This window comes from Hordeum vulgare, chromosome 4H, assembly GCF_904849725.1.
Source record: "Hordeum vulgare subsp. vulgare chromosome 4H, MorexV3_pseudomolecules_assembly, whole genome shotgun sequence".
Classification (NCBI taxonomy): domain Eukaryota; kingdom Viridiplantae; phylum Streptophyta; class Magnoliopsida; order Poales; family Poaceae; genus Hordeum; species Hordeum vulgare.
The window spans coordinates 127,418,702-127,490,790 of record NC_058521.1 but is presented as its reverse complement, the minus strand read 5'-3'; the positions used below and the strand labels follow the sequence as shown (position 1 = coordinate 127,490,790).

Below are 72,089 nucleotides of genomic sequence, written 5' to 3'. Positions count from 1 at the left end.
TCAGGATTAGTTATGAACTTAAATAATTGTTATCTAGTGCGTGCGTTAAGCATGAACATTATATCTGGATCTTGTTTAATGCGAGACGGTTAGTCGTTTAAGTATTGAATCTGGATCTTGTTATTTAGTGCCTGCGTTAAGCATGAATAATGGTTGTTCTATTTCTATGAGTAATATCTTTTAGGGTCATGCACCCAATGTGAGAGGATTGATCATATTGAATCTTGATTGTGATGAGACACATATACATAACATTGAGACCAAAAGATATAGAGTTAACAATGATAGCGCCGCGTTTTTGTGGCACTGCCGCATAGGTCATATTAGTGTAAAGCGCATGAAGAAACTCCATTCCGATGGGCTTTTGGATTCACTTAATTTTGAATCACTTGACACGTGCGAACCATGCCTCATGGGCAAGATGACTAAGACTCCATTCTCTCGAACAATGGAGCATGCAAGTGACTTGTTGGAGATCATACAGACCGATGTGTGCGGTCCAATGAGTGTGGAGGCATGCTACCTCTTGAGCATGCGTTGGTTTTTCCCTTGAAGAGGAAAGGGTGATGCAGCACAGTAGCAGTAAGTATTTCCCTCAGTTTGAGAACCAAGGTATCAATCCAATAGGAGTATCAAGGCAAGTCTCCAAAGTACCTGCGCAAAAACAAACAAACTTGCACCCAACACTATAAAGGGGTTGTCAATCCCTTCACGATTGATTGCAAAGTGAGATCTGAAGGCGCAAAGTGCAACAAAGTAAAAGTGTAGAGCTGAAAATATGCTGTGAAATAGACCCGGGGGCCATAGTGTTCACTAGAGGCTTCTCTCATGATAGCAAGTATTACAGGGGGTGAACGAATTACTGTCGAGAAATTGATAGAACCGCGCAAAGTCATGACGATATCTAAGGCAATGATCATACATATAGGCATCACGTCCGAGAGAAGTAGACCGATACTGTCTGCATTTACTACTATTACTCCACACACCGACCGCTATCCAGCATGCATCTAGTGTATTAAGTTCATGACAAACGGAGTAACGCCTTAAGCAAGATGACACGATGTAGAGGGATAAATTCATGCAATACATATAAACCCCATCTGTTTACCCTTGATGGCAACAACATGATGCGTGCCTCGCTACCCCTTCTATCACTGGGTGAGGTCACCGCATGGTATGAACTCAAAACCAAGCACTTCTCCCATTGCAAGAATTATAGATCAAGTTGGCCAAACGAAACCCACAACTCAAGAGAATTACAAGGATACAAAATCATGCATATAAGAGATCAGAGAAGACCCAAATAACATTCATAGATAGTCTGATCATAAATCCGCAATTCATCGGATCTCGACAAACACACCGCAAAAGAATATTACATCGGATAGATATCCATGAAGATCATGGAGAACTTTGTATTGAAGATCCAAGAGAGAGAAGAAGTCATCTAGCTACTAGCTATGGACCCGAAGGTCTATGGTGAAGTACTCACCCATCATCGAAGAGGCAATGGTGTTGATGAAGAAGCCCTCCGTTTCCAAATCCCCCCTTCGGCAGGGCACCAGAACGGTCCCCAGATGGGACCTTGCGGAGACAGAAGCTTGTAGCGGCGGAAAAGTATTTTCGTGGCTCTCTCCCGTGGTTTCAGATTTTTAGGGAATTTATAGGCGGAAGAGGTAGGGCAAAGGAGCCATGGGAGGCCCACAATCTTGCTAGGCGCCCCCCAGGCCGCGGCTAGGGGGCGTATGGCCTCCCCCGGGACCCTTTTCCTTGATTCTCAAGCTCCCTGCGTATCTTCTGTTCCGGAAAAAATCATTCCGAAGATTTTTTTTTCGTTTGGACTCCGTTTAAAATTCTTCTCTGAAAAGGGTCAAAAACACGGGAAAAACAGGAATTGGCACTTGGCACTAAGTAAATAGGTTAGTCCCAAAAAATATATAAAATGCATACAAAACATCCAAAGTTGACAAGATAATAGCATGGAACCATAAAAAATTATAGATACGTTGGAGACGTATCAAGGCGCGCGGCGGATATTGTTATTTTCTCACCTTCAGTGACGATTTGAGTAGGTATGGATATATCTACTTGATGAAGCACAAGTCTGAAACGTTTGAAAAGTTCAAGCAATTTCAGAGTGAAGTTGAAAATAATCGTAACAAGAAGATCAAGTTCTTGCTTCTGATCGTGGGGGTGAATATCTGAGTTTCGAGTTTGGTGCTCACTTGAGATAATGTGGAATCGTTTCATAGTTAACACCGTCTGGAACACCACAGCGTAATGGTGTGTTCGAACGTCGTAATCGTACTTTGTTAGATATGGTGCGTTCTATGATGTCTCTTACCGATTTGTCGTTATCGTTTTGGGGTTATGCATTAGATACAGCTGCATTCACTTTAAATAGGGCACCGTCAAAATCCGTTGAGACGAAACCATACGAGCTGTAGTATGGGAAGAGGCCAAAGTTGTCGTTTCTTAAAGCTTGGGGATTTGATGCTTATGTCAAAAAGCTTCGGCCTGAAAAGCTGGAACCCAAAGCGGAAAATTGTGTCTTCATAGGTTACCCAAAGGAGACAGTTGGGTACACCTTCTATCTCAGATCCGAGGGCAAAGTGTTTGTTTCTAAGAATGGAGCTTTTCTTGAGAAGGAGTTTCTCTCAAAAGAATTGAGTGGGAGAAAGATAGAACTTGATGAGCTTGTCGAACCTCTACTCCCTCTAGATGGTGGCGTAGGGAAGGGGGAAACCTCTATGGAAGCGACGACGGTTGAGGAGGAAACTAATGATGATGATCATGAAGTTTTGGATCAAGTTATTGTCAGACCTCGCAGGTCGACAAGATCACGTACTGCTCCTGAGTGGTACGGTAATCCTGTCTTATCAAGCATGTTGTTAGACAACAATGAACCTACGAACTATGAAGAAGCAATGGTGGGCCCGGATTCCAACAAATGGCTGGAGGCCATGAAGTCCGAGATAGGATCTATGTATGAAAACAAAGTATGGACTTTGGAAGTATTACCTGAAGGCCGCAAGGCCATTCAGAACAAATGGATCTTTAAGAAGAAGACGGGCGCGGACGGTAATGTGACAGTTTATAAAGCTCGACTTGTGGCAAAGGGTTTCTCACAAGTTCAACGAGTTGACTACGATGAGACGTTCTCACCTGTAGCGATGCTTAAGTCCGTCCGAATCATGTTAGCAATAGCTGCGTTTTTCAATTATGAAATATGGCAGATGGGTGCCAAAATGGTGTTCCTTAACGGTTTTCTTGAGGAAGAGTTGTATATGATGCATGTCGAAGGTTTTGTCGATCCAAAGAATGCTAACAAAGTATGCAAGCTCGAGCGATCCATTTATGGACTAGTGCAAGCATCTCGGAGTTGGAATAAGCACTTTGATGAGGTGATCAAAGCATTTGGGTTTATACAAGTTGTTGGAGAATCTTGTATTTACAAGAAAGTGAGTGGGAGCTCTGTGGCGTTTCTAATATTCTATGTGGATGACATATTGCTGATTGGAAACAATGTGGAGTTTTTAGAGAACTAAATGATTACTTGAACAAATGTTTTTCTATGAAGGACCTAGGAGAAGCTACTTACATTCTAGGCATTAAGATCTCTAGGGATAGATCGAGGCGCCTGATAGGACTTTCACAAAGCACATACCTTGATAATGTTTTGAAGAAGTTCAAAATGGAACAGTCCTAGAAGGGGTTCTTGCGAGTATTATAAGGTATAAAGTTGAGTAAGACTCAGTGTCCAGTAACTGCGGAAGATAGAGAAAATATGAGTACCGTCCCCTATGCGTCAGCCATAGGGTCTATCATGTATGCAATGTTGTGCACTAGACTGGACGTCAGCCTGGCCATAAGTATGGCAGGAAGGTTTAAAGTAATCCAGGAGTGGATCACTAGACGACGGTCAAGAATATTCTGAAGTACCTGAAAAGTACTAAGGAAATGTTTCTCGTTTATGGAGGTGACGAAGAGCTCGTCGTAAAGGGTTACGTCAACGCAAGCTTTGACACTGATCCGGATGACTCTAAGTCTCAAACCGGATACATTTTTATTCTTAATGGGGGTGTGGTAAGCTGGTGCAGTTCCAAGCAAAGCGTCGTAGCAGATTCTACATGTGAAGCGGAGTACATGGCTACCTCGGAGGCAGCTAAGGAGGGTGTCTGGATGAAGCAGGTCATGACGGATCTTGGAGTTGTGTCGAGCGCACTAAATCCAATAAATTTGTTCTGTGACAAAACTGGTGCCATTGCTTTAGCAAAGGAACCAAGGTTTCACAAGAAGACCAGACACATCAAACGATGCTTCAACCTCATCCGCGACTACGTCGATGGAGAGGACGTAAATATTTGCAAAGTGCACACGGATCTGAATGTAGGAGATCCGCTGACTAAACCTCTTCCATGAGCAAAGCATGATCAACACCAGAATTGTATGGGTGTTAGATTCATTCCAATGTAAATCACATAGCGATGTGAGGACTAGATTATTGACTCTAGTGCAAGTGGAAGACTGTAGGAAATATGCCCTAGAGGCAATGATAAAATAGTTATTATTATATTTACTGTTTCAAGATAATCGTTTATTATCCATGCTATAATTGTATTGAATGAAAACATAGATCCATGTGTGGATATATAGACAAAACAACGTCCCTAGAAAGCCTCTAGTTGGCCAGCCAGTTGATCAAGGCTGGTTAAGGTTTTCTGACCATATGCAAGTGTTGTCACTTGATAACTGGATCACATCATTAGCAGAATCATGTGTTGGACTAGACGCAAACTATAAACGTAGCATGTGATCGTGTCATTTTGTTGCTATTGTTTTCTACGTGTCAAGTGTTCATTCCTATGACCATGAGATCGTATAACTCACTGACACCGGAGGAATATCTTGTGTGTATCAAATGTCACAACGTAACTGCGTGACTATAAAGGTGCTCTACAGGTATCTCCGAAGGTGTCCGTTGAGTTAGCCTGGATAAGGACTGGGATTTGTCACTCCGTGTGACGGAGAGGTATCTCGGGGCCCACTCGGTAATACAACATCACATACAAGCCTTGCAAGCAATGTGACTCAAGTGTAAGTCACGGGATCTTGTATTACGGAACGAGTAAAGAGACTTGTCGGTAACGAGATTGAAATAGGTATAGGGATACCGACGATCAAATCTCGGGCAAGTAACATACCGAAGGACAAAGCGAATGATATATGGGATTATATGAATCCTTGGCACAGAGATTCAACCGATAATATCTTCATAGAATATGTAGGATCCAATATGGACATCCAGGTCCCCCTATTGGATATTGACCAAGGAGTGTCTCGGGTCATGTCTACATAGTTCTCAAACCCGCAGGGTCTGCACACTTAAGGTTCGATGATGTTTTAGTATGGTTGATTTATATGTGTTGGTGACCGAAGGTTGTTTGAGTCCCGGATGATATCACGAACATCACGAGGGTTTCCGGAATGGTCCGGAAATGAAGAATGATATATAGGATGGTTTCATTTGGTTACCGGAAAGATTTCGGGCAGTACCGGCAGTGTACCGGGAGTGACGAATGGGTTCCGGGTATTCACCGCGAGGGGACCACCCACCCGGGAGTGAGCCCAGTAACCCTAGGGTGGCGCAGCAGCCCTTAGTGGGCTGGTGAGGCCAACCCAAGAGGGCTATGAAGCCACAAGTGGAAAAAACCAAAGGAACAGAAAAAAACAAGGAAAGAGGGAGGTGGGAAGGAAGGAGTCGACTCCTTCCCCCAAACCGAATTGGGGTGGGAGTCCACCTCCTCCCATCGGCCGGCGCCCTTGTGGCTCCCTTGAGCCCCAAGGCTAGCCCCTCCCCTCCTCCTATATATATTAGTGGTTTTAGGGCTTTTGAGACACAACTTTGCCACGTGCAACTCAAACCTATACCATGTAGTTGTTCCTCTAGATCGGATTTATGCAGAGCTTGGGCGGAGCCCTGCAGAAGTAGATCATCACCACCACCGGCGCACCGTCACGCTGCCGGAGAACTCATCTACTTTTCCATCTCTCTTGCTGGATCAAGAAGGCCGAGATCGTCATCGAGATGTACGTGTGCTGAAAGCGGACGTGTCGTCCGTTCGTCGCTAGATCGGAACCGATCGTGGGACGACGGTGATCAGAATCACGAAGTTGTACCACTACAGAAACCACGTTTCTTAACGCTTCCCGCTTAGCGATCTACAAGGGTATCTGGATCTAATCTGCTCTCGTAGATGAACATCACCATGATAGGTCTTTGTGTGCGTAGGAAAATTTTTGTTTCCCATGCAACGTTCCCCAACAGCACCGATGTGAAGAACTCGGAAATTCTGATTTTTTAAAGAATACCGGCAAGGTAGTCACTACTTTTTGGCTATACCGAAGCGAATATCACCGATTTTATAGGGTTTGGATCTCGGTTTTGTCTAAGAAATTGAAATATGGTCGGTTGTGGAAAGTTGCTCGCACCGGTTTTGACTTTAGGGTTTTGGGCAGAATATTTTTTGGGAGAAATGTTGAGGATTTTGGTGCCTAATCTCTAAGCACTTTGATCAACCAGATCATCATAGATACCTCATCCCCTTTTAGTAGTACTGCCTTTCCTATGGACTCAAATGTGATTTATCACATAAATATAAAATGTAGAGTCTTGAAGCTTTTGTGAATTGATGTTCCATGCATCTAGGGATTCTCCTCACAATCTTAGTCAATCCATTCATTGAACTTTTCCTCATATATACTTCATAGAATCATTAGTCTAATGAAATATATGTTGTTATTAGTTACCAAAAACAACTAGGGAGAAGTTGTGCTTTCAATAAAGAGTAAAGGTAATGTCACTAATACTAGCACCCATCTCACATAAACTCTGAGAACAATGATCTCCAATTTTAACAAAAACAACGGGCATGACAACAAGAGGTTTATGTTTATCCTTAGAGTCATGTTCAACAATACGAGATGCTTCATGATAGAAATATATAACATGAACATGAAACTTAGCAACTAGTAAATCTTTAATGATTGCAACTTTACATTCCACTTTTATTTATTCAGAGGGTCTATGTGTTTTGATATTACTTTTGTTAACCATAATTGCAACTTTAGCATGTTTCTTAATTATAACAAGAAAATGTGGTTTCTCAATATAAGCACTAGGTACAACTGGATCAACATTATAAATAATTGTTTCTTCTTTAGCTATAATAGGTTCCTCATAAGGTTCTTCAATATGTGGACGAAATTTAGACCACTTCTACTTACGGAGATCAACATGAGTAGCAAATGATTCACAGAAAGTAGTTATTACCTTAGTGTCAAGTGCATATTTTGCTCTAAACTTATGGAAAAAATCAGTTTTCACAAAATGTTTAACACAATCAAATTCAAGATTTATACATGACTCCTTACCTTTGTCGAATTTCCAATCTTCTGGATGTATTGTTCCATTAACTACATAAGGATCAGCTAGTAGTTTTATCTATACACATCAAATGCAAACCAGGATGTATTGTTTTGGCAAGCTTAAATAATACTGATACACCCTGATCTCTTATGAGATTCCTTCGGGTAGTTCACACAAACTACTAGTTAATCCTTACGCACGTGATGGAACAATACACCCTGATATGCACCTAATCTATATAGATGAAGTTTGTGGATTGTTTAAGCTCGTAGTTTTATCCATGGATGGAGTTAATAAGAAAGTATTCCCTTTATATTTCGGGGGGGCATTGGCATGGCAAGGCTATTGGATAAATCTAGAGCATGGGACTGGAACCGACTGAACTAGGAATTCCATCAGAAACTTTATCCTATGCACTTAGTTCATCATGATGAGAATTATTATTTTTTTCCTCGTGAAGGATGCTACTACAACAAAAGACCTTCCAACGGCGCCAGAAATACGTGCTGACGGGAGACGTCTTGATTCTCCTCAACAGCGGCACCAGGAATCCTTCTGCTACGGCTACGCCTTAAGGGACTTCCTAGGTAAATATGACAAGGATTTCCCCCGTGGCCTTGGAGCCTTGCGTTGGTGTTCCCTCGAAACGGAAAGGGTGATGTAGCGCAGCGGTGGTAAGTATTTCCCTCAGTTTGAGAACCAAGGTATCGATCCAGTGAAGGAGTATCACAAGAGCCTGCACAAACACAAAAAGCTTGCTCCCAACGCTATGAAGGGGTTGTCAATCCCTTATAGATTGTTCGCCAAGTGAGAACTGAAAGCAACAAAGTAACAAAGCGAAGTAAAAGCGAAAGTGGAAACGATAAGTGTGAATAGACCCGGGGGCCGTAGTGTTTACTAGTGGCTTCTCTCATGAAAGCAAGTAGACGGTGGGTGAACAAATTACTGTCGAGCAATTGATAGAACCGCGCAAAGTCGTGACATCATCTATGGAAATTATTATATCTATAGGCATCACGTCCAAAACAAGTAGACCGATACTTTCTGCATCTACTACTATTACTCCACATGTCGACCGCTATCCAGCATGCATCTAGTGTATTAAGTCCAAAAGAACAGAGTAACGCCTCAAGCAAGATGACATGACATAGATGGACAATCCCATATCTACGACAAAGCCCACCTTGTTACCCTTGATGGCAACTACACGATGTGTGCCTTGTTGCCCCTACTCAAAGGATGACAATCAATAGACTAATCATGCTCAGATTTCATCACATAGCGGTTCACCATACGTGCATGCTACGGGAATCACTAACTTCAACACAAGTATTTCTAGATCCACAACACCTTACTAGCATGATTTCAATATTACCAAAACCACAACTCAAAACTAATTGAGATGAATCAAACTTCTCTAACTATTCAATGCACATGAAGGTGGAAGTTTTCGTATCCCTTTGGATAACTACCCCTTTTGAGACTACTTTCAAAGCATAGATCAATTACCAGGCCACGCACCGCTGTGCTCTAAAAGATATAAGTGAAGCACATAGAGAAAAAGTATCTAGCTCAAAAGATATAAGTGAAGCACATGCGAGCTGAATTGTCTACCAAAAGATATAAGTGAAGCTCGACAAAATCACGGTGAGTGCATGTCTCTCTCCCTAGGTGTGCAGCAAGGATGATTGTGACACAACAAAAATAAAAGACTCCTACGATACAAGACGCTCCAAGCAAAAACACATAACATGTGGTGAATAAAAATATAGCCCCAAGTAACGTTACCGATGGATTGAAAACGAGAGAGGGGATGCCTTCTCGGGGCATCCCCAAGCTTAGGCTTTTATGGCATCCTTGAATCTCTTGGGGTGCCTTGGGCATCCCCAAGCTTGAGCTCTTTCCACTCTTTTCTCTTTGTGCATAAGAACTTCACCCAAAACTTGAAAACTTCACATTATTATAAGAAAGCAAACCATCACTTCCTTAGGTACTGTAGCAAACTTAAATTCTACTTATGTTGATGTTGGGTTACTGTATCTTCAATCTTCCATGGCTAATACCCCCCCGATACTATCCATAGTTTCATCAAAAGAAGAAACCAACACAACAAAAACAGAATCTGTTAACAACAGACCAGTCTGTAGAAATCTGTATATTTCATATACTTCTGGTACTTCAACAATTCTGAAAAATTATGACAGACTGAAGAATTTGCGTAGAAATCAGCAGCAGAAAGAATCAACTCAAAACTCTTACAGAAAAAAAATGCAAATTCATTTCGTGAGCAGAAAGTTTCTGTCTTTTCCAGCATGACCAAACGATCATCCCCAAGACTAATCATAACGGTTTTGCTTGGCACAAACGCAAAAAGAAACACAAAAAACACAATCATAACAGAATTATGAAAGTGTGGAAAACACAAAACAGAAAGAAAAAGGATAAATTCGTTGGGTTGCCTCCCAACAAGCGCTTTTGTTTAACGCCCTTAGCTAGGCATTCAATGATGCTCTCACAAAAGACAAGAGTTGAAGCACAACGAGAGCATCCTAAAGCATGTGAAAATCACATATAAGTCTAACATACTTCCTATGCATATGAATTTTATAGGAAGACAAATTGGCAAGACAACCAATAGCTGCCATATGCAAGGATGAAGAAAGAGACAAGAGCAATCTCAACATCACGAGTGGTGATTTGGTAACATGAAAGTTTCTACCAAAATATTTTCCTCTCTCATAGAAATTACATGTGGGCTCATATTCGAATTCAACAATGTAACTATCACATAGGATATTATTTTCATGATCCACATGTATGCAAAGTTGACGCTCTTCAAAAATAGTGGGATTATCATCTAAAGTCATGACTTCTCCAAACCCACTTTCAATAATATTGCAAATATCATATTCATCTTGAGGCTTGAACATATTTTCAAGATCAAAAGAAAAATCATCACCCCAATCATGATCTTTGCAACAAGTAGTGGACATAGCAAGACTAGCATCCCCAACCTTAGGGTTTTGCATAATTTTAGCATGATTGTCACTAATAGAATTTATAGTGAAACCATTTCAATCATGCTTTTCATCCAAGGAGCCCTCGTGGATCACTTCATAAATTTCTTCCTCACAATTTTCAGATTCACGCATCTCAATCAAAACTCCATAAAGATAGTCATGTGCACTCAACTCACTAGCAATTCGTTCCACATAAGTGGGTCTCTTAAAGAGATTAGCTAGTGGATGAGGATCCATATCAATAGATTTTAAGCAAGCGAAGATGCAAGCATAATGAAGGCACATAGCACACAAGCGAACAGAAAGCAATCGAGAGAAAAGGGCGAACGAAAAAGGCAAAGAAGAAAGGCAAATGAAAACGGCAAAGGAGAAAGGCAAAAAGCCAAAAGGCAAAAGAAAGCGGCAAAGGAGAAAGGCAAATGAAAACGGCAAATGTGAAGTGGGGGAGAGGAAAATGAGAGGCAACTGGCAAAAAAGTAAATGCAAGAGATGAGTTTCTGAGACCTACTTGGATAGATCTCCCCTTCCCCGGCAACGGCGCCAGAAATACTTCTGCTACTGCAACAAAATACCTTCCAACGACGCCAGAAATACGTGCTGACGGGAGACGTCTTGATTCTCCTCAACAACGACACCAGGAATCCTTCTGCTATGGCTACGCCTTAAGGGACCCCCTAGGAAAATATGCAAAGGATTTCCCCCGTGTCCTTGGAGCCTTGCATTGGTGTCCCCTCGAAGCGGAAAGGGTGATGTAGCGCAGCGGTGGTAAGTATTTCCCTCAGTTTTAGAACCAAGGTATCGATCCAGTGAAGGAGTATCACAAGAGCCTGCACAAACACAAAAAGCTTGCTCCCAACGCTATGAAGGGGTTGTCAATCCCTTATAGATTGTTCGCCAAGTGAGAACTGAAAGCAACAAAGTAACAAAGCGAAGTAAAAGCGAAAGTGGAAACAATAAGTGTGAATAGACCCGGGGGCCGTAGTGTTTACTAGTGGCTTCTTTCATGAAAGCAAGTAGATGGTGGGTGAACAAATTACTGTCGAGCAATTGATAGAACCGCGCAAAGTCGTGACGTCATCTATGGCAATGATTATATCTATAGGCATCACATCCAAAACAAGTAGACCGATACTTTCTGCATCTACTACTATTACTCCACATGTCGACCACTATCCAGCATGCATCTAGTGTATTAAGTCCAAAAGAACAGAGTAACGCCTTAAGCAAGATGACATGATGTAGATGGACAATCTCATATCTACGACAAAGCCCACCTTGTTACCCTTGATGGCAACTACATGATGTGTACCTTGCTGCCCCTACTGTCACTGGGAAAGGTCACCACACGGTAAGAACCCAAAACCAAGCACTTCTCCCATTGCAAGAATCATAGATCTAGTGGGCCAAACAAAACCCAAGACTCGGAGAGACTTACAAGGATATCAAATCATGCATAAAAGAAATCAGCAAAGACTCAAATATATATCATAGGTAATCTGATCACGAATCCACAATTCATCGGATCTCGACAAACACACCGCCAAAGAGGATTACATCGGATAGATCTCCATGAAGATCATGGAGAACTTTGTATTGAAGATCCAAGAGAGAGAAGAAGCCATCTATCTACTAACTACGAACCCGTAGGTATGAAGTGAACTACTAATGGGTCATTGGAGGGGCGATGATGTTGATGTAGAAGCCCTCCAACTCCAAAGTCCCCTCTGGCTGGACACCGAGAATGGTCTCCAGATGAGATCTCGCGGAAACGAAAGCTTGCGGCGGCGGAAAAGTAATTTAGTGGGTCCCTTGATTTTTTTATGGATTTTAGGGAATATATAGGCGAAGGATCTAGGTCAGGGGCGCCAGGGAGGCCACAAGCCTGCCCACCGCCGCCCCCTGGTGGCGGATGGGGGCTTGTGGGCTCCCTGTAGCCCTCCTGGCTTGGCCCACAAGCCCCCTGATCTTCTTCCGTTCGGGAAAAATTTAATTCGGGGATTTTATTCCGTCTGGACTCCGTTCCAAAATCAGATCTCAAAAGAGCCAAAAACACAGAAAAAACAGGGACTGGCACTTGGCACTGAATTAATAAGTTAGTCCCAAAAAAGATATATAAGGTACATAAAACATCCAAAGATGACAAGATAACAACATGAAACCATCAGAAATTATAGATACGTTTGAGATGTATCAAAGGATAATACATCGATCAAGTCCGGGGAAGGCTTAAATATAAGTTGCATACATGCCCCAACCATGAGCTCTTGATAAGAATGATTATTGAAAACTTTTATGCCCGACTTTTTGAAGATAATAATGTAATGCTTGGCATTTCTTCTGCTGGTTCTTTCATGAAGAAAACCATAGCATTTTGATGGGGTCTTATTAAGAGAGCTGACTGCAACTCCAAAGACTAGGAGACTGATACGTCTCCAATGTATCTATAATTTTTTGATGGTTTCATGCTATTATCTTGTCAAACTTTGGATGTTTTGTATGCCTTTTATATCTTTTTTGAGACTAACTTATTAACTCAGTGCCAAGTGCCAGTTCCTGTTTTTTCCATATTTTTACCCCTTTCACGGGAGGATTTTAAACGGAGTCCAAACGGAATGAAACTGCTTAAAAGATTTTTTTCTAAAAGAGAAAAAGATCGGGAAGCCTGAGAATCACGGCAGGGGGCCACCAGGGACCCCACAAGGCCCCTAGCCGCGACCAGGGGGCCCGCACCTCCCAGGCTTGTGGGCTCCCTGGGCCTCCTCTGCCCTAGGTCTTTCGCCTATAAATTCCTTAAAATTCCAGAAAAAATCAGGAGATCATCGAAAGTACTTTTCCGCCGCCGCAAGCTTCTGTCTCCTCAAGATCCCATCTGGGGCACGTTCTGGTGCCCTACCGGAGATGGGATTCGGATACGGAGGGCTTCTACATCAACACCATGACCTCTCCGATGATGCGTGAGTAGTTCACCATAGACCTACGGGTCCATAGCTAGTAGCTAGATGGCTTCTTCTCTCTCTTGGATCTTCAATACAAAGTTCTCCATGATATTCATGGAGATCTATCCGATGTAATCTTATTTTGCGGTGTGTTTGTCGAGATCCGATGAATTGTGGATTTATGATTAGATTATCTATGAATCTTATTTGAATTTCTTCTAATCTCTCTTATGCATGATTTCATATCCTTGTAATTCTCTTCGAGTTGTGGGTTTTGTTTGGCCAACTAGATCTATGTTTCTTGCAATGGGAGAAGTGCTTGGTTTTAGGTTCATACCATGCGGTGACCTCACCCAGTGACAGAAGGGGTAGCGAGGCACGCATCGTGTTGTTGCCATCAAGGGTAAAAATATGGGGTTTTCATCATTGGTTTGAGTTTATCCCTCTACATCATGTCATCTTGCTTAAGGCGTTACTCTGTTCGTCATGAACTCAATACACTATATGCATGCTGGATAGCGGTCGATGTGTGGAGTAACAGTAGTAGATGCAGAAAGTATCGGTCTACTTGTCTTGGACGTGATGCCTATATGTATGATCATTGCCTTAGATATCGTCATGACTTTGCGCGGTTCTATCAATTGCTCGACAGTAATTTGTTCACACACTGTAATATTTGCTATTTTTAGAGAAGCCTCTAGTGAACACTATGGCCCCCGGGTCTACTCCACACCATATTTTCAGCCTTACACTTTTTCTTTGTTGCACTTTCAGCCTTCAGATCTCACTTTGCAATCAATCTTGAAGGGATTGAGAACCCCTTTATAGCGTTGGGTGCAAGCTCTTTGTGTTTGTGCAGGTACTCTGGACTTGACGAGATTCTCCTACTGGATTGATACCTTGGTTCTCAAACTAAGGGATATACTTACTGCTCCTTTGCTGCATCACCCTTTCCTCTTCAAGGGAAAACCACGCAAGCTCAAGAGACGACAGAAGGTTTCTGTCGACGTAGCATAAGGATTTTTGGCGCCGTTGTCGGGGAGGATTAGGTCAAGAACTCATCCAAGTAAGTGTCGCAAACTCATCTCTTGCATTTACTTTTTTGCCTCTCGTATTCCTCTCCCCCACTTCTGAAAAACAAAAATTTACAAAAAAATATTTGCCGTTTTCGTTTGCCTTTTTCGTTCGCCTTTTCGTTCGCCCTTTTTCTCGCTTGCTCTTTGTTCGCTTGTGTGCTTGCTTGCTTGACGAAGTCACCATGACTGAAAACACCGATTGCTCCCGAATACTAATAATAATGATTTTATTAGTACTCCGATTGCTCCCGCCACTAGTGCGGAGTCATACGAAATTAATGCCGCTTTGCTGAATCTTGTTATGAAAGAACAATTTTCCAGCCTTCCTAGTGAAGATGCCGCATCCCATCTTAATACCTTCATAGAGCTATGCGATATGCAAAAGAAGAAAGATGTGGATAATGATGTGATTAAGTTGAAGCTTTTTCCTTTCTCATTGCGAGATCGAGCATAAACTTGGTTTTCGTCTTTGCCCAAAAATAGTATCGATTCTTGGGATAAGTGCAAAGATGCTTATATATCCAAGTATTTTCTGCCGGCTAAGATTATCTATCTCCGTAATGATATCATGAATTTTAAGCAACTTGATCATGAACACGTTGCCCAATCTTGCGAGAGAATGAAATTGATGATTAGAAATTGTCCCACTCATGGCTTGAGTCTTTGGATGATTATACAAATCTTCTACGCTGGCTTGAATTTCGCTTCTAGAAATATCTTGGACTCCGCCCCAGGTGGAACGTTCATGTAAATCACGTTTGCAGAAGCCACGAAAATCTTAGACAATATCATGACGAACTACTCTTAGTGGCACACTGAAAGGTCACCTACTAGTAAGAAAGTACGCGCTATAGAAGAAATTAACTCGTTGAGTGCTAAGATGGATGAGTTAATGAATTTGGTTGCTAGTAGAAGTGCTCCTTTAGATCCTAATTATATGCCCTTGTCTTCTTTGATTGAGAGTAGCAACTCTAGCTTGGACGTTAATTTTGTTGGTAGGAATAATTTTGGCAACAACAATGCTTTTAGAGGAAACTATGTTCCTAAGCCTTTTCCTAGTAACTCCTCTAATAACTTTGGAAACTCCTACAACAATACTCATGGAAATTACAATAGATAACCCTCTGATCTAGAGAGTAATATCAAAGAGTTTATCAACTCGCAAAAACTTTTCAATGCGTCCATAGAGGAAAAACTACTCAAAATTGACAATTTGGCTAAGAGCGTTGATAGAATGTCTACTGATATTGATGCTTTGAAAGTTAGATGTGCTCCTCCCAAAATCAATATGGATGAAACTTTGAAATCTATGTGTGTTTCCATGATTGAGAGCAAAGAAAGAACCACCCAAATTCGTGCTAGACATGAATGGCTTAAAAAGGCGTGTTCTCGTGATAAGAATCACGAAGATCTTAAAGTGCTTGGTGTGACTCCCAATTGAATCTTTGTTCTCTTGTGTCAAATCCAATGATGATGGGGCTGGATATGAATCCACTTTGGGTTAAAAATGCCCGAATGATTCGAAGTCCATCTATCTTGATGCTAAAAGCATTGAAAGTGGAGTAGAAGATATTAAAACTTTGAGTAGTAATGAAATTACTACCTTGGATTTCAATGAATTTAATTATGATAGTTGCTCCTTGATTGAATGCATTTCCTTGATGCAATCCATGCAAAACTCTCCACATGCTTATAGGCAAAACGAGGCCTTTACCCATCATATCGTCGAAGCCATGATAAAATCTCTTGAAGAGAAACTTGAATTGGAAGTCTCTATCCCTAGAAAGCTTCATGATGAGTGGGAACCTACTATCAAAATCGAAATCAAAAACTATGAATGCAATGCTTTGTGTGATTTGGGTGCTAGTGTTTCCGCGATTCCAAAGTCTTTATGTGATGTTCTGGGTTTTAATGAGATTGAAGAGTGTTCTCTTAATTTGCATCTTGCGGATTCTACTATCAAGAAACCCATGGGAAGGATCAATGATGTTCTTATTATTGCAAATAGGAACTATGTACCCATGGATTTCATTGTGCTTGACATTGATTGCAATCCTACATGCCCTATTATTCTTGGTAGACCTTTCCTAAGGACTATCGGTGCCATCATCGATATGAAGGAAGGGAATATTAGATTTCAATTTCCTTTAAATAAGGGCATGGAGCACTTTCCTAGAAAGAAAATAAGATTTCTTTATTAATCCATGATGAGGGCCACTTATGGTTTGAGCACCAAAGACGACGATACGTGATTCTATCGCCTTATGCCTACCTAAGGGTGTTAAACAATAGCGCTTGTTGGGAGGCAACCCAATGAATTTATTTCGTTTTCTTTCTGTTTTGTTGCGTCAACACCATCATCATTCTGTTATGATTGTGTTTTTTGTGTTTCTTTTTGTGTTTGAGCCAAGCAAAACCTTTATGACTAGTCTTGGTAATGGTTGTTTGATCCTGCTGGAAAAAGACAGAAAATTTTCGCTCACGAGATGATTTTTCATTTTTATTTAGAAAGAGCTTTTGAGCTGATTCTTTTTGCTTCTAGTTGATATGCCTTTTTCCCAGGCATTCGTAATGTTTCAGAATTTTTCAGGTACATAAGTATACAAAGTATACAAATTGCTACAGACTGGTCTGTTTTTGACAAATTCTGTTTTTTGTTGTGTTGGTTGCTTGTTTTGATGAAACTATGGTTAGTATCGGGGGGGTACTAGCCATGTAAAAGTGATAATATAGTATCCCAACACCAATATAAATAGAAATCAAGATTGCTACAGTACCTAAAGTGGTGGTTGTTTGTTTTCTTGTGCTAATGTTATCACGAGTTTCTGTTTAAGTTTTGTGTTGTGAAGTTTTCAAGTTTTGGGTGATGTTCTCATGGACAAAGAGATAAGGAGTGGAAAGAGCTCAAGCTTGGGGATGCCCAAGGCATCCCAAGCCAAATTCAAGGACACCAAAAAGCCTAAGCTTGGGGATGCCCCGGGAAGGCATCCCCTCTTTCGTCTTCAATCCATCTGTAACATTACTTGGAGCTATATTTTTATTCACCAGATGATATGTGTTTTGCTTGGAGCGTCTTGTATCTTAGGAGTCTTTTCTTTTTTTGTGTCACAATCATCCTTTCTGCACACCTTTAGAGAGAGACATGCACTCATCGTGATTTTGCTAGAATGCTCATAGTGCTTCACTTATATCTTTTGAGCTAGATAATTTTGCTCTTTGTGCTTCACTAGATCTTTTAGAGCACGGCGGTGCGTGACTTGGTAGTTGGCTTATGCTATGAAAGTAGTCCCAAAGGTGATAGGTACCCAAAGAGGATACAAAAACCTCCATCTTCATGTGCATTGAGTAGAAAGAGAAGTCTTGATTCCTCTCAATTAGTTTTGAGACGTGGATTTGGTAATATTAAGAGCTATGTTAGTAGGGTGTTGTGAATCTACAAATACTTGTGTTGAAGTTAGTGATTCCCGTAGCATGCACGTATGGTGAACCGCTATGTTAGGAAGTCGGAGCATAATTTATCTATTGATTGTCATCCTTTGTGTTGCGGTCGGGATCGCGCGATGGTTAACACCTACCAACCCTTCCCCTTGGAGTATGCATTTAGCACTTTGTTTCGATTACTAATAAAATCTTTTGCAACAAGTATGTGAGTTCTTCATGACTAATATGAGTCCATGGTATAGATGCACTTTCACCTTCCACCATTGCTAACCTCTCTAGTACCGCGCAATTTTCGCCGGTACATAAACCCACCATATGCCTTCCTCAAAACAGCCACCATACCTACCTATTATGGCATTTTCATAGCCATTCTGAGATATATTGCCATGTAACTCCCACCGTTCCGTCTCATGACTTGTGCTGTCACTCTCATATTGCCATTGCATGATCATAAGATAGCTAGCGAGATGTTTCAACGTCATACGCCAAGCTAGATCTTTGCACATCCTGGTACACTGCTGGAGGCACTTCCTACAGAGTCATTTCTAAGCTTTGAGCTGTGAGTAAATAAAAGTGTAATGATAATCATTATTAGAGCATTATCCCATGTCAGTAAATAAAAAAAAGAGCCCAGAGATCCCATACAAAAAAAAGAAAAAAGAGGCCTAAGAGCCCAAATAAAAAAAGAGAAAAAGAGAGAAGGGACAATGCTACTATCTTTTTCCACACTTGTGCTTCATAATAGCACCATGAACTTCATGATTGAGAGCCTCTCGTTTCTTCACCACCATATGCTAGTGGGAATCTTCATTATATAACTTGGCTTGTATATTCCAATGATGGGCTTCCTCAAAATTGCCCTAGGTCTTCGTGAGCAAGCAAGTTGGATGCACACCCACTAGTTCTCCTTTTGAGCTTTCACATACTTATAGCTCTAGTGCATCCTTTGTATGGAAATCCCTACTCATTCACATTGATATCTATTAATGGGCATCTCCATAGCCCTTGATACGCCGAGTCATTGTGGCCATCTCCTCCTTTTTGTCTCACAACCACCACCACTCTATTCCACCTATAGTGCTATATCCATGGCTCACGCTCATGTATTGCATGATAGTTATAAAAAGTTTGAGAAAGTAAGAGTCTGAAAACAATTAATTGGCCAATACCGGGGTTGTGCATGATTTACATTAGTTATATGAGGATGATGGAGCATAGCTAGACTATATGATTTTGTAGGGATAACTTTCCTTGGCCTTGTTATTTTGAACGTTCATAATTACCTTGCTAGTTTGTTTAAAGTATTATTGTTTTCATGTCAATAGAAAATTATTGTTTTGAATCTTACGGATCTGAACATTCATGTCACACGAAAGAAGTTGCAAAGGACAACTATGCTAGGTAGCATTCCACATCAAAAAATCAGTCTTTATCACTTCCCTACTCGAGGACGAGCAGGAGTTAGGCTTGGGGATGCTTGATACGTCTCCAACGTATCTATAATTTTTGATGATTTCCTGCTATTATCTTGTCAAACTTTGGATGTTTTGTATGCCTTTTATATATTTTTTGAGACTAACTTATTAACTCAGCGCCAAGTGCCAGTTCCTGTTTTTTCCATGTTTTTGACCCCTTTCAGAGGAGGATTTTAAATGGAGTCCAAACGGAACGAACCTGCCAAAAAGATTTTTTCCGAAACAGAAAAAGATCGGGAAGCCTGAGAATCAGGGCAGGGGGCACCAAGGACCCCACAAGCCCCCTAGCCGCGGCCACGGGGCCCGCGCCTCCCAGGCTTGTGGGCTCCCTGGGCCTCCTCTGCCCTAGGTCTTTCGCCTATAAATTACCTAAAATCCCAGAAAAAATCACGAGATCATCGAAATTACTTTTCTGCCGCCGCAAGCTTCTGTCTCCGCAAGATCCCATCTAGGGCACGTTCCGGTGCCCTGTCGGAGGGGGATTCGGATACGGAGGGCTTCTTCATCAACACCATGACCTCTTCGATGATGCGTGAGTAGTTCACCATAGACCTACGGGTCCATAGCTAGTAGCTAGATGGCTTCTTCTCTCTCTTGCATCTTCAATACAAAGTTCTCCATGATCTTCATGGAGATCTATCCGATGTAATCTTCTTTTGGGGTGTGTTTGTCGAGATCCAATGAATTTTGGATTTATGATCAGATTACCTATGAATCTTATTTGAGTTTCTTCTGATCGCTCTTATGCATGATTTCATATCCTTTTAATTCTCTTCGAGTTGTGGGTTTTGTTTGGCCAACTAGATCTATGATTCTTGCAATGGGAGAAGTGCTTGGTTTTGGGTTCATACCGTACGGTGACCTCACCCAGTGACAGAAGGGGTAGCGAGGCACGCATCATGCTGTTGCCATCAAGGGTAAAAAGATGGGGTTTTCATCATTGGTTTGAGTTTATCCCTGTACATCATGTCATCTTGCTTAAGGCGTTACTATGTTCGTCATGAACTCAATACACTAGATGCATGCTGGATAGCGGTCGATGTGTGGAGTAATAGTAGTAGATGCAGAAAGTATCGGTCTACTTGTCTCTGATGTGATGCCTATATGTATGATCATTGCCTTAGATATCGTCATGACTTTTCACGGTTCTATCAATTGCTCGACAATAATTTGTTCACCCACCGTAATATTTGCTATTTATAGAGAAGCCTCTAGTGAACACTATTTCCCCCGGGTCTACTCTACACCATATTTTCAGCCTTACACTTTTTCTTCGTTGCACTTTCTGCCTTCAGATCTCACTTTGCAATGAATCTTGAAGGGATTGACAACCCCTTTATAGCGTTGGGTGCAAGCTCTTTGTGTTTGTGGAGGTACTCTAGACTTGACGAGATTCTCCTACTGGATTGATACCTTGGTTCTCAAACTGAGGGAAATACTTACTGCTCCTGTCCTGCATCACCCTTTCCTTTTCAAGGGAAAACCAACACAAGCTCAAGAGACGACACAAGGTTTCTGTTGACGTAGCAGAAGGTTTCAATATAACGTAGTGAGGTATGAATATTGCATTTTATTGTGTTAAATCTTTTGTAGAAACAAATGTTTTTCATTAGCTTAATGCAAAATATGGGCTTGATTCCGAGATAGTAGCTACATGTTGTGAATCCTTTGCTACTCATATTGATCTTCCTAAGGATAAGTGGTTTAAATTTCATACCCCTATTGAAATTACTTGTGAAGAACCACCGATTATTGAAACTAAAACCAATACTTATGTTGTTAACCTAGTTTTCTCTACTACTTATATCGTGAAACCTCCTTTCCCTGTTAGGATTAAGAATCATGCTAAAGCTATAGTTGTGGTTCATAAGAGAAATACTAAAACACCCATCCCCTTTGAGCAAATTAAAGCAGAACCTTCTATTATGATTGTTACTTGTCTCTTGGTTGATAATATTGATGGACATGTTATTTACTTTTGTGATGATTCTTCTAGAATTACTAACCCTATTAGAAATGAAAAAGATTTACTAGATAAGAATAAGAAAATTGTTGGCATGCACATTGTTTCTGCTAAGATTGCAAATCATGGCTATCGTGGTTTGTGTGATATGGGTGCCAGTATTAGTGTTGTTCATTATTCTCTATATCAAGAAGCCATGCATGATATTGCACCTCCTCAGATATAAGATATTGATGCTACTATTAAGCTTGCAAATAGAGATACTATTTCACCACTTGGGATTGTCACAGATGTTGAATTCTTATGTGGTAAGGTTAAATACCCTACCAATTTCTTATTACTTGGATCACATCAATATAATTTATGACCTATTATTTATGGAAAACCTTTCTTAAACACTTCTAACGCTGAAATTGATTGTGCTAGGGAGAAGGTTAAAGTTACAAACGGTGATATATCTCAAGAATTTAATTTCTCTGAGTTCAAAAGAAAACCTCATGATGAGTAATTGCCTAGTAAACATGATATCATAGGTCTTTCTTCTATTGCTATACCTCCTTTATATCCTTTAGAACAAAATTTCCTAGACCATGAAAATTATATGCATATGAATGAGATAATTGAAATAGATGAAATAATCTTTAGACAAACACATATCCTTAAACATAATTTGTTTTGAAACTTTAGGAGATCCTCTTCCACCTAAGAGTGATCCAATGTTTCAACTGAAGACACTCTCTCACACTATGAAATATGCTTATCCTGATGAAATGAAGATATATCCGCTTATGATCAATGCTAACCTTTCATTACATGAAGAAAATAGATTATTTAAAATTTTATGCAAGTATCATGCTACAATTGGATATACTATTGATGATCTTAAAGGCAACAGTCCTAACTTATGTCAACCCAAGATTAATATGGAGCCTCATGCTAAGCCAGTTGTTGACATAGTCCTAAGTTATGTCAACACAAGATTAATATGGATCCTCTAACATATGGTGCCTGACCCCCATTCTTTGCTAGCCAAACTTCAGCACTAAGTATAAATACTACTTGTGCATCGAAAATCCATAAACCAGTTTCTTTCCATGAGAGTCCACCATATCGACATATGGATTGAATAATACCCTTCATGTAAGTTCTCATCGGTGCAAAAAAGCAATACAAATTGCTTCTCAATATGTACGCTTGTTTATTGGAAGGGAAATAGCTTTGTATGAATTTGTGATGGTAAGAAATAAAAGCGACAGATTGCATAATAAAGATTTCTATCACAAGAGGCAATATAAAGTGGCATTCCTTTGCATTAAGAGATTGCACATCCAAAATTTAAAAGCACATGACAACCTGTGCGTCGCTGTGTGAAGGTACTATCTTAAGATATATTTTTTAAGTCTTTATTTTTATGGAAGAGTTAATAATATTCATCCTTATTCATCTCTTGATAAGTCTCTATTTAGCAAGCATCATGTGATTGGGAAATATCCAGGCATATATATCTAGTTGAATGTAGGTGAGCATGAATTACTATTGTTAACGTTATTCATGAGATAAATAAGTTGGGGTTAAACACTAAACCTCTATCTTAATTTGTTTTTTGACTCAGATTGTTTGTTCTCAAAATATGCTTTGAGTGTCAGCAATCATGGAAGACTATATGATGGTTGAATGTGTGGAATTTGCTAAACCAAAAGCTCATACATAGAATCTTTCCGTAAAGATGATGAATTGTAATTTCTTTGATGATTGAGAACATATTGTTGGTTTTCAAGAAAGTTTATTACTTATACTTTTGAAGTTGCGGACGAATGTTACATTGATATGAGTATTTTTAGGATAATTCGTTGCTGCTATAATAATGATCATAATGCTAATATATATGTATTTTGTTTTATGGACTCCTCTCTCTCTAAACATGTCGTCATGATTATCAGGTTCGGTATTAGCTTGAGGACAAGTGAGGTCTAAGCTTGGGGGCTTGATACACCCATTTTGCATCATGTTTTCCTACTATTATGTATCATGCTTTGGGAAAATATTACACTTTATAATAAAATTCTAATGTATTTTCTCTCTTATTATGCAAGATTTTATGAAGAAGGAAAGTGTTGGCATTTGGAATTTTGACCTGAAAAAAACTACAGAAATATGGCTATTCTCCGGAGCTCCAAATGACTTGAAAACTTATGAAGAATTATTTTGGAATTAATTAAAATACTCAAAGAAGAATTACCAGGAGGGGCGCCACCAATGGGCCACAAGCTCAGCCCCCCCCCCCTCCCGGGGGCGGGGGGACGCCACATGAGCTTTTGGGACCATCAGTCGGCCTCTAGGGCACTCCTCCTATATGGTGCCATTTGCCTTAGAAATAAATTAAAATAATACTTGGGAAACAAACCACCGCCATCTCGAGGCGGAACCTGTGCAGGAGCACTTTTGCTCTCCGGCGGAGCGATTCCACCGAAGATACTTGAAATCGAAGCTTTGTCATCACCAATGCTTCCTCCATCGCGGGAGGACTCGTATCCATCAACATATTCACTAGCACCATCTCATTACAAACCCTAGTTCATATCTTGTATCCAATCCTTGTCCCAAAACCTCAGATTGGCACCTATGTGTTGCTAGCTAGTAGTGTTGATTACATCTTGTAGTTGATGCTAGTTGGTTTACTTGGTGGAAGAGCATATGTTCAGATCGTTAATTACATATTTATCTTCTTTGATCATGAACCCAAATAAGCTTTGTGAGTAGTTCCATTTGTTCTTGAGGGCGTGGGAGAAGTCTTATTATAAACTATCATGTGAAGTTGGTGTTCGTTCAATATTTTGATGATATGTATGTTATGTTTCCTCTAGCGGTGTCATGTGAATGTCGACTACATGATAGTTAACCATACTTGGGCCTAGAGGAATGCACTGTGGAGTGGGAAGTATATGATGGGTTGCAAGAGTGACGAAAACTTAAAACCCTGGTTTATTACTATTCTGTAAGGGGCTGATTTGGATCCATATGTTTCATCCTAAGGTTTGATTTATCTTAATCCATCTTTCGTAGTCGCGCATGCTTGCGAGGGATGGTAATCATAAGTGGGTTTTTTGTTCAAGTAAGAACATCAACTTAGCACCGTTCCACCCACATATCAATTTATCAAAGTAATGAATGTGAATCAACTAAAATATGATGGGCATGATTAGACGAAATGAAGTTTCCTTGAAAACGCGTCCTCACTATAACAAACACTTTTGGCTTGTCCTTTGCATAATAAGGACTGGTATACATTGTTGCACTTTGTTACTATTGTTACTTATTTCTCGCTATGAACTATCTTGCTATCAAAATACACGTTACCACTACTTTTTTTATTTGTAGAGAATACCTTGCTGAAAACCACTTACCATTTTCTTCTGATCCTCGTTGGACTACGATTGATCCCCTATACTTGTGTGTCATCACTAGTGACACTAAGAAAATGTTGTAGAATATGCACATGCCTTGTAACAGCCAAACGTTTCGCCTGAAATCAGACTAGAACGTCACCAAAGTTGTCAAGGGAGCTGCAACGGTAGGAAATCACCTAGTAATAGTTTTCGACCCAAGAAATGATCTTAGGTGGCATTTATTTTTTCTTCACTATGATTTTTCTCGCAAATAATCAAACCTTTTTTTGTGGTTACCTTATCTCGGCTCTGAGGAAAAAAAATGAAGCAGGAATGAGAAATGATGAAAATGTATTGGCCTAAAAACTAATATTTTAGATTACACACGACACTGTTGGCATGATCTCTTCACTCAAGATTGAAATTTTGATGGACAAGGATAAAAGGGTATTTGAGAGTCATGATTAGGAGGTGGGTGTGGGTGTTAATGATATGTTGATGTGTTATGTTTTCTTTGATTAAAACCCCTTCTTTATATTTGCTGAAAAAATCCACAAAATGAAAAACTTCATTCTCATAGGAGAATAAATTTTTGGTTCCTTCATGCAAAAAATGTTTAAAAATGAAAAACAAGAAGAAAAAAGAAAAAAAACAAAAACATCATGAATTCAAAAATGTTCATGGCTTTTGAAGAAACTCATAAATTTGAGAAAAAATTATTAATTTCGATAAAAAATCTCGCATTTGAAAAAAAAGAGCATCAAGTTTGAAAAGTTTATTCTATTTCAAAACAAACATCAAGTTTTATAAAAGTTTAACTAATTTGAAAAGAGGTCATCGATTTTCAAAAATGTTCATCGAAAAATGAAAAAAGTTCATCAATTTTTAAAAAGTTCTTCAAATATGAAACATAATTTATCACTTTACAAAAAAAGTTAATAATCAAAAGATGAAAAATGTTCATGAAATTTGATGAAAAAGAGAACCAAAAAAATAAAAAGAAAGAAAAAGGTAGAAGAAAAAATTAAAGAAAAATTTAAAGAACCTGAATATGAACCAATTTGTAGACTGTCCAGCAAACTAGAAAAAACAGCTTGGGAAGCTTCTCAAAATAAGGGTTTACGCGAACTGAAAAAGGATAACACAAAAGAAAAGTTAGAATGCACAAGCGTTGAGTGGTGTAGTGGTTATGGTTGTTCTGACCTAACCGTGAGGTTGCGTGTTCGAAGCCACACAAGCTTTGTTTAACAAAGAAAAAAAGCAAAACGGGTCGGCCTAGCGCGAAGGTAGTGGTATGCGCCCGATTGCAGAAACACTAGGAACGGGCACGTGAAGCGCCTAATAAGAATTGCCTTCACATAGACTCATATCCAAGATCGATTTGTGTAGATCCATTCGGAGCGTCCCCGATCTCCTATCCTGGTGATGAATGGGTTCATCTACACGCTCATCCCTCAATCCTGACACAACAAACCAAGGCGTTTAACCGGCCAGGCTGCTGATCGACACAACGTCGTGCGAGGACACCATAATGTCGATCGCTCTAAGGCCATGCACATGTGCATGGCCTATGCGCCCGCGTCGTCAATTCTTGCCTGATAGTGCTATTGCCTTTCCAAATCATTTCCGAATACGATTTGCAACCAATGTTCCCAATTATTGACATTTTCTGTATGGATTTGTAGGCATTAGATAAAACCTCATTTAAATATGTCTATGGCAAAAAATAGGTCTTGCCTAGGGTTTTAACTCCTGATTAGGGTACTCTTCACTAGGTACTATTTTTTATATCTCATGGCATGCATAATTTGCATTTGTCAAATCCAACATGGACAAGTAAAAGTACCATCACAAGATCTTCCATGAAACATGAATGAGAAACCTTTTTCAGAAAGTATGTTGCATTCAAATCATGAAATAATACAAAGTTTTTGACACATAGAAGCACACCCTAACACACACACAAAGAACCGGGAAAACAAAGAGCACCTTAAAATAACTAGTAAAACACGAAGATCTGCGTTGCTATGTGTCATCATTTTTGGACGTTGCGATAAGACCTTGTAACACAATAATCTACAACTAGACCCAAGCAGGTCATCTTCAACCATGTCTTACTTGCCTATGTGTTGCTCCCCTTTTATTCGCACCAGCACGAAAAGACAAGGACACGCATGTGCATCCAATACGCGTGCACCGGCCTTTGCCATCTGTGGCTTTGAGTACTATTATATGTGCCCCTTCCAAATGGAAGAGAACTAGGATTTGGTTTCGACGCCGCGGCCGATCCTACCGCCCGGGCAAAGAAGGACATCCATCCAGCAGCAACACAAAGAAAGAAGAAGAAGGACAATGGAAAATCACACTCACAAGGAGGAAGAAGAATCTTCCATATCCATACAACCACCTCCCATCCGAGGACCCTACCGGCCTGGGTTGGTCGACCTCCAAACACCATGGCCCACGGCCTCGACAAGATGTGGAGATCTCCCACCCCGTTGGCCCATAGACGAAGGCTAGAGCTACGCCTGGCCGTGAACGGAGCCCGGGAAACTTATTCAGACATGACACCACTACAACGTCTCCCTCAACCCTAACCCTACAACGAACCCACCCCACACACAGATCCGAGGTTCCCCCTTCCTCCTGCCGCCCGAGCGGTCGATGAAGGGAGAGAACCAGCGACACACCGACGGCATGCAAAAGGAAGCCTCGCTCGCCTCCTTTCCGCATGTGTAGGTGATTAGCTATTTCCAAGACAAGCAACACGGCCGTACTAGGATAACTACATGAATGAAAAAGTTGATGTTCTAAAAGGTAACGTGCAAATTTTTAGCCTATTTAGTACTTTTGTTTGACCATTCTACTATGTTTCACTTCAAAATTTGAACTAGGAATTTTATCTTGTAGCCTATTGAACTTTGGTGCTTGATAATGACAGGGTCTATTTTGTAACCAGAAATGCAAGATATCTTATAAAAATTAACATTTCGTTCGCTATTTTTTGCATTTATACACTATTTTATGTTATGCCCAATAATCTATCCTAGAAGTTACAAAACACAATTTTATTTAGTATTTTGTTACTTGGAAATTTTACACAATGTTGAAGTGGTGCATTGGAGTGAATTTTGGTCCAGCCACTAGTAGAAAACGGGGCTATAGCCCCGGTTCGGTTGGGCCATTAGCCCTGGTTCACGAACTGGGACTAACAAAGCGGGACTAATGCTAGCCCTGGTTCGGCCCCGAACTGGGGCTAATGGTCCTCCACGTGGCAGGGCTGGGGGCGAGGGGGGAGGAGTATTAGTCCCGGTTCTTATTACGAACCGGGTCTATGTCTTCGTTGCCTTTTTAGCACTTTTAGTGTTTAGGGTTTTGCACTAAATTGGATGGGGCTATTTTGCTGCCCCCTATTTTTCGATTTATTTGTTTTAGGCACTTTTTAATTCTTGTTTTGCACTAAATTGGATGGTACATACACAACAATAAAGGAACAACTACATTGCACATCATCGTCACGAATATATTACACCATCTCATCTGTCGTACTTTTCCGAACATATTACAAAATGTAGACACGGGTTACATGCACATATGCATATTTTTTACACTTTAACATTTCATATGAATTGCATCGACGGGCAATAGTATTCTCCCTTCACATCTAGGACCTCTGCATCTAAGAATCCGACAATTTCCTCTTGAATTGCTCGGACACGTTCCTGTGGTAGAAGACTATCTCGCAACCGTTCGATCTAATTTAAAGAAGGGGTCAATATATATCAATGAAACCGAACACAATTGACGGTAATAAAATAAAGTTGTGAGTATTGTTTATCGTACTTCAATTTTTTTTTGTGTCAGTTTTTGCCCGTCTCGTGGGTCGACCGGCGAATGAACTCACAAACATAGTGTCCACATAAATTGTTCCCATATTTTTGCCTCAAGCACTTTACGAAAACAGAGTTCAATCAAAAACATAATCAAGAATGATAATGGTACTGAAACTAGAATAAAGAGATGCGCGGATCTAGCTAGTAGTTACTTACATCCATTTGTCTAAATGTAAGCTCTGGCTTCCAAACACCCTGACACTTGGTGGTGAACCGTTTCCAAGCCCTCCCAAGAAAAGGAAATGAATAAAGGAGTTCTATATTAATTACTTGCTATCAGGAAATGAACGAAAAGTTGCTAATATAGTGCCATAATGATTGAAATTACCTCTTGAGGCATACCTGCATGTTCGCCCAATCAGCGATGGGCGTGTGTTTCGGTTCCATGACTTTTACTATTCCCTCGTTAGGTATAATGATTAACAGAATAAAGTGGAACTTGCGCATGCATAACGAGTCAATTATACACTTAATAACATCGAGTAAGCGAAAATAGAATGTGTGTAGTCATACTCACTTGAAGTTGTAAGGAAATAGTATTTCCCTTTTGGTAGCGGAAAACCTTAACCCTTGTACTAAGTTATTCTCTGTCTCGTGGGGATCTAGTGCGAGACTTTTGTCATGAATGAAATATGGGTGAATGAACCCAATGTCATAGATTCGTCCACTTTTGCATTCGAGAATCTTCATTCTGCAAAATTAATATAGTGATGATGAGTAAGATTATACATGCAATGAACGAGCTGAGTAAGACTTAATGACATAAATTAATAATACTTACAAACAATAGGCACTGATGATACATTTTCGAGGGCGTTTTGTTTGTATAACTGAAATAATTCATTGAGTTCAATCATTAGCACGCCATCTCCATGCGTATAATGCTCGTTTTAAATGCACAGTAGATCCAGCTTTGCTGTTCAGCACATGCTCGCATGTACGAGTCATGTAATCTTCACATTTTTGTTGGTAGCTCATTGACTAACTCAGGTTTGACGAGAGGAGTCCCGTGCCGGTACACGTATCTTAAGTGAGCGAATTCCTATATATGGTTTAAGTACTGATCAATAGACATCCCATGAGCCTTGGCCGCTTCTCCTATAGTGCAACATACTCTGGATCTATACCAGTTGTTTCATCGTTCCTCTGCTCGACCGCAGCTCCACTCGAGCACACCTTTGTATCGGAATACACTTTGAGGGGGGGCACGATTGGTTTTTCTATTGTCCGAGCTGGGCAACTGATTTCCTGCTGGACGTACTACTCTTCATCCGCCACTTTTTTGCCTTAGCTGACTTGAGAAGAGAGCGTTCATAGTCTGCTGCCAATGGTGGCGGGGGATCTGCAAGGGTATTCAGCATTTTCACGCACGCGGCGTGATCTTCTGGGGTGACTGGGAACTCTGGCTCTTTCGGCTTCTTCTTGTTAGCCGTGTTAGCCATCCCCTGTTGATACTGGGCGTCTGCCCTCTTCGTATTTTCCTCTCCACTATAGTCCCAAGGTCTCATCTCCATATCCTTATGAGGTACTTTTGGGAGGGGCGACAACTTACGTTTCGGTGATCGGAACCCCTTTCTGCCGCCACTATTAGCGGTGGTACGTTTCCGCTTTTTGCTCTGATCCTGAGTGGATGGAGATGACTAACGGGGCGGTGGAGATGGATGATGCGGCAGTGGAGACGGCTGCGCTGGAGACTGGTGAGGCGGCGAAGACGACGATTGCGCTGGAGACTGGTGAGGCGGCGAAGACGACGGTTGCGCTGGAGACTGGTGAGGTGGAGGCGAAGAAGGATTGTTTCTCTGAGGAGTCGGTGGCCTTGGTAGGCAATTTGGAAGCAAGATGTGCTCCTTTGGCCATACAACGGTCTGTTTCTTGACTTCTCGAAGTTTAGTCAAATCCCTATCTTCACCTGCAGGGTAGTCCAGCTTCAGCTCCTCATAATCTTTCTTCACTTCATCCACCGCGATGACAACGTACCCTTTTGGAACCGGATAGCAATGCCAAGTTGGATCATGTCCCATTGGTACGGCCATGCAGACGGCCACCGTCAACCTTAAGTTAGCAAGTTTCACTTTTAGCTCACAAGGTGTGCTCTCTGTGATATTATCCACTAGGTAGCAACGAGGAGGAACCATCGTCAGTGCATCATCATCACTATCATCCTGGAGCTGCATGAAAGCAACACTGCTTTTTCGATTTGATGCAACTTCTATCATGAGCCGCTGAGATTGGCCACTACCTTGCTGTCTGTCGATTTGATCCTGCTACAGCTGCTTTACCGCTTCTTCTACATTACGTAGCCGGTCTGCAGTAGTCGCTTTCTCAGCTGCCTCCATTTCTTTTCTCCTCTGATGGCTTCTATCGGGAAATCTCTTCCTTTCCTGGAAAAATGCAAGCATCCATGGCGGGGAGCCTGGTAAGCCTCGTCGTCGTCCTTTGTGTTCATCATTCCCAAGGGCACGTGAGAGCTCGTCGTTCTCTCTACCAGGAACGAATTGTCCCTCTTCAACATCCTTTACTACACTTCTAATGTTCTCGATGGGTAGTAGGGGATTATCTTTGTGTCTTTGGTTATATATTGTCTTCCCTTGTGCGTCCAACATGCCCCCATGCCCGTAAAACCAGTTTCTTGACCGTTCGATCCATGTGAAGGGCTGTGGAGTGATATTGTTAGCCAGAAATCTGCCTCAAGTATTTCCCACTTAGCCATGTCACCGGCGTAGCCAGCAGGCCCCATAGCATGGTGGTACTTCTTCATACGCGCATTCCTCTTATTTGTTGCAGACTTTTTCAAGGCGTCCTATGATTTCTTGTACATCACAAATTCGGCCCAGTAGTCTTTTTTCTTCTCATAGCCATTATCGAAATATGGAGTCTTATCTTGCAAGATAAATTCCTGGTGCAATCTTTTCTTTCAGCCTGTGAATAGATCGGCCATCTTCTTAAGAGCCCACTCCTTGACTTTTTTCTCTAGGGCCTCTTTTCGCCTCTTCCTTTCCTCCTCATTTAGCTCCTCCTCATCTGGATCCACCTCTGGCGCCGGCAGGGTGAAATGAAGCATGAGCTTTCTCCAAAGGTTTTCTTTGGCTATTGTGCCGATATATGAGACTCCTTCCTCCCTTGGCTTAATCCATTCTCGAGTGGTGATAGGGATGTGGTCCCTAAGAACAACTCTGCATGCCTTCACAAACTTCTGCTTTACATATGTGGGAGCAATTGGTTGCCCAACATTTGAGACTCTTTCAATCTTGTACCTCTCACCATCATCCATCTTCTTGGTTGGGCCTCGTTTTGTCCGTACTGAAGTTTTGCTCGATCCGAAGGGTTAAAAGAAAGAGTGTTAATATATGCATATAGACATCAGAGGATTAATTTATTAATATATATATATATATGCACCTCGACGGAGCCGTCGGCTTCTCCCTCGCCGGCTTCTTCCTCATTGGAGCCGCTGATTCCTCCCTCGCCCGAGGCATGGGCGTCTACCTCACCTGGCTTCTACCTCCTCTCTTGAGAGACTCATCTCCCTCACCAGACTCATTCAGAAACTGATTGGTGACATCGCCAACAATAAAATCATCCCCGCGGATGACACCATGCATCACGTCTTCCTGATGTTCGTCTCTGTCGTGTATTGGATCAATAGTATCTCCAAATTAATTACACATAAAAAACTAAATTAACTAACAACTAAAACGCCCGCCTATATATACATCGAATAATCCACTTAATACATGCATCATCGAATAATCCACTTAATATTATCGAATACATGATCTGGAATACATCAATAATACATCTCTCGAATACAATAATACATCTCTCGAATAATATATAACTGATTAACCAACAAAGAGTCCTCGTTGTACTAAGGCGCGGGCGGTGGACACCCAAAGATCAGGGACCATCACCAGATCATAGCTCGGGTGAGATCCATGAAGAACCTGCGAGGTATTGCAGGACCTGGCATCCAACGCCTCCATGTAGCGACGGGCATGCTCGTACTCCTCCCTGACACGGTGACGTACCTCCTCCTCGGAGGCCGGCACCCTCGACACCGAAAGTGGCCCCCGCGACCGCCACCAAAGAAGCTTCGGGTCGACGACGGGAGCCCGGTTCCTCACCCAAGTTGCGCGCCCTGGAAGGTAGCTCCTCCTAGTGTCAACCCGACGGAGCCCAGTCCCGCACATGTCGGCGCCTATCAAGCAGGTGGTCGCCAATGAGTCGACGGCGAGGATGCGGGCCGGGCATCGTCGACGTCGAGAACAAATTATACAACTATTTAAATTCCTACTATTTAATATTTTATGAACATTCATATTTGGATTAATAATACAAGAATTTAAGTTGAAAATGATATAATTATAAAATATTGGATTTGTTGTTTTGACTTGCTAATTTTATATAAAATATTGGACTAAGCAATCAACCTGAAACTAAATTTTGTCATATATAGATGAATGTTTTTGCTGTTGATGAATGTATTATCCAACTGAACAAAAATAAAGTGTTGATTTTTTTCCTACATTGGTCCTTTGGACATAGGATTAATTCCCATTGGAATTTTTCCTATGGAATCTTTTGTACTACATTTCATAGGAAATCTAACATCCACTCCAACTTCTTTTTACAATTCCTTTGTTTTTCTTGTGGCATCAAACACTCATTACTAATCATATAGGGTTCAAATGGACATGCCACTCAAATCCTCAATTTTTCCTAATCCCGCATTTTAAAAATCTTGCAAATCAAAGAGGCCCGAAAATATTCTAATAAAATATCTATATATATCAATCATCATCCATCTTTCTAAATCTCATCGTCGGGGACACCTCACGGGCGATCGTCTGGGACACCTCACGGGCGATCGTCGGGGACTCCTCCGGCAATCGTCGGGTACTCCTCACCGGCGATCGTCGAGGAGTCTTCCGGCGATCATATATACAACATATATTTATTATATCTGAAATAATGAACAACTTTTAACAACATTGCATCTAAACATATTGCAAACTAGTTTATACATATAAACAACATATTGCAAATTAATTGATCATCATATACATATGTTTATCATACATATTATACGTTAATTGATCGTCATACATATTGCAAATTAATTTATCATCACACAGATAAACAACACATTGGAAAATTAATTAATTTATATATATAAACAACATATCATCATACAACTTTTAACAACATCATAGAACATGCATATCATCATATATTCATCCTACATATAGATATTGCAAATTAATTTATTAAGAAAAAGAAAAAAATGCTCGGACGGGCTCGAGCAGTGGGTTCTCACCGGCGGGGCATGCGCACAACACAGTCGTGGCGGCCGACAGAGGGGCTCGGGCGGCGGAGGGGCTAGAGGTGGCACGGGGTGAACGCGGGTCGGGTGGCGCACACGGCGCGGCGGTGTTGCAACGAGCAGGGAGGAGATCCGGCGCCGGGAAGGAGGACGGCACGGTATCGGCGATAGCGCGCAACCTGGCAGCGTCGAGGTGGATCCAGTGCGCAGTCTGGCATCGAGGAGGAAGAATATCGAAGTGGCGGCGATTTGGAGTGTAGAATTCCAAATCCTGCTTATATAGGTGGAGCTTTAGTCCTGGTTTGGGGCTCCAACCGGGACTAAAGACCCCCCCCTTTAGTCCCGGTTGGATCCACCAACCGGAACGAAAGGTCCTTTTTGGGAGGCCAAAAGGCGGGAAGCGGGGGCCTTTAGTCCCGGTTGCTGACTCCAATCGGGACTAAAGGGGGGCCTTTAGTCCCAGTTCCAGCCCCAAACCGGGACTAAAGGGTGGGTGATGCCGCGACCAAAATTAGTCCCACCTCGCTTGTCGAGAGGAGCTGAGACTGGTTTATAAGCCCCGCTGCCCCAACTGTCTCGAGCTCCTCTCAAACACAAGCTTACGGGCCTAAACGCACTCTCTATTTTCATTTTGTTTCCATTATTTTTGTTTTGTTTTTTGCTTTATTTATTTTGTTTTTCCTACTTACAGCTAAATACTTAGTGTTTTTGAGTGATTCTTTTTGCTTTAGATCACAAAAATTAACTTTTCGTTAGTGCCATTAGTTTTCAAATTTGAATACGTTAAATTTGAATTCTTTGAAATTTGAGAATAACTTTACTTTAATTCTTCGCTATTAAAGATTTTTTTTCTCTTTTATTTTATATTCTATTAAACATTTTACCAAAAAACTTTATGAAAATTCTTTTGAGTTGATATTTTTTTGTTTCTTTTTAGTTAATGTTTTACTTGATTCTTTTTAACAAATAAACACTTTGATAATTTCAGTTGATTATTTTTAGTTCATTCTTTTTAGTTAATGTTTTAGTTGATTCTTTTTAGCTGACTCTTTTATTTTTGTTTTCTATTAACGATTTTAACAAAAAACTTTATGAAAATTCTTTTGAGCTGATGTTTTTTTGTTTCATTTTTCAACTTATTTGAACTCTAGACTTTTTGTGTGTTCAAAATACACCATTCAAAGGCACATCATCAATTTTCAACAATTTCAGACTTCATTTAGTATTTTTCATGCATTTACTTATTTTTTAAGTTAATTGACCCTGAAATTGAAAAGCACTACAAATGAACACTGAAAATGTTGAAAGTTGGCATGGTATCATCATTCCACCCACATAGCATGTGCTAAAAAGTTGAGAGGGTTAGGACAAAAACAAAGAGATTTCATTTTTTGAACTTATTTGAACTCCAGACTTTTTGTGTGTTCAAAATGCACCATTCAAAGGCACATCATCAATTTTCATCAGTTTCAGACTTCATTTGGTATTTTTCATGCATTTACTTATTTTTTTGAACTAATTGACCCTGAAATTGAAAAGCACTACAAATGAACTCTCAAAATGTTGAAAGTTGTCATGGTATCATCATTTCATCCACATAGCATGTGCTAAAAAGTTGAGAGGGTTACGACAAAAACTGGATGCACTTCGTGTACAAAACGGACAATCTCTTTCGAAGTATCACGTTTTCGAACGAAAACTCACCTGTTACAAAGGGATTTCATTTTTTCAAACTTATTTAAACTCCAGAATTTTTGTGTGTTTAAAATGCACCATTCAAAGGCACATCACCAATTTTCTACAATTTCAGACTTCATTCGGTATTTTTCATGCATTTACTTATTTGTTTGAGCTAATTGACCCTAAAATTGAAAAGCACTACAGATGAACTCTGAAAATGTTCAAAGTTGATATGGTATCATCATTTCACCCGCATAGCATGTGCTAAAAAGTTGAGAGGGTTACGACAAAAACTGGATGCACTTCGCGTACAAAACGGACAATCTCTTTCGAAGTATCACGGTTTCGAACGAAAACTTATCTGTTACAAAGGGATATCATTATTTTGAACTTATTTGAACTCCAAACTTTTTGTGTGTTCAAAATGCACCATTCAAAGGCGCATCATCAATTTTCAGCAACTTCAAACTTCATTTGGTATTTTTCATGCATTTTCTTATTTAAATGAACTCTGGAAATGTTGAAAGTTGACATGGTATCATCATTTCACCCACATAGCACGTGCTAAAAATTTGAGAGGGTTACGAAAAAAACTGGATGCATTTCGTGTACAAAACGGACAATCTCTTTAAAAGTTTAATACATAAGTACACATGACATAAAGTTTAATACATTAAATAGATTTATATTTTGATCCCTTGCCTATGATCGCTTTGGCCGTAACCATGGAACATCTTCATTATTTAACGGGATGTTTGGGTCAATTCTCACTATGAAGGGAGGAATTTCATCAAACTTATTATGATCTTCTCACATGTCTGTCCTCGATTGTCACAATGTTTCTTTTCCTTGAAAGAACTATGTGACACTTTGGCTCATCGTCCGATGTATTCATTTGCTTATTTTTTTTTCTTTTTTTGGTCTGGAGGACATGTCTTTCACGTAGAAAACCTGAGCTACATCATTGGCTAGGACGAATGGCTCGTCTATGTAACCAAGATTTTTGAGATCAACTGTTGTCATTCCGTACAACTGGTCTACCTTTACCCCATCTTCATTCATGTTCACCCAACTACACCGAAACAAAGGGACCTTAAAAGTAGGTCCATAGTCAAGTTCCCATATCTCCTCGATGTAACCATAGTATGTGTCCTTTTTCCCATTCTCATCTCTTGCATCATAGTGGACACCACTATTTTGGTTGGTGCTCTTTTTATCATGGGCGGTCGTGTAAAATGTATTCTCGTTTATCTTGTACCCTTGGAAATGTAATACAGTCGAAGAAGGTGATGCGGCCAACAAGTAGAGTTGATCTCCAACAGTGTTGTTATTCATGAGACGTGCTCGCAACCAACTGCCGAAAGTATCCATGTGTTTTTCTTCAATCCAGGAGATAGCCTTCCCCGAGAACTCAGAACGTACTAAATTCTTGTGTTCCTCCATATACGAAGCCACAAAGGTGGAACTTTTAGAACTGTGTAGTGTGCTTGAGTGAAAGAATGTATGTCCCTAAATATCACTGCTTTCTTTCCTAGCGTGCCTTTTCCGCTCTGTCTCCCCTCATGTCGCGATTCAGGAACACCAATCGGCTTAAGGTCAGGAAGAAAGTCTACACAGAACCATTGACCTCCTCTGTTCCATAGCCCTTGGAGATGCTTCCTTCTGTCCTAGCACGGTTATGAACATATTACTTTAAGACTCCCATGAACCTCTTGAAGGGGAACATATTGTGTAGAAATACAGGACCGAGAATGGAAATCTCGTCGACTAGGTGAACCAGGAGATGCGTCATAATATGGAAGAAGGATAGGGAGAACACCAACTCAAAACTGACAAGACATTGGACCACATCCTTCTGTAGCATTTCCATACGTTCTCGATCGATTACCTTCAGAGATATTGCATTAAGGAATGCACATAGCTTCACAATGGGTAATCGAACATTTTCCGATAGAAGCCCCCTCAATGAAACCAGAAGCAACTTCGTCATAATCACGTGACAATCATGAGACTTCAGGTTCTGGAATTTTTTCTCTGCCATATTTATTATTCCCTTTATATTAGACAAGAAGCCAGCGGGGACCTTCTGTGACAGCCCGATGCCGATGTTCCAGAAGATTCCCCCTTCTTTTCCGTTTCCGTCGTGTGGCTATTTTATTTTGTTGGCTGCATCATCATGTAGTTTGCACCATGGCATTATGCATGGCATCATGTCATCCGTGTTAGTTGTCGGTGTTGCTTGTTGCTGTGTTGTTGGGTGTTAGTGCTTTGTGAGTGTGACGTCGTTTGTTGGCATGATGAGAGTGCGTGTGTGAGAGCCACCGCTAAGCCCCGTATCACCGCGAACCACTCCCCTCCTCTCTTCTCTTTGATTTTTTTTGGGGTTGTGTAAAGTTTCTGTTTTAACCCTTTTAAAAAAAGCGTCTTCTTTTAAAACCCCTTTTATTAAATGTGGGGGCAACCCCTTGGGTTTTCTTTATTTTCTCATTTGGTTTTATTTTAAAACCGTCTCATTTTCTTTTCTATTTTAAAGGGATTTTATTTTATTCTTTAAACAAAAGAGGTTTTATTTATTTCTTCAAAAGGGTTTTAATTTTTAATTCTTCAAAAGATTTTATTTTATTCGTTTGAGAAAAAAATGCCCAAGCTATTTTATGTTTGGGGTTTAGTTTTCAAAGGAGCAAAAGCATTTTATTTATTTTTGTTAAACGTTTTTGTTTTGTTAAAGCTTTCTATTTTTTTCAAAGTAAAAAAATCAAAGGAGGGAGAGAGGAGCCCAGCCCAGCCTTTGAGCCTGCCAAGGCCCAAGGCCCCTATTAACCTAGCGCCAGGGGAGAGCTTTGCTCGAATCCCTCCTGCACCGCCGAGCCCGACCTCCTCCCGTTCCTCCCTCCTCTCGATCCCGTGCATCCCCTCTCTGATCTCCATGCCCCGTGCGACACCTCTTTCCCCCACGTCGCCCCTCGCCTCGCGAGCCCGCGTTGACCGCCTCCGGCAGGCCCCGCCTCCTGCGCCCTCCGCTGTCTCCCGCGCCTCCCGTCGCCGCTGTGCTCGCCGCCATGCCCACCGAGAGCATCCCCGCGTCGCCCCTGGCTTCCCCCGCCGGTGCTCGTCCCGTGCTTGCCGCCGGCAGCCGCGGCAGGAACCGCGGTCCCATGCCTAGCCGCCCTTGGCCTCCCGCGCCAGGGCCCCTCGCCTCCTCTCGCCGGAGCGCCGCCTTACCGAGCTCGCCAGCGCCGCTCGTCGAGACTGCATGTTTCTTGTCCTGTCGGTAGCTGCTGTTGTTGCGTCCTGTAGATGCTGCTGCCCATGCCACTGCTGCTGCGTGTTGTGTGATGTTGCTTGTGCTAGTTAGATGCTAGCTGCTGCTTGCAAATCCTCCTGTGGCTAGCGCTGTTTTGCTGTTGCTGTGCATTGCTATCGCTATGCTTGCTTTGCTGGTGTTTGTTGCTTTGCCGATGCATGTCCCTGTTGCAGCTTGCTGCTAGGCTGCAAGCTAGCTGCTGCTAGATAGTGCTAGCTTCCCTTGTTGTTGCCTGCCGATGTTGTTGCTGTTTGCCTACTTTCCTTCTTGCTAGTTGATGCTTTTGCTGCTAACTGCTAGGCCGCTGTAGGTTGCTAGCTGTCGTTGCTAGTTGTCGTAGTTTGTTGTTGTTGCTTGCGTGCTGCCGCCACTGTAGTATGCTAGTGCTAGATTCCGCTTTGCTGATGCTGTTAGTTGTTGTCGCTTGTAGCCGTGGCCTCCGCTCGCTTTTGCTCGTGCTGCCGCCTGCGTCTCCGCGTGCACCTTCCCCGCCTGCTGTGGTTCATCAACAAGTTCACAAGATCCACGACGTCCTCGACGAACCCTGTACATCGAAGAAGACGTGATCGACTACCCACGCCGATGACCCGAGAACCATGACGCCGAGCGAACGACTACCGTCGACAAGACCCGAGTACCACAACGACCACGACTTCCACGACGTCCGCTACGAACTGATCCGCTTCAAATCGCACGCTTCGAAGTTATACCGATGAGACATGTCATGTAACAAACGCATATGATGTATGAGATGATTGTATGTTTGCGTCGTATGTTGCCGTTGTACGTTGTGTTCCTCTTTTGGTTGTGCCCCGACACATGGGAACCCGGTAACCGGGATCACCCCATCTTTATATACCGTTCCCGCACACGCTCCCTATTCGTTGGCTCCGATACCGGTTGAGTTATCGGGATAGGAACGTTGCCGTGGCATCGTTTCCGTTTTGTCACCATGGTTCCCTCTCGCTCGCCGTGGCGACACCTGCTTCTTTCTCTTCTTGTCGTGATGTTGTAACGTGCATGCATGTCGCATTCATGGCATGATATATTGTGTTGCATGCCTCTTGCGTCGTAGCCCCATTCTATGTTTCGCGTGTTAACCGACTAGGAAGACCGTAGGATCATCGCTTCACCCCTTGCCATGTTAATAACATTTAATATTGCCGTGTAAATAATCGAGAGTGAATTAAATAATTGCTCGTGGAGTTTCGTCGATATGCAACCCGTTGCATATCGAGCTTCACTTAATGTGTAGAGTTTGTGTGAGGTGAATTGCCATGCCATCCCGTGCATTTTGATCTGATCATGCATCATATTTGGGTTTTCATCATGTCTTGCTTTTGTCGTGGTGAATATTTGTGTTGATGTTTGTTTCCGGTTTGCCCGTCTCGATAGAGTTCCGCAAGTGTGTTGGAATGTGAGGACCCGTTCGACTACGTTGGTTCGCCGACTTCTCGAGTTGTTCTTCTTCCAAGCGGGATCTCAGGCAAGATGACTATTTCCCCAGATACCATTACTATCATTGCCATGCTATTTTACCGCTTCTATCATTTATGTCTCGTTGCCTACCACATGTTAAATATCAGCCTCTCAACAATGCCATGTTAACCTTCAACCTGTTCGACCTAGCAAACCACTATTTGGCTATGTTACTGCTTGCTTAACCCTGTGTTAGCGTTGCTAGTTGCAGGTGCTGTTGCTTCCATGTGAAACCATGGGTTAATTGTTATGTCACCCTATTTAAATGCTATTTAATTTAATGGACCTATATACTTGGTAAAAGGTGGAAGGCTCGGCCTTTCTAGCCTGGTGTTTTGTTCCACCTTTGCCCCCTTAGTTTCGGCTACCGGTGTTATGTTCCATAAACGAGCGCTCCTAACACGATCGGGGTTGTTATGGGGACCCCCTTGATAATTCGTTTTAGATTAAAGCTGGTCTGGCATGGCCCAACTTTGGTACTACATTTGCCTAATAACTAATGAACTCCATAGGGAGTAATTAACCCGAGGATAATTTAATCAACCCCCGGGCCAGTGCTCCTCATGAGTGTTGGTCCAAAATGGACAGACTGCGGGGCCACCACGGGGCAACTCGAGGTTTGGTACCTGTAGGCTTTTCCATCCGCCGTGTCCTGAGAACGAGGTACGCGACTCCTATCGGGATCGTCGACACGTCGGGCGGCCTTGCTGGATTAGTTTTACCTTTGACGAGATATCTTGTGCATCGGGATTCCGGTGATGCTTTGGGTAATATCAGGGTTGAGGTTTTCCACTAGGGAATCCGACGAGATCGCGAGCTTCGTGACTGAGGATTTCTATGCGGCTTGTGGTAATTTGTGATGGACTAGTTGGAGCACCCCTGCAGGGTTAAATCTTTTCGGAAAGCCGTGCCCGCGGTTATGTGGCAACGTGGAAGCTTTGTTTAACACTGGTTCTAGATAACTTGAAGTTAATTAATTAAAATATGCCAACTGTGTGTAACCGTGACTGTCTCTTTCGTGAGTTCCTTCTCCGATCGAGGACACGGTGGGGTTATGTCTGACGTAGGTAGGTGTTCAGGATCATTCATTTGATCATCAGTAGTTCACATCCGTTATGCGTAGATCATCCCCCTCTTATTCTCTTGTACTCGTAAGTTTAGCCACCAAATATATGCTTAGCCGCTGCTGCAACCTCACCACTTAACCATACCTCACCCATTAAGCTTTGCTAGTCTTGATACCTTTGGAAATGAGATTGCTGAGTCCCCTGTCGCTCACAGATTACTACACCACCAGTTGGAGGTACAGGTAAAGGTCACTTGACGCGAGCGCGTTGATTGTTCATTTGGAGTTTCTTCTTCTTCTTCTTCTTCATTGATCTAGGATGGGTTCGAGGCTGGCAGCGTGGGATAGCAAGGTTGGACGTCGTTCTTCTTTTGACGTTTGTTTTCGTCCGTAGTCGGACCCTGCTCTTACTCTTGATGATTATGTAATGTACTGTTGTGACTCTGATGTAGCTTGTGGCGAGTGTAAGCCAACTCTATATATATATATATATATATATCTTCTTTTCAGTACATGTACTTGTAACGATATCCATTCTTGCGACACGACGAGATGCGCTTCTATCCCTGACGAGGCCTTCGTGCCAAATTGAGGATAGGGTCGCATCTTGGGCGTGACAAGTTGGTATCAGAGCAGTACCGAACTAGGAGCCCCCTTGATTGATCGAACTTGGCCGAGTCGAGTCTAGTGAAAAACTACTTTGAGTCTAGTTATATATCGGAGAGTATGATTCTTTTTTCTCCTCTTCTATGCTCTGGTGAGGAATCTTGACGTAATAATTTATTCTACTCCTCTTCTCACTCAAAATTTTTTAGGATCACGCGGATATTTTTGAGATCTATATGATGCCGGTGTGATGGAGTTCTGTCTTGGTGCCTCCTATCTGCTTTAAGTTTCAGGGGAGTTGAGCTCCAGGGGATTCTCGAGCACATCGTTATCATTCAGATTTCTTAGTATCTCAGAACGAAGGATTTTCTTAATTGCTTCAATACTAGTAGTGGCGAGATAACCCCAATGTCCCCAGTACTGGTGCAGATTGTTCGGGAGTACTGCCATACTTTGTATCGTTGTGATCACGAGGGTCTGTATTAGATGAAGATCCGAGATTCTGGTTGTGTGTTGACGGATGTGATACCGGTGACGGGTTAGTATAGGAGTTGTGTGATATTACTCCTTGTATCTGTGTACCAGATTGCATGACCAGATATTTCGGGAATTCTTAGGTGGGAATTCAAGTAGTTACTTATAGGACATTCTTCCAACAAATACATGATGTTAGGTTGGGGTTCGACATCTAGTGGATTCCTGTCCACGAAAATATCGGACGAAATCTTTCTCATGAGTGTCTTATGGCTAATTGTAAGCCTCACCCTTTGTTTTGTTGAATGTGGTAATTCGTGTTGCTTCGATGTCAAGTGGTGATTTCAGATCTTTTCTAAGTGGTGTTCTCATATTTTCATGGGAGTATTAATTCTCTTTGCTCAAATCAATTGTCTTATCAATTTTGTCAACCGGAGTTGTTATGTCAAGTCCTTTCAACCGGTGTGTTTCTCTCCAAGTAAATTCAATCCTCTCCAATTTTACAAGATCAATCTCTCATTTCTTTCCGAAGTTTGTCTCATCCGTCCCAAGTTGTCTTTGTTTTTCCCCGCCCTCCCACCCTTTTCTTTAGTGATTCAATTTTCATCCAACAGTTTTCTTTTCATTGTTCTTCCGTTGTCTGTTCTTTTCTATCTTATCCGGTGATTCATTGTGAAGATTCTCAGGAGCTTCATGTTTATCTTTATTCATTCTTGTCATCCTTACCGGTGAATTCAGCTCAGTTATCCATGGTCATCATATCCTTTTCAACCATTAAATTCTTTCCAACATTGGAAATTCTTTCAGTCTATCTTGTTTATTAATTCCTCTCTCTTTCTATCCGGAGTGTTAAAGATATTTCAGAAATTCTTGTTTTCAATTCTTTCATTTATTTCAAGGTGCTCAGCCTCATCTAGTTGTCATTTATACCGGTGCAATATCTCTCTTCTAAGCAATCTTCTCCAACGGTGGTTTCTTTGAGTGGGCCCATAACCCACAGGTTTTCCTAGTATCTTGTCTGGCTCTTGTAATCTTCCGGAGATCTTTAATTCTTTTCAACTATGACGTAAGTATGAAGTTCATCAGTCATATCCCTTCGTCAAGATCTATTTGAATTAATTCTCATAGTTGGCTCAACATTTCATTCTTCTTTATTCCGGAGTGCCTCAGTAATTCTTGGTGGTGTTCTTCTCATCATTCTCTTCTTTCAAGACTGAAGGAGTGTTTCTCTCAATCTTGGTCCATTATCTTCATGATTCATCGTTTCAGCCTTCTGGCATCATCTTGAATTATTCCCAATCGTGGGTAATCCCTTTCGTGCTATCCGGTGCTTCTCTGAGTTGTTTTCATTCTCGATCCTTCGAAGGCCATCATTTCTGAAGATTCTTCGTTCTCAGCTTGCAGGTTTCATCCTCAATTCTTCTCCATTGTTGTCTCTTCGTTCGTCTCTCGTTTATCCGGTGCCTTGTTCTAGTTTTATCTCAGATGGGTCATGATCTCTTCATTCTCATGTATCTCCATTAATTCGTGGTGTTCCCATTCAATTGTGAATTCTTACCGGTGCTTCATTCATTTGTGCATCAAGTGGTGTTTATCTCTCTGTCTCTTCAAGATTATTTCAAGAGGAATAAGTTGTATGCTAAATCCATTGATTGTCGTCAATTTAACTTGGTGAAGGATTAGCATAACATAATTCTTATTCTTGTTCATAGTAATCTGAATTCTTTTTGCGGAGTTCCAAGTTCTATTAAGTATCTCTTTGTGAGGCTTCATCTAAATCTTGGCAAGGTCATAGTCTTATTCTTTCTACCTTGATATCTTTGCATCATTCATTTGTATACGGAGGTCCTCCATGGTGGTTCATCAAGGTTTCAATTCGTTCTCAAGTGTTCTTCAAGATTCTTGTTGGAGAACCTCAAGTATTCTTTCTCTTGCATTTTCAATGCGTTTGTTCTTCCTTTATCCTTTGAGGTGGTATTATAGCATTCTTGTTAGTGTAGGAGCCTCGAAGAGATTCCTTTCAAGAATGAGATAATTAAAACCACCAATTCTATGGTCATGAGATATTTTCAACCCATGATTTCTTCATTGAGCTATCTTGGTTTGGATTTCACCTAAAGTTTTTCCTATGGATTGTGCTATCATGGTGCTTGTCATTAATCCAAGTTCTCGATGTATCCTCTTGGTGTAAGGAGTTTTGGTATCTTTGCTTTCATCTATCCTTGTTTCTTTTAGTGGTGGGTTGTCACCTCATATTTGTTGAGATGATCTTCATAAGCCCACTTCTATCTTGTTCTTTTGGTTGTTGTTTTTCCAACAACTCCATTCAATTCTTCTTCCAAGGATGCTTGCCATGTTCATTGGAGTTAGTAGTTGTCATTCTTTTCTTCATTCTCTTCTTCCGTATGAGTTAGTTCTTATTCTCTTGTTCCGGAGGCATTGTGTTGTTGCTCTTTTGGGTCAATCTTATTGTTCTATCAAGATCATGGTGTTCCCTTTCTCTATTTAGTTGTTTGTTATGTATATTGTCTAATTCTCTCATCTTATCGAATTTTTTGTCCCATTTTCCTACCGAAGTGCTGCCGAAATTTTCCGTGAATCCTTGCTTATTTCTCATATCATTCCTCATCTCTTTGCAACCTTCAAGGATCGTTGGTTTCACTAGTTTGTCAAGAAGCGACTAAATTTTACCTCTTGTTCTTTCTCACCCTCTCCCCCTTATATTCTTGGATCTCAGGGCGAGATCCTCTTGTAGTGTAGGAGAGTTGTGATAGCCCGATGCCGACGTTCCAGAAGATTCTCCCTTCTTTTCCCTTTCCGTCATGTGGCTATTTCATTTTGTTGGCTGCATCATCAAGTAGTTTGCACCATGGCATTATGCATGGCATCATGTCATCTGTGTTAGTTGTCGGTGTTGCTTGTTGCTGTGTTGTTGGGTGTTAGTGCTTTGTGAGTGTGATGTAGTTTGTTGGCATGATGAGAGTGCGTGCGTGAGAGCCACCGCTAAGCCCCGTTTCACCGCGAACCACTCCCCTCCTCTCTTCTCTTTTATTTTGTTTTGGGGTTGTGTAAAGTTTCCGTTTTAACCCTTTTAAAAAAAGTGTCTTCTTTTAAAACCCCTTTTATTAAATGTGGGGGCAGCCCCTTGGGTTTTCTTTATTTTCTCCTTTGGTTTTATTTTAAAACCGTCTCATTTTGTTTTCTATTTTAAAGGGCTTTTATTTTATTCTTTAAACAAAAGAGGTTTTATTTATTTCTTCAAAAGGGTTTTAATTTTTAATTCTTCAAAAGATTTTATTTTATTCGTTTGACAAAAAAATGCCCAAGCTATTTTATGTTTGGGGTTTAATTTTCAAAGGAGCAAAAGCATTTTATTTATTTTTGTTAAACGTTTTTCTTTTGTTAAAGCTTTCTATTTTTTTCAAAGTAAACAAAATCAAAGGAGGGAGAGAGGAGCCCAGCCCAGCCTTTGAGCATGCCAAGGCCCAAGGCCCCTATTAACCTAGCGCTAGGGGAGAACTTCGCTCGAATCCCTCCTGCGCCGCCGAGCCCGACCTCCTCCCGTTCCTCCCTCCTCCCGATCCCGTGCATCCCCTCTCTAATCTCCATGCCCCGCGCGCCACCTCTTTCCCCCACGTCGCCCTCACTTCGCGAGCCCGTGTTGACCGCCTCCGGCAGGCCCCGCCTCCTGCGCCCTCCGCCGCCTGCGCCCTCCGCTGTCTCCCGCGCCTCCCGTCGCCGCTGTTCTCACCGCCATGCCAGCCGACAGCAGCCCCGCGTCGCCCCTGGCTTCCCCCGCCGGTGCTCGTCCCGTGCTTGCCGTCGACAGCCGCGGCAGGAACCGCGGTCCCATGCCTAGCCGCCCTTGGCCTCCCGTGCCAAGGCCCCTCGCCTCCTCTCGCCGGAGCGCCGCCCTGCCGAGCTCGCCATCGCCGCTCGTCGAGACTGCATGTTTCTTGTCCTGTCGGTAGCTGTTGTTGTTGCGTCCTGTAGATGCTGCTGCCCATGCCGCTGCTGCTGCGTGCTGTGTGCTGTTGCTTGTGCTAGTTAGATGCTAGTTGCTGCTTGCAAATCCTCCTGTGGCTAGCGCCGTTTTGCTGTTGCTGTGCATTTCCATCATTGTGCTTGCTTTGCTGCTGTTTGTTGCTTTGCCGATGCCTGTCCCTGTTGCAGCTTGCTGCTAGGCTACAAGCTAGCTACTGCTAGATAGTGCTAGCTTGCCTTGCTGTTGCCTGCCGATGTTGTTGCTGTTTGCCTGCTTTCCTTCTTGCTAGCTGATGCTTTTGCTGCTAGCTGCTAGGCCGCAGTAGGTTGCTAGCTGCCGTTGCTAGTTGTCGTAGTTTGTTGTTGTTGCTTGCCTGCTGCCGCCACTGTAGTATGCTAGTGCTAGATTCCGCTTTGCTGATGTTGTTAGTTGCTGTCGCTTGTAGCCGTGGCCTCCGCTCGCTTTTGCTCGTGCTGCCGCCTGCGTCTCCGCGTGCACCTTCCCCACCTGCCGTGGTTCATCAACAAGTTCACGAGATCCACGACGTCCTCGACGAACCCTGTACATCGACGAAGACGTGATCGACTACCGACGCCGAAGACCTGAGAACCACGACGCCGAGCGAATGATTACCGTTGACAAGACCCGAGTACCACACCGACCACGACTTCCACGACGTCCGCTACGAACCGATCCGCTTCGAATCGCACGCTTCGAAGGTATACCGATGAGACGTGTCATGTAACGGACGCATATGATGTATGAGATGATTGTATGTTTGCGTCGTATGTTGCCGTTGTACGTTGTGTTCCTCTTTTGGTTGTGCCCCGACACATGGGAACCCGGTAACCGGGATCACCCCATCTTTATATACCGTTCCCGCACACGCTCCCTATTCGTTGGCTCCGATACCGGTTGAGTTATCGGGATAGGAACGTTGCCGTGGCATCGTTTCCGTTTTGTCACCATGGTTCCCTCTCGCTCGCCGTGGCGACACCTGCTTCTTTCTCTTCTTGTCGTGATGTTGTAACTTGCATGCATGTCGCATTCATGGCATGATATATTGTGTTGCATGCCTCTTGCGTCGTAGCCCCATTCTATGTTTCGCGTGTTAACCGACTAGGAAGACCGTAGGATCATCGCTTCACCCCTTGCCATGTTAATAACATTTAATATTGCCATGTAAATAATCGGGAGTGAATTAAATAATTGATCGTGGAGTTTCGTCGATATGCAACCCGTTGCATATCGAGCTTCACTTAATGTGTAGAGTTTGTGTGAGGTGAATTGCCATGCCATCCCGTGCATTTTGATCTGATCATGCATCATATTTGGGTTTGCATCATGTCTTGCTTTTGTCGTGGTGAATATTTGTGTTGATGTTTGTTTCCGGTTTGCCCGTCTCGATAGAGTTCCGCAAGTGTGTTGGAATGTGAGGACCCGTTCGACTACGTTGGTTCGCCGACTTCTCGAGTTGTTCTTCTTCCAAGCGGGATCTCAGGCAAGATGACTATTTCCCCAGATACCATTACTATCATTGCCATGCTATTTTACCGCTTCTATCATTTATGTCTCGTTGCCTACCACATGTTAAATATCAGCCTCTCAACAATGCCATGTTAACCTTCAACCTGTTCGACCTAGCAAACCACTATTTGGCTATGTTACTGCTTGCTTAACCCTGTGTTAGCGTTGCTAGTTGCAGGTGCTGTTGCTTCCATGTGAAAACATGGGTTACTTGTTATGTCACCCTATTTAAATGCTATTTAATTTAATGGACCTATATACTTGGTAAAAGGTGGAAGGCTCGGCCTTTCTAGCCTGGTGTTTTGTTCCACCTTTGCCCCCTTAGTTTCGGCTACCGGTGTTATGTTCCATAAACGAGCGCTCCTAACACGATCGGGGTTGTTATGGGGACCCCCTTGATAATTCGTTTTAGATTAAAGCTGGTCTGGCATGGCCCAACTTTGGTACTACATTTGCCTAATAACTAATGAACTCCATAGGGAGTAATTAACCCGAGGATAATTTAATCAACCCCCGGGCCAGTGCTCCTCATGAGTGTTGGTCCAAAATGGACAGACTGCGGGGCCACCACGGGGCAACTCGAGGTTTGGTACCTGTAGGCTTTTCCATCCGCCGTGTCCTGAGAACGAGGTACGCGACTCCTATCGGGATCGTCGACACGTCGGGCGGCCTTGCTGGATTAGTTTTACCTTTGACGAGATATCTTGTGCATCGGGATTCCGGTGATGCTTTGGGTAATCTCAGGGTTGAGATTTTCCACTAGGGAATCCGACGAGATCGCGAGCTTCGTGATTGAGGATTTCTATGCGGCTTGTGGTAATATGTGATGGACTAGTTCGAGCAATCCTGCAGGGTTAAATCTTTTCGGAAAGTCGTGCACGCGGTTATGTGGCAACGTGGAAGCTTTGTTTAACACTGGTTCTAGATAACTTGAAGTTAATTAATTAAAATATGCCAACTGTGTGCGTAACCGTGACTGTCTCTTTCGTGAGTTCCTTCTCCGATCGAGGACATGGTGGGGTTATGTCTAATGTAGGTAGGTGTTCAGGATCATTCATTTGATCATCAGTAGTTCACATCCGTTATGCGAAGATCATCCCCCTCTTATTGTCTTGTACTCGTAAGTTTAGCCACCAAATATATGCTTAGCCGCTGCTGCAACCTCACCACTTAACCATACCTCACCCATTAAGCTTTGCTAGTCTTGATACCTTTGGAAATGAGATTGCTGAGTCCCCTGTGGCTCACAGATTACTACAACACCAGTTGCAGGTACAGGTAAAGGTTACTTGACGCGAGCGCGTTGATTGTTCAGTTGGAGTTGCTTCTTCTTCATCATCATCATCGATCTAGGATGGGTTCCAGGCCGGCAGCCTAGGATAGCAAGGATGCACGTCGTTCTTCTTTTGTCGTTTGTTTTCGTCCGTAGTCGGACCCTGCTCTTACTCTTGATGATTATGTAATGTACTGTTGTGAGTCTGATGTAGCTTGTGGCGAGTGTAAGCCAACTCTATATATATATATATATATATCTTCTTTTCAATACATGTACTTGTAACGATATCCATTCTTGCAACACGACGAGATGCGCTTCTATCCCTGACGAGGCCTTCGTGCCAAATTGAGGATAGGGTCGCATCTTGGGCGTGACACCTTCATACTGCTCAGGCATTCAAAAAATATTTCCTTCTCTGCTTTGGTAAGAGCGTAGCTACTTAAGTATTGACGCCCTTTATCAGTCTTCTTGTCGTATGGGTCTTTCATATGTTGCTCCTCCTCCCGTGCTTCTGTTGTATCTTTTGTCTTCCCATACATGCCCAGGAAGCCTAGAAGATTCACGCAAAGATTCTTCGTCACGTGCATCACGTCGACTGAAGACCGGACCTCTAGGTGTTTCCAATAGGATAGCTCCCAAAATAAAGATTTCTTTTTCCACATGGGCACGTGTCCGGTAACGTCGTATTTCGGAACAGATTGACCGCTAGGACCCTTTCCAAAGATTACTATTTCATCCAAATCCTTGACCATAGCCAATAACTCATCACCAGTAGTGAGGTTAGGCTTCTTCCGGTGATGTGCCTCACAATTGAAATGCTTGCCTTTCTTTCTTACGAGATGATTGGTCGGAAGAAATTGACGACACCCCAGGTAGACAACCTTCTTAGATTTTTCCAAATATGTACCTTTAGTCTTATCTAAATAGTACGTGCATGCATTGTATGCCTTGTTTCACTGTCCTGAAATGTTACTAAGAGCAAGCCAATCATTGATGGTTATGAACAGCACTGCTCGTAGGTCAAATTCCCGTTGTTTGTGCTCATCCCACACACGTACACCTGGTTTGGCCCACAACTGCAAAAATTCATCAACTAATAGCCTTAGGTACACATCAATGTCGGTGTCGGGTTGCTTCGGTCCTTGGATGAGCACTGGCATCATAATTACCTTGCGCTTCATGAACAACCAAGGAGGAAGGTTGTAGATACATAGAGTCACGGGCCAGGTGCTGTGACTGCAGCTCTGCTCCCCAAAAGGATTCATGTCGTCTATACTTAGACCAAGCCATAAGTTCCTTGGGTCATCTGCAAAGTCCACCCACTCCCTCTCGATTTTCCTCCACTACGACCCATTTGTGAGGTGTCTCAACTTCCCGTCTTTCTTACGCTCGTCTTTGTGCCATCGCATCAACTTGGCATGCTCATTGTTTCTGAACAGACGTTTCAACTGTGGTATTATAGGAGCATACCACATAACCTTAGCAGGAACCTTCTTCCTGGGGGGCTCGTCATCGCCCTCAACATTACCAGGGTCCTCTTGTCTGATCTTGTAACAACATGCAGTGCATACCGGGCATTTGTCCATATTTTCGTACTTGTCACCGCGGTACAGGATGCAGTCATTAATGCATGCATGTATCTTCTGCACATCGAATCCAAGAGGGCAGATAGCCTTCTTTGCTTCGTACGTAGTCTCGGGAAATTTGTTATCCTTTGGAAGCTTCGGCTTCAATATTTCCAGTAACTTCTCAAATCACTTGTTAGATAAACCAGTTTCTGCCTTCCATTTCAACAATTCCAGTGTGGTACCGAGCTTTGTGCTGCCATCTTTGCAATTTGGGTACATCAACTTTTTATGATTCTTTAGCATGCCCTCCAACTTCAGCTTCTCCTTGTCTGAATCGCATTGTCTCTTTGCATTAGAAATGACCCGACCAAGACCATCAGCGGGCTCATCTGATGCCGGTTGTTCTTCACCTCCTTCTTCTTCATTGTCTTCCATTGCAGTATCACTGTATTCTTCAGTGAACATAGGATAGTTGTCATCATCTTCTTCTTCTTCATTGTCTTCCATCCTAACCCCTCTTTCACCGTGCATGGTCCAACAATAATATGTGGGCATGCAACCTCTCCGAAGCACGTGGCCTTGAATGGTTTTCGAGCTAGAGTACTCCTTCATGTTTCGACAGTCATCACATGGACAAGGCATAAAATTATCCACTTTATTTGCCTCGGCCACATCGATAAATTTATGCAGGCCTGCAATAAATCTGGAAATGCGTCGTTCGGCGTACATCCATCGCTTTCGTGCATCGATCTGCATCATACATAAATAGTGAAATGACAATCGTACATGGACACATGCAATATTTTTGTATCAATTACAAATGAAAAGGATAAGGTTGCTAACCTCGGTCAAGCATAACATTTTGTGTGAACTTAAGTGTGACTCGGTCAATAGTCTCGGTTCGTAATGTACTCTGAAGTGCGTCGGTCAACGTACATCCATTGGCGGTTCATCTGTATTATGAAATTAAGTATATCAAAAAAACATTGCAGAACATCATGAATAGAGAAATGACCAAACTAATACAAGTTCATCATCACACTAAAACCAAAGTACAGTAGTGATCAAATGTTATTATTGCAAAAATAAATACATAAAGTTCTCTCATAAAACAACATACAACTATGTAAAACATTTAAATGCAACAACAAATGCGATCAAAATCGTAACTAAGGTAACAATTGACCCAACAACATAATGATACCAAGCCTCTTTATCAATGGCATATTTTCTAATATTCCTAATCTTCAAGCGCATTGCATCCATCTTCAACCGTATTGCATCCATCTTCATCTTGTGATCATCGACGACATCGGCAACATGCAACTCCAGTTTCATATTCTTCTTCTCAATTATTTTCAATTTTTTCTTCAAGTAATTGTTTTCTTTTTCAACCAAATTTAACTTTTCGACAAGAATTTCTATGTCGGTTGGTCACATACCTCCTAGATTAAAAAATCTATGTCACGTTGGTCGTCATAACTGTCATAAACATTAAATAAAACAAATAGTTATAAAAAATAATATATACCACATCCGAATCATAGACAGGACGAGGGCCAACGGAGACGGATACCAAAACCATCACACTATATAATAATAAAAATAATAAAAGTAATTAATTTATACAAGTATCTATCTAAATCGTACAAGTAAGAAATTTTTTTCTTTAAAAAAAGATAAGAACAAGAGGCTCACCACGGTGGTGCTCGCGACGAGATCGGCGCGAGCGGTCGACAACGGTGAGGACGAGCACGGGACGACACCCTACACATGTGCAGACTCTAAGAAGTTAATCTAAGCTCAAATTTTGCATCAAAATCAAAAGAACTATCATATACACTCCTATACTAAAACTCACAAACCAGTCTACTTCTAAAGCATTTGAAATGAGCTAAACTAGCAGTAAGAGATGAAAGAATGAAGTAGCCTTTAAAACACTTGTGTAGTTGGTGCATCGTCAAACCTAGACAAATCTTGAGGAAAATGTAGCTCGGAGATGTCGAGCTTGGAGAGGAGAAAGCTTAAGTGTGGCTTGGGCATTTCATCGAACACTTTATGTGTATGCATAGAAGAATGGCAAGAGCATGGCATGCACACCTCACACAGCCAAAAAACAAAGGAGAGGGTGGGGATGAACGAGGGTATATATAAGCATATTTTTGGTCCCGGTTTTAGACAAAAACCGGGTCTAATAGCCTGCCGTTAGGCCCGGTTTCAGCCCCCAACCAGGACTAATGCTCCGCGGCACACCACGTGTCAGTCGATGGATCTTTAGTCCCGGTTTTTGACACGAACCGAGACTAATACGTCGAACCGAACCGGGACTATCACCCCGCGAGGCCCAGGCAGCTCGAACCGGGACTAATGCCTCGCATTCATTTCGGTTTTATTTCGACCCGGGGCTAATGCGATTTTTTATTCCAGTTGAAAGCCTTATTTTGTACTAGTGAGCTCTACTCTTGCTTAGAGAAACACACTTTTCTTGATCCAACATCATGGGGTCGCAACAGAGAATATCCCTCTCAATTATAGACACCCTCGTTTTGTGCCTCCCCCATCGGTGCAGCCTCCGGTCAATCATGCAGCACATGCATGGCGCACGCTCTTCGAGACGTATGGGTGAATGTGGCATGGACCTAACTAACTGGAAAACTATTCCTAACTAACCTTGACCACATCTTCAAGAATTTCACGTTTCCGTGCATGGGCCGGCGTACATACAAAATGTAGCAACTGCTCTGGTTTTCTGCGCTTCCCGCACAATACGCAAGATATTCATTATTAATTTGGTACTCATTCGGTTTTAAAATAAATGTGGCAGATTTAGTGTTAAGTTAATACAAATTTAATGCTAAAACAACGATATTTATTTTGAGACGAAAGGAGTATTACGTACGTTAATATTTCTTCTATAAACTCGATAAATTTTTTGTAGATTTTGGTTTAAACAAAATTTATATGCAATAAGATATGCATGGAGTGTCAACCTGGAACATTCACGAGATTAATGTCAACCATATCTAACTTTTTACACCATATGTTCCTAAATATAAGACGTTCTGTTGAGTAAATAGGCAATTTTTCGAGTAGATTAATCCATAAAATAATTACTAGCATGGCATTGACTAGGTTCATGACATACTGATCACGGAGTATACTAGCAAGTACTACGCATACAGCAGAAACATCTACACATATAGGCAGTACTACTAGTGCAGACAGAAACAAGAGAGAGATAAACATACCGTACCCTCCGATTGGCCAATTGGCCGTAGCAGCAGCGGTGGCGGCGACAACATCGTCTGCCGCCTTCTTCTCGGCTTCGGCCTTCTCGCGGACAAGACGGTCAGCTTCGCTTGGTGAAGACATGGCGATGACGAGGGCGACGCGGACGTAGACGAAGCAGACGGACGGAGGCGAGCAGTCGCGTGATCGCTCCCCAAAAACCTAATCGCTCCTCTCCCGTACAGGAACCGGAGAGGCGGGGTTTCGGAGGCCTGCTCTCCTGTCGACCGTGTACGCGGTAAATGGGACGGAGTCGCCGGAGGCAGCAGCAGCAAAAGAAACGAACGCGTGATGCAGATATGATCTGATTCTCCTGACGGCTAGGGTATGCGATAGCCTGCTTATAAAGGCGGCTGGGTGGAGAGACGTGGGCCGAACCCACGTCCGAGTCGGTAACAACCCACGATCCGATGTCTATAAAGGCGGCTGGGTGGAGAGACGTGGGCCGAACCCACGTCCGAGTTGGTAACAACCCACGATCCGACGTCTCGGATCGTGCCGTGTCCGTTACGTATTCTTCGTTCCTGACCGACAAAGGCGGGCGGCGGAGGAGTGCGCGAGGGCACCTTCTCTTCTCACTCTCCAATAGCATGTGGAAGAGAGACCCTTATAAAGGGGTCCAACTTCTCCTCCACTAGCGGGGTGGGACTAAACTTCCCACCACCTTGTTATGCCTCCACCTACATGGGCATTTGGAGATTTTTCTGAAATTCTCTAATGGACCTAAAGCCCACTACCAATTTCAACACGTTCCACTGGTTCAATTTAAACAGTGATCAAATGTTTTATATTCAGAAATGGAGGTAATATATCTCTAACACGGAAGCAATTATGTTTAACACAAAGGTATTTCTATCATGCGACAGGTCAGTAACTATGAAATGAGTGCACAAAAGGAAAAATAGAGGTAATTGAGTTCAAACATCTGTCACACATGTTTCCCAAGCAACCAGCTTGCCACCATGGACTAATATTCTGCAATGATTTATAGTTATTTTTGTGTCAATCTTATGTGACGAATTGGTGCCAATATCTGATTGTTGAAGTAGCACCCCGTGGAATAATATTCTCACGGCTTTAGGCAGCTCCAGCCCACAACCCATTATGTCCGGGTTTGTCCATTTAAGATCAAACGGACAAACGGCACTGCCCAATAAACGATCACAATTGCATATTTTGTTTGTTTGACGTTTAGTTTGCCTCATTTTTGTGTAAACCTGCGTTCGGTTTGCATTTATGTGGACGGTAAATGAACGGGAGACGAGCTTGCTCCTCGTCCACCTCACGGACATGTGACGGCCTCCCAATTATCTTCATCGCCCAAATTGAATGCACACCCGTGGCGAGCCTTGACTGTCAGCCACCCAATTGTTGGCCCGTCGTCCTATTTAAAGTGGAAGTCATGAACCAGCCAGTCCACGGGTTTCACTTCTAAGCCCGCATGCCTCCTGCATCCCTAACACGAGTCCGCAAACCCTAGCCGTTGTCGTCGCATCGACCGCCTCGCCTGCGCCATGGGGAAGCACAACCATGAGGTCGGCTCCTCCTCTGCTAGTCGTCGCTCTAGTAGTCCCATGGCGCCCGCACCACCTGCTCTGCCAGCGTTTGCCATCATGCCGCCTGCAGCCCCGCAGCGCAATAGGTCATACGTCTCCGCCGATATTTGTCGACGTTATTGGGAGACGGCGACGCGACTCCTGTGGGGAGAAGCCCGCATTCCTAACAATTGGCATCTCTCCGTGGAACGGGTGCCAATTCCAACGGTGCCAATGAGTGACCGCACCCGTCGTGAGGATATCGATCGACGCCGCGCCCGCTTCCCACCTAATCCGCTATACAACCGCATGTACACCGTTGAATCACCGATGTGGGATACGGGACTCCGCGACGAGCACGACCTGCGGCGGCAATCCTTTCTTATCGATCGTCCTCCTAGTCTATGCCACCCGCGTCGTGCTCGTGGAGAGAGCCCGCCCCAAACACATGGATGCATGCGTGTGCGCGGCCTCACGCCGACGCCATCTCCGTCCCCGTCCCCGCCATCATCACCTCCCACGACCGAGGAGGAGGAGGCCAAACTCATGAGGCGTGTCATGGAGGACTCCATGAACACCCACAATGAGCACCAATGGGAGAGGCTGGAGACTGCATTGGCCCTCTTTGCGGCCGGTGATGTGACCATCCCGAACCTTGAGATGGCCGTTGTGGTCAAGGAGGAGGTACAAGAGGAGGTGGTGGAGGAGTCGCCCCTTGTCGCGTGAAACCTGCAGCTGGTGGGCCAGCAGTGCAGCTGGTCATCCACGGCGCGAGAGATGGCCGACGTCGCTCTCAATGTCGGCCCATGGTCGCCCACGCCACTGCAGTCACCTGTGCGGGAGCATGAGCCACGGGAGGTGGTGGTGTAGGGTCCGCAAGCGCCTCCCGACTGGCAGGGGCCGTCAGCCCACCTTTTGCAGCCGCAATCATATGTCGACCTCACATACGACGACAACGACTCGTACGACGGCTTGTGAAAACGGCGGTGGCCTCAACGCTGACGGGATATCTACTTTATTTCATGTTTTTTAAATTTTATGTTTAATTAAGAACTGTGTTAAACTTGGCTAGTGTGGACGTATGAACGTTTTAATGTTTATAATTGTGTTTTTTATTATTACATTTGTTTTGGTTATTTGGTGGCCATTTGAAGTCCAAAAAATGGACACTTTGGGGCAAGTCGGGCTGGTTGAGCGCACCGAGGGATGCAAGACCCCAAGCAGGCGGGTGTGTTCGTTTGTCACCCTCAAACATTCAAAAAATGAACGAAACGGACATCGGTTTGGGGTCATACGTTGGAGTTGGACTTATTCATGTCATAGTGTGGTTGATGTGGTCCATGCGACCCACACAAGGGAGATATTGTATTTTGGTTATGTTTGTTGAGCCGGTGGATTGTTGTCCCATTTTAGTATGGCCTCACAAAATATTGTACCCAAAGAGTTTATGTTCTTGATAGAGTATGCAATGCTCTCCCATGTCGATTTTGGTGAAATGGTGGTATGTGTGTCGAAGTGTCAAAAAATTATTTTACGAACCAATCTATGGTTGGATGGTTATGAGGATAGCGTTATTCTCAGTTCATGAGAGTTCAAGTCCTAGATTTGTTGTTGGTGCTCATGTTTCTATGAATTAATTCCGGGCATTTCGGTGATGTCCATTCAACAAAAGGAGACATTTATATCGACTAGGAAGGCACATGTGATGTTCGTCAATATCAAAATGATGTGTCAGCTCAATTCCTCAAAGGTGATCATAGAGATATGGTGTGTGTTTGTGCGTTCATACTAAAGAGTTTATGCGCGTATGTATGAACATCTGCGTCTGTATTATGTTCAAATAAAAACATATTATTTTGTCAAAACAAAACACTAAATTTTTGAAAGTATGCCGAGGTGTACAGAAGGTCAAATAGAGTAGATTAAACCTTATTGCGAAAAACAAGTGTAGTTGAAACTCCACATTCACGCACACTGCAACAGATACACAAACAATGGAAAGAAGCCTATCCTAAGCACATCATCTAGCCGAGTCTCGACCAGCACCAAACACCACCAGGAACAACAACTACAAGCGAGATTTACTTGTCGACGCACTAATCATCCATGGTTGCCTAAGAGGAGACGGCGAATGGATAGCGTGACTCGGCCGGACCCAAGAAAGCCAATTTCTTGATACTCTGGCAGCTGACAGTACATCACAGCACTTGATTGAGGGCAGTTAACTGTTGGGAGAAAAACCTATGTAAGGTCAAAGTATCCTCCGGAAATTTAGTTTCACCTGCTGAACTCACATTAGGACAGATGAATTGCCGGGAGAACTTGAGCAACAACGATGCCAAAATTGTCGGTACATTTTACAACCCACCAACTGCCGGGAGAACTAAATTTTGACCCATAGTCTACTAAAGACCGTCTTTGGCGCGAGACCCAAATAGTATCGGCCCTAAGAGCGCGCCAACAAGGAAAAATGCGTGCGACTTGGCGAACTGTTTGGCCCAAAAATAAATAGATGTACCGGCCCTCTCGCTCCACTAGACCACAACTCCGCCCCCAAATCACGCTCAATCCCCTCACGAGAATGCCACCGCCGCATGCTGCCGCTTGCCGCCGCCCCCAAAGCTTCCCACTCCCATTGTGCACAGCCTTCTTCCACTTAGTCCACCGCCGGCGTAGCCCCTCACCACTGCAGCTCTTCTGCCGCCACAAATCGACACCCTAATCCACCGGACGGTAAGCCCCAGCCCCCAACCATCCCACCACTAACGACATCCCTCCAAACGAGAACATCTATCTTCTCCCTCGATCACGGTAGCCTCTCTGCCGCTTCGCCGCCCCAACAAGCAACCCATTGTTGCGACCACTACTTTCGTCGCCCCAGTCCATAGCGGCGCCGCTGAGCACTCGATTGAAAGTTCTTTCTCCCGACATCTTTTTTGTCCTTAAATAAATGTTGTGGTGTAATGTGCGTACATAGCATTCGAGAAGATCTGTTGGACTAGCGGCCAGCACCAGAGAACCACGACACAAGCCTTGAAACCAAGTCTCCAAACACGATGCTGCCAACAGAGTATGTCGCCATTGCCAGTCCAACAATGAACCAAGGCTTTCGCCTGGAGACAATCCTGGAGAGGGGGACGATGCCGACACACCACCGCGACGCCTCCACTAAGGGAAGCGACACACACAGGTGTCTTCGTCCCTGCACCAGCTAAGGTTGTGCAGGATTTTAATCCATGCCGTCATGCACCTCCAGTCCAACCCAAAGGAATACGACCAAGCACGTTGTGAAGGGATGCACCGCCACGGTCGCATCACCTCGTCGTTGTGACCAGATCGTTTCATAATACTAATACCTACACCAAGAAGATGTAACCATCAACCACTTCAAGCCGTGACCGTGAACCAGTCGCTCCTCGTGCTCCAACCTCCATCGCCAGGAACGCCTACTCCTGCCCCAACCTAGGTCGTCAGGGCCACCTTCTCCTGCCCCAACCATCGTCGCCAGAGCCACGGGCAGCAACAAGTTGTACGACACCAGGCGGCCAGCCCAACCACATCAAGCAGCCAACCATATTCGGTGGCTAGCTGCACCACCAGGCAGCCATCCAAGCTGCGGGCACGCCCTCATGACCCGAATCGAGGGGTCCAGGATTAAAACCATGCTGCCACCACAAGCGCCCACCTTCCAACCTCTAACACCATGCATGTGATGCCTATGACGACGCATGGCACCACCGCAACCTCTGCCGATAGCCGCTTGCTCTCACCAGGTCGAGTGCCACCGCACCGCTACCTTGAGGGCCCACTGAGCCGCCTTCATTGCCTACACCTGTCCGAAGACCACCTCGCGAGCATGACACATGTTGTCAACTCACGGTCATGCTCCGTTGCTCCCCATGCCCCGACACCCAGGGACGACCCTCGCGTTGTTCTCTTGGCGTCGCTCCCTCGTGCGGGGGAGGTCCGTCGGGGCGCGCCAGCCACCCCTACCGCATTTGGTGATTGGGAGCCGCCACCACCGCCGCAACGGCTAGAGGAGATCTGGATGGGGGCTAGGTGGCAACGGCTAGGGTCTTGCACCTCACGTGTCGCCCCGCGTGAGCAGCCGTGGAGGGGAGGGGAGGGGAGGAGTGTAATGAAGAGTTGTGTCAAAAAGAGCAAAAATCATTGAATTAGTAAGCTAAACAAAAGTAGTTGCGACAGAAAGAGTATCTTGCTTAAAGAACTACATATTATGGTAAAACTAGTTAACTCATATAACAAATTAAAATAGCGTCTGAGGTACCAAAATGGTAACCCTTGTCTAGACTATTTTCTTTGGGTCAAGTTTTCCCATCAATTTAGGCCTCATATAACCGTCTAAAGTATAATATCCAAAGCACTTACATCATAACTGGTTTAATATGTAATGAAAATCCATGTCTGGATTTTTGAAACAATGGAAGCAAATGTAAATTGTGGTGGCGTATATCTCTTGATAGTTTAGACCTTACACGAAGCTTTGCTGAAACAAAACCAGACCATGGCCAACCCAACCTAGAAAGAAAATGGCGGTTGTCTTCACTATTACATGGAACATTTCGATCCTGAAGAATAGTAGAAGTTTTAGAGGGACTAAACATCTTTTGCTTCGTGGAGATGTAATTTTGTACTTGATATTTCTTTGCTTGCTTATAAAGTGAAGGATTTTAGGGCTTGTTTAGGACTGCTCTACTTCATCAAATTCAGTTTCGCTCCACCAAATTCACTTTGGAGCATTTTCATAAAGAAGTTACAGCTCTTTTAAAGAGAATATTTAGCTTTCATCTAGCTCGAGCTTCAAGAATGAGAAATTTGATGAAAAGGATCTATCTGATTGAATGAGAGGGAAGAGACAAAGGGATATCCACTTACTAGTGACAGTGATGGGTAATTTCCTTCCAACCACAACTTCTACATTTTATTGAAGTACCTTCTAAAGCTTCAGAAAAAACATGGAGTTGTACCCCGAGATTCTAGTTTTTTTTAATGAACGGCTTATCGTGAAGCTATCCTGTTTGGTTTGCATATTTTAGAGCGAAACTAAATTTCATGGACCGGAGTAGTCCTAAACAGATCCTTAATATGTCAAAGCTCTTTGCCTGGATGAATATCCTTCCTTAGGTCTATGGTAATGTAGTTGGTAGTTAGGCTGGATAGTTTTCTTTTATTTTTTATTTTTGTGGGTTTGTATATATATATTAACATGTTTTAATATAAGGTTGTGGGGTCGTTGACCAACAATAAATAGTCGAAATAAACCTAGAAAGAAAATTAAAGGTAAAAATACATCTTAAGAGAAGAAAATATGTTTATCCTTAATAAGCTGGTCCTACCTTCCCCCACCAATAATTTTTCTCGAGCCCCACCCCTGGCTTAGACTTTCATATAACATTGCCTAGTCCCGACTCGCGTTTTCTGGCAATTGAACCTCACTTAACCCATTTAGAGCCCGTTTGGGATGGATGTAAATATATACACCTGTATTTATTTTACAAGTGTATATTACCGGTTACATATAGATTTTCGCCTAAAAACAAAACGATGCGTGGAGGTCTGTATTCCAAACCGGCGGAATGCTAACGAAAACGCTAAACCAAGCAGGGCCTTAAGAGCATCTTCAATAGGTGGTGTAAAATACATCATTAAAACTGTGTTTCGAGTACAATTCACATCACTAGAAAAGGCTTTTCACATTAGAAAACACCAAACTTTAACAGATGATGTAAACTAGGTGTTGCAAAATACATCGTGGTTATTTTTTTGTGGGTGTCCTATTTCAAATTATCAGTTGGAGCACTTGGTGATGTAAATTTTTCTCCAACCACGTTGGCCCCTGGTGATATAAAATTTGCTCGAGAGCATCAAGTGATGCAAATTTGCAGCACTTGGTGGCCTTTTTCACATCATACCCTACCATCGAGTGAAAATATTTGCATCTACATCATCTTCAGAGCAACATTTTTACCCTCTTATGACATAAAAGGTAATCTTGACCTATTTTACATCATTTATTAAAGATGTTCTAAGTTTAAAATCGCAAGCACTTTCACCCATGCAGGGTTCTCAGCCTCAACATAACGCAAAACTTATACTTGAACTTCTGGAGCAAATAGTTACTCATCACAAGAATTTCTGGAAGCACTTTCATAAAAAAATTGTTCAGCAATCTCAAACATCATATAGATATTTTCAAATCCAATTCATGTACTCACAAACTAAATCATCTTCTTTTTGCGGGGCAACTAAATTAAAGCATCCTTCTTGACCCTCCTGATCATTATGTTTCCCTCCCAATGTTCCTCCTCTCTTCTCCCGGGAACAAAAAAACAATGAATTTCTCGTCGTCCAAATCCCCTGTGTAAGATTAATTTGTTTTGCCGGAACTGTGCAAGATTCATTTTTCTTTCGTGCCGTGGCCCGTGTATTAGCTTGTTGTTGTTCCCTTATGCGCGCCACACTGTGCCGTATATGACAAGTGGGCCCTCAAATATTTCCCCATGTCATCCATCTAACTACATGGACCAGCTCCTCGGCAGCAGCGATCGAGCGGCGGAGGCGCCGGCCCCGGAGTTGCCGAACATCTCGTCGAGGGCGATGACTATCCCCATGGCCAGCGGCGTGCCAAGGCGGCGAGGGTACGGCACCACCAGCCGGAACACCTCGTTGCCCACCGGTGACTCCTTCCGCCGCACCTCTGCCACGGCCTCCCCGCGCGCGTCCCGCACCGCGACGCACCGCCGCGCGTACGAACCCTCCACCACGTACGACTCGCGCAACGCCGGCGTGAGAGGCGTGACGTGCGCGAGCGCTTTCTGCTTGGACGCCGTCGACGCGTGGGCGTGACGTAGCAAGCCGGCGTGGCAGCGGCGCACGGAGAGGAGCGGCTTCGGGGCGTCGACCTCACCGCCGTCGCCGTCATAGATGACCCAGTGCTCTGCCAGGCTGAGCCTTCTCCGCCGCACGGTGAGGAGCGGGATCCCCGTGGCGCCCATGAGCACGACGTCCTCCGCGTGGCGGCGCCTACAGCCGGATGTGCCGTAACAATCGACGCGGAAGACGAGGCCACCGGCGGCGTCGAAGACGGTGAAGCCGTCGCAGTTGAACAGCAGCGACTTGCGCCACACCGTCAGCGCCACGGCCTCCGGCGGCGGCTCCTCCTGCTCGGCCCCAGCTCCTACGGGCCGCGAGTGGCCAGCAGCCGGCGCCTCTGGCAGCGGCACGGCCGCGTCGGGGTGCACCTTTGCCATCTCCTTAATGATGTCCTCTGTCTTCCGTGGCCAGCTCTTGCAGGGCGGCGAGGGCCCTGGCTGAGCTGCGGAAGACGATGGATCGAGCTTCTTTGAGCTGGAGAGGTGGTGGAGGGGTAGGGTGGGGGAGACGCGAGGGATTTATACGGGCGAGGGGGTGGTGAGAAATGACGTGATGACTGATGAGGGGCGGTGGTTTCAATTGGCCAGCGTAACTGATTGCCATCCTCAGCGGAGCAACGGACGTGGCCTGTTTCCTATAGGTTCCTTTTTTGTTGGATCATTGCATGCGTGGAGTCTACCCTATGTAAAAAGTTACACGAATGAGCATATACTGTAGAGCACATAATTTTTAGCTTGGATAGCCTACAAAGCACCGATACTTCAGAAATTTGTGTATCGCTGTTGAGTACTTCACCGATACTCCGATACTTCAGATACGCCTTCGATACGGGTATCCTCGAAGTATCGTCATTTTCAATTTAAAAGAAATGGCGATACGCGTATCCTCAAAGTATCACCGTTGTGTATTGTCCATGTCTTGATGTATCGTTGATCTGTTCATATAGGTAGTGCACGTGGACTGTACTAATGTACTAGTTGGATAAAAGTGCTTTGTTAAGGATGTTACTTGTGCAATTCATTATTTGGCCCACTCGTGCAATCCAAAGTTGCTCTCTATATATGTTTGTCATTTGACAATCTCAAGTTTTTAATTTTAAAAGATTTATTAATTTTATATTGTCATGTTAATAGATATTACAGTCTAAATCGTACTGTGACAGTCTATGACCGATTGGTCGTATTATTCATTGATGATAGTGAGATTTTAAAATGAGAAACAATAAGGTATGAAAGTAATTAGGCAACCAGTGGGTCGGTATTTTGTTATCATCTCATACATTTATTATGTTAGTTTTTATTGCATGTTATTTTATCATTATTTATATATGCTTGCCGTATCGTCGAATTGCTGTTTTTAGAAATTGTCGTATCCCGTATCGCCGTATCAGTGTCGCCGTATCGGTGCTTCATAGTGGATAGCTAGCCACATGTGCACTGAATTTATTTCGCTAAAGGCCAAAACCGAAGTTATTCCTAGTGATGCCCAAAGTGTAGAACGGGAGGGCATCTCGACGCCGATCCTCAAAACGTTCGCAACCGACTAGAGCACGCGGTTTACATGCATTTTGCCATCCAATATGGTTCTCCATCAGTACTTATTATACTCTAAACAGGAGACAAAGAAGAGGAGAGAAGTTACGGGCTATCTGACTAAACTATCTCATAAAAATTCCCTTTTTGGTGGCCACGCGCTTTCTCGCAAGTTGTCCGCATTCATGCCTGTTCAGAATGTACGCGACCGTTCATTGGAGGCGCCATGGAAGCGGCTCGACAGCCGAGAGCGCGTGGTGCGCCTCTTCTCCTCTCGAAATTGAAACGAGATCTGTGTGCGAGCCTACCTTCGTTTAACCGACGCGTGTGCCAAGAAACCGACTCCAACGCCCCGAGCACCACACGTCTGTTCCCGTGTCAAACGCATTTCTGACTAGCTCCTCGCATCCGCCCGCTATATAAACGTGGCCAGGTCGGGCAAGAACCACACCCCCGCCTCCTCTCTCTCTGGTCTCCGGCGAGCAGATAGAGTTCTCCAGCATTGCAGCGGCCTGGGTTACCCGACGAGCTAACCCGATAGAGGTTGACTTGATGACAAACCCTCCGGATGTAGCACCACTGCTATCACCAGCCCCTTCTCGTCCGTCAAGGCAGGCCAACGCTATCTCCCAGCAAATCCGTTGTGGGGGAAGAAGCCATGCCAATGGAGGCCGGCACGTCCGCGACAGCTAACTCTCTGGATGCAGAGCCTTTGTTCTTCTCTGCTGCAGGTATATCATTTGTAGTCCTTTTGGGAGCTACTGGCTTATTAGATGTAGAAGGCTTGGGTGAAGACTTCTTTGGCATAGCATCTACCATGAGCTTCTTATTCTTAGCAGGAGGGGCATCAGCTGGAATCTGTTCCTCCTCTTCCTCAGCAACTTTTGTTGGGTCTTCATATATCGATGTTGGCCTTCCAACAACATGCACTACTCTCTTCCTGGCTCTTTTCTGACCTGGCTTCTTAGCAAGCCTGGAAGAAGGGGCTCCAAGGGTGAGCTTCAATCCTCTCTGACTAGCCTCTCGAGCTCCCACATCAGCAGGTCTGGCGTACTCCTTTCTCACAGTCTTTGTAACAATGGTCTTCTCCTTCTGCTTCTAGGGAATAATCTTTGAAAGGACGTGGGTGTCTCCTAGAGGGGGGGTGAATAGGCGCTTTAAAATAATTACGGTTTAGGCTTGAACAAATATGGAATAAAACTAGCTTTAATTTGTCAAGCACAAAACCTAAAACAACTAGGCTCATCTATGTGCATCAACAACTTATGCTAAGCAAGATAAACAACTAAGTGATAGCAAGATATATAACAATAAACGATATGGCTATCACAAAATAAAGTGCACAAGTAAAGGGATCGGGTAAGAGATAACCGAGCCATGGGGAGACGACAATGTATCCTAAAGTTCACACCCTTGCGGATGATAATCTCTCTTTGAAGCGATGTGGAGGCACAACGCTCCGCAAGATGCCACTAAGGCCACCGTAATCTCCTCACGCCCTCGCACAATGCAAGATGTCATGATTCCACTAAGGGAACCTTGAGGGCAGTCACCGAACCCATAAAAACAAGGTTGGGGAAATCTCGACAACTTAATTGGAGACCCCGATACTTGCCCGGAGCTTTACACCACAATGATTGAGCTCCGAGGCACCACCAAGCTTCTAGGACGCCAAATCATCCACGAAGAAAATTTTCTAGGGTACCAAGTACCCAAGGGTAATAAGCTTCTCAAACTTCACTTCCACGTATCACCGTGGAGAACTCAAATGGATGGAACTAATGCAATGGCAAGAACACACGAAGTGGTCATGTTCCTCACACTCAAATCCATCCACAACAACAAAAGCTATGGAGGAATATGAGAGGAAGAACAAGGAGCTCACAAAGAAGTCCAAGATCAAGATCCATGGGGTTCCCCTCACATCGAGGAGAAAGTGATTGGTGAAGATGTGGATCTAGATCTCATCTCTCTTTTCCCTCAAGGACTAGCAAGAATTATTGGAGGTATTAAGAGCTAGCAAGCTCTAAGAAGGTCAACAATGGGGGGCAAGCACGAGACGGAAGGATGGGGAACCATTGGGGAAGAAGACCCCCTTAAATATGTCCCCACAAATCTGACCGTTACACCCATTTTTACACGACAGCGGTACAACTGGTTGCCAGGGCGGTACAACCGGTCAGCTTAATTTAGCGGAACAACCGACTAGCCACCGCCCAACAACCGGTCCAAAACACAGACTTGGCCCGAGGTTCCACCTGTCACGTCCGCTGGGCGTGGCTAAGTCGCAAGTGGTACAACCGCTTGGAACACCGGTAGTACCGGCTATACTTAATGTAGTTGTACAACCGGGTCACCACCGCCCAACTACCGTAGCTAAATAGAGTCGTGTCCGGTTGTGGACCGGTGCTAGGCCGGTACAACCGCCCAGTGGTTGAGCGGTACAACCGCCCAGGGGTTGAGCGGTACAACCGCCCTAGGTAGCGGTACAACCGTGGAAGAAAACAGGAAATACCAGAACTGCCATAACTTGTGCAAATGAGCTCCGAATTGAGCAAACTCAAGCTTGTTGGATTCAGGACGACAAGAGACAATTATGAAAAGTGGCAATGATATAGAGATGTGAAACCCCTAAGAATGAAGAACCGAAAAAACTCCAACATCGAAAACATCATAGAAGATGCACATGAACTCCGTTTTTGATGAACTCGAGCTTGTCATAAAGATGACCATAAGCTCTAAAACTCACAAAGAGAACACCAAACACGAACCAAGAAATATGATGCAAGGATGCAAATGGTTTGAGCTCTCAACGAACGATACAATCGAGCTACTCACTTGACAGCCCCCCTTGGTAGTACGACACTATATCCTAAAATAGAAAAACCTATCAAGGGCAACCTATACCTTGCACCTAGTCCACTTGAGCTAGATGATGATGATCTTGACTTCCTCAAGATGGACCACCTTTCTTGATTGTGTTGGCTTGATGAATACTAGTAAATTGCTCCCCCATACTCCACTATGGATGAGCCACTCTTCAGCACATCTTCACAAGTCCATTGCCACCACAATGAACGACAAGCTCTAATCATGATATCTTTGTGATGCTCCACTTGAACTTGCACACCGCAATCTTGATGACGATCACCACTTGACGTCATCCTCCATGGGTTGTATGAGATCTTACTCTTGACGCAAGCCCATGGAAACACACCTAACCCCACATACAATTCTCGCGGAGAACATGGGTTAGTACACAAAGCGTAATGGACAATGCTTACCATACCATGGAATCACTTGATCCCTCTCGGTACATCATGTACGCTTTGTCTGTTGATCAATTTGATTTACTGATTTTCTTAGTCTTGATCAACCTTGTGTCTTTATGACCATTCTTTTGATAATACCTTGAATACCACCTTGGTCATCATATAAACTCCTTGAAACCAACAGATGGACTTCAAGAAGTGCCTATGGAAAAATCCTTCGAATATAATTAAGGCAACCATTAGTCCATAGGGATTGTCATCAATTACCAAAACCACATATGGAGAAATATGCCCTAACAATTTCCTATGGGATAAAACCAGCATCTTCCTCATCTGAATTAAGCTTCTTCCTGGACCTGGTAGCTGTCTTGGGCAAGCCATGGGAGCTAGGTGTACGTGAGTTAGAAGTTTTCCTCTGTGGACTAGTGCCTGAATCCATCTCAACAATGGGCTCTCTGACGTTGATCTGACTATCCTCTGATACTAACATACTAACAAACAGGAAAACAGACAAGCAAACCCTGTGAAAATATTGAGAAGAGTTGGAATGGATGAGCATAACAGAAATCAAAAGTTTTTGAAAGTTTTGGACTCTAAAAATATTTGGATTAACTTTCTGCAAAAAGGAATATCGGTTCCACCGAGGCAAATTTTTTGGAGCCACAAATACTAACAATCTCTTTAACATAAACTTGGCAACCCTTTTCGGTTTCACTCAAAAGAGAAACTCGGTTTCACCAAGAATGTTCTCAGTAGCCCTAAAACCAAAATCGGGAAGACCATTGTTTATAACTCAGTGACACCGAGATTCGGTTTTGCGGACTGCTAACCCTAAGTTCTTCGTTCTCTAATCTATGAGAATATTTTTCTCAATGCAATCATTACAATCGTGGACAGGTTTAATCAAAGCCTATTTGCGCATGATTCAAAGATGGGAGCGTCAAGGGGGACCGGATTCATACCCTAGCATGGTGACGGATCCGCTAAGGCGACGACGACGGCGTAGATTCCTGTCGACGACGAAGACTCCGGTGGTGAGGGCGCATGGTAGCGAGGTGGTGCGAGAGGCAAGGTTTGAAGAAGATATTTCAAATGTCGGGTCCATGAATAATATATACCCCCGGTTGATAGTGAAACTCGATGAGGTCGAAAAGAACAAATCGGTGGTACTTGGAATGAAAAACCTGATCAACCCTAGGCTTCGGTGCGACCAAGTTCTTGAGGTTGGTCACACCGAGATGCTTTTGTGGTGTTTGGAAATCAGCCCTTGTCGAGACAGATCTCTGAGTGCTGCTCACACAGAGTGTCCCTAAAGTGTTTGCTCAAATTTAATGATGTAGCATGAATATAATTTGAGACGAGAAAACATAGATATCTAGAGAGAAGTACTTAGGCATTCTTGTATATCCAATTGGACTATAAAATAGAAAGCCAAATAACAACAATTAGATATCCTGGAATGAGCAAAATATGCATACCAACATGCTCACACAATAAGATGTCAAATAAAACATGGTGAACATGCCCAAACACTCTAGTATCTACCAAGCACTTTGGCGATGACGAAGTAATCTATATATGAGTATATTGACTTAGGAGCCAAGCAAGAATACTTGATCATAGGTCATACTCATCGTTTAACCACAAGTGTGGTTACCACTTTTACATAAAGCTTTCAATGTGTTCACATATTTCAGAGATGTTTGTACTCGATTCTTAGAGTAAAGCTCCCCCTTGATGTGACATCCCCCCTAAGTGGGATCAACTAACCTTGGGTTTTGTCGTAGAAGACTTCATGTAGGTTTAGTAGTGGTGGATGCTCATTGTTGATGAAGATCATCTTGAGTTGGGAGCAGTCCTTATAGTTTCTTACTCTTCTCACGTACGTGGGTTAGTCCCAAAGCACAAGGAACATATGCAAGGATATCTATGGACATGGAATGAAAGGCATGTGATATTATATCCAAAGATACATGAATTACCTTGTACCTTGCTTACCTCTGAGGGAATGTGTGACTTCTTGAACTAATGCATATGGTTGGAGTTGATTACATATAGTTCTTGCCAAGATGAATAAGAGTGAATTTCATTGGCGGAGTCACCCCTCAAGAACTTCTCTAGTTCTTCTTCTTGGTGACGCACATCAACTTGATGGGGATCCTTGGAGTTATGATAGCACTAGATGACTTAGAGCTAGTAGTGTCCTTGGGAATCCACTTGACCTTGGCTTGGGGTTCTTCCTCAAATGAGTCAATCTCTTCTTGAAGCTTTCCCTTTCCCTTGTGGTCTTGTGGTAGAAGGTTATCTTGAGAGCTTGTTCCCTTGGGGAGAGTAGGATCATACTTCTCCTTTTGAGGAAAAAACTTCTGGATGGGATATTGACCTTCATCTCATTCAACTCCGTTGTCATTGACGTAGCCAACACCTTGGTTCTTCCGATGTCCTCCTTGCTTGCGCACAATTTCCTAGAATTGCTTACTTATGACAAGACTCTTTAATACACCTCTCTTTATAAATTCTTTCAATAAATTGTTTTCTTGCTCAAGTGTAACTTGGCTGAGAGAACCATTAGTGGAATTAAGAGAGCTACTAGCAACAACATCATTTGATTTAGATTTAGCATTGTTATTATTAGATGAAGAAACTTTCTTGCATTTCTTACTAGTGTTCTTAGGTTTAACTTGAGGAACAAAAGTAGACAAGAGTTATCGTTTCGCTAGAGAAAAAGGACTCTTCTTTCAAAGATCATCATTGATTGCTTTTAGAAACTCATGCTCTTCCTCTAAATTTAGCTTCTCGAAGCGTAGCTTCTCATGAGTTCTTGCAATCTCTCTGTAATCTTCTAGAGTAGTTTCATGAGCTAACTTAAGAGTGTTTAATTCTTTAGTTAGTCAGTCAATCTCTTTCCTATCATCATCATTTGACTTCTCTTGACAAGTGATACGTCTCCAACGTATCTATAATTTTTGATTGTTCCATGCTGTTATATTATCATCCTTGGATGTTTTTCAATCATTTTATAGTCATTTGATATCATTTTTTGGTACTAACCTATTGGCATAGTGCCCAGTGCCTGTTGCTGTTTTCTGCATGTTTTTTACATCGCAGGAAATCAATACCAAACGGAGCCAAACGCAGTGAAATTTTTTTTGGATTTTTTTGGGTCACAACACATCTAGTGGGCCAGGAACGCACCTGAGGGGAGCTCCGATGGGAGCACAACCCACCAGGGCGTGCCTGGGGGCAAGCGCGCCCTGGTGGGTTGTTCCCTCCTCGTTGGCCTCCCGCACCTCTTCTTAGCTCGATAAATACCCCAATTTTCCAGAAGCCCTAGGAGGGGGGACGAAAATAAATTCCACCCGCCGCATAGTCCAGAAACACCAGATCCAATCTAGACACCATCAGAGAGGGGTTCATAATGTCCATTGGTGCCTCCCCGATGATGCGTGAGTATTTTTTTGTAGACCTATAGGTTCGTAGTTAGTAGCTAGATGGTGTCCTCTCTCTCTCTTGATTATCAATACAATGGTATCTTGGAGATCCATATGATGTAAGTCTTTTTGCGGCGTGTTTGTTGGGATCTGATGAACTTTGAGTTTATGATATGGTCTATGTTTTTATCAATCAAAGTTATTTGAGTCTTCTTTGATCTCTTATATGCATGATTGATTATAGCCTCATATTTCTTCTCCGATATTTGGGTTTTGTTGGGCCAACTTGATCTATTTATCTTGCAATGGGAAGAGGTGCTTTGTGATGGGTTCGATCTTACGGTGCTTAATCCCAGTGGCAGAAATGGAAACGACACGTATGTATCATTGCTATTAAGGATACCAAGATGGGGTCTATTTCTACATAAATAGATCTTTTCCACATCATGTCATCGTTCTTATTAGATTACTCCGTTTTTCCATGAACTTAATACACTAGATGCATGCTGGATAGCGGTCGATGTGTGGAGTAATAGTAGTAGATGCAGGCAGGAGTCGGTCCAATATTCTTGGATGTGATGCCTATATAATGATCATTGCCTGGATATCGTCATGATTATTTGAAGTTCTATCAATTTTTCAACAGTAATTGTTTTCCCACTGTTTGCTATTTTTTTCGACAGAAGCCACTAGTGAAACCTACGTCCCCGGGTCTCTTTTCATCATATTTACCTTTGCGATCTATTTTCTTTTGCTTTATTTTCAAATCTATTAAACGAAAAATACAAAAATACCTGCTGCAATTTATTTGTTCTGCGATCTATTTATCTTATCTACCACTTTTACGTCACATTATTTGCCTATCTTGACGTGCCATACCCGAAAGGAATTTCTGACGCCATTGCCAGAGAAGATCAAGTCAAGATAGTCTCCTACAAACGTGCCAATTTATGGTGCCGTTATCGGGGAGGGATTGACAACCCCTTTAACACGTGGGTTGCGAGTATTTGTTATTTGTGTGCAGGTGTTTTTTACATGGTGTGAGGAGGTTCTCCTACTGGTTCGATAACCTTGGTCTCATCACTGAGGAAAATACCGACCGCCGCTATACTGCATCATCGCTTCCTCTTTGGGGAAATACCGACGTAGTGCTAGCAGACATCAAAAGGAATTTCTGGCACCGTTGCCGGGGAGGATCTTCAACATCAACCAGGTTCCTAATCACTT

At 43.1% G+C, this 72,089-nt stretch overlaps 1 protein-coding gene across 1 annotated transcript; it reads right to left on the bottom strand.

The window, feature by feature from the left end:
• Window positions 1-61,901: 61,901 nt before the first annotated feature.
• On the bottom strand, window positions 61,902-63,098 carry LOC123446241 (protein LURP-one-related 8-like). The gene has a single exon (XM_045122916.1). It carries the CDS (start codon window positions 63,002-63,004, stop codon window positions 62,270-62,272), a length of 735 nt encoding a protein of 244 aa, XP_044978851.1. The 5' UTR covers window positions 63,005-63,098; the 3' UTR covers window positions 61,902-62,269.
• Between the last annotated feature and the right edge of the window lie 8,991 nt (window positions 63,099-72,089).

Excerpts from the sequence above, each read along its gene's own strand:
- LOC123446241 (XM_045122916.1), bottom strand. The coding sequence starts at position 63,004 with ATGGCAAAGGTGCACCCCGACGCGGCCGTGCCGCTGCCAGAGGCGCCG.